Source organism: Amblyomma americanum, chromosome 7 (assembly GCF_052857255.1).
Source record: "Amblyomma americanum isolate KBUSLIRL-KWMA chromosome 7, ASM5285725v1, whole genome shotgun sequence".
NCBI classification, from domain to species: domain Eukaryota; kingdom Metazoa; phylum Arthropoda; class Arachnida; order Ixodida; family Ixodidae; genus Amblyomma; species Amblyomma americanum.
In genome coordinates this window covers 87376109-87448197 of record NC_135503.1, presented here as the reverse complement: position 1 = coordinate 87448197, position 72089 = coordinate 87376109, and the positions used below count along the sequence as shown (strand labels likewise).

The 72089-nt window shown below is 45.7% G+C and overlaps 2 protein-coding genes across 2 annotated transcripts; both read left to right on the top strand.

The window, feature by feature from the left end:
• The first annotated feature begins 29641 nt into the window (after positions 1-29641).
• Positions 29642-35728, top strand: LOC144097315 (uncharacterized). The gene is made up of 4 exons (XM_077630057.1): positions 29642-29743; positions 30198-30383; positions 33675-33761; positions 35628-35728. The coding sequence occupies exons 1-4, from the start codon at positions 29714-29716 to the stop codon at positions 35712-35714; spliced, it is 390 nt and encodes a 129-aa protein (XP_077486183.1). The 5' UTR covers positions 29642-29713; the 3' UTR covers positions 35715-35728.
• A 12319-nt stretch (positions 35729-48047) lies between these two features.
• Positions 48048-50293, top strand: LOC144097911 (neprilysin-1-like). Its single transcript, XM_077630513.1, has one exon. The coding sequence runs from the start codon at positions 48048-48050 to the stop codon at positions 50049-50051; it is 2004 nt and encodes a 667-aa protein (XP_077486639.1). The 3' UTR covers positions 50052-50293.
• The last annotated feature ends 21796 nt before the right edge of the window (positions 50294-72089 follow it).

The window sequence follows — 72089 nt, the reverse complement described above, 5'->3', positions numbered from 1 at the left end:
CAGAGACCTGTTGGAAGATTAGCACTAGGTGCCCACGGTAAAACCACAAACGAGGCAGTACAGGGGGATATGGGCTGGGCATCGTTCGAAGCACGGGAAGCTCAGAGTAAAATACTATACGAAGAATGCCTGAGGAAATTTGACGATAACGGGTGGGCAGATAAAGTATTTAAATACCTATACAGAAAGAGCGTTGACTCACAGTGGCGGAAAAGAACTAGGAAGCTAACCAGTAAGTATGCCAGACACGAGGACGGACAAATAAAGGGCATTAAACGACAGGATAAAAACGCGGAAGGTAAACATTGGATAAATTCAATGGAAAAGAAGCATAGTGTAGAACTATATCGACACTGAAAAAAGCAGATGAGGAAGGACGCGTTTTATGATAACGCAAGAAGCAGCACCCTACTCTAAAAAGCTAGGTCACAAAGTCTTACAACGCGCAGCTATAAAAAGAAATTTAACGAAGATGATGACAATATGCTGCGTGTGGTAAACCTTTAGAAACAATAGAACACCTCATACTAAAATGTGACCGTATCCATCCCGATGTCGATGCAGGCACAGCCACTCTTCCTGAGGCCCTAGGGTTTAGAGATAACAATAGTCATGTAAATATATCTGCGATGAAAATGAGCAAAAAGTTATTGGAAGATTGGCGGCTCAAAAGCAGAGAGGTGCCATAAGGTTAAAAGTGTAGGAAGACGTATTTAAAGAAAATGGTGAATTTTAATATCTTCCAACACAGTTTTAAAAAATAAAGGAAAAATGCTGAGCATGGTGGCTACAGCCATCACCCCGTTTCAAAGGGACGCTCCTACCTTCCATCTATCTACCATCCAGCAAGGGTTTTTGTTCGTCCTGACCGCGCAGAAAGTTGGCGTTGGGCAGCTTGCGCTTTTTGCTTTTCCCTGCTCCTGGCGGGCAGGGATGTGAGCAGCGCAGCTTCGCTGATTGAGGCGATTACGCGAACATCAATTTATCGAGATGAGCCCGCCGGATTTGCTCTTTGATGCGCATCTGCTGATAGAGCACGCTGGAATGCAGTTTTTTTTCTATTTCGCTCACCGTTCGCACGCTCCGTATTAATTCTGGGACACCTGTACACAGGCATGAACCTAGACACACTTGCACACATACAGGCACCAGAACATGTGTGGGCACTTACAAATCTATGCAGGCGCACATATGCACAGCCACGCGTAGAAACTGAAATATATAAGCAGGCACCCACGCAAGTGCGCACAGACGAAGGGCACATGTAGTACGAGCGCACAGCCACAGCGCATGCGCACGATACGCACACAGAGCCATTGCACCGCACGCATTCCTGCACACATACGCACAAGGCACGCACATATGCCCTCGTACACACACATTGAAATGAAAGCGTCACATATAGAATCAACAATGTCTCCGAATGCGTGACCCTTGCCCTCGAACAATGTACTCGACAGCACAGCAGCAATGATCGCGCCACCTCACCTGTGTCACCTTTCTTGTGAAGGTAAATAATGAATATTCGTTGTTTACATGGGCTACCCGGTGCGCGGCGTCGCTTCTGCGGCCGAGCCCTCAGTGTTATTTTGCAATTTCTTTCGAGTCCTTCACTCTCATCCGACAGCTGCATATGTTAGCAGGCGATGTCGAGTGGATTTGCGGACCGAACACCCTATCTGCTCTTGCCAAAGCCTCGTCGGACATGATAAAAGCTTTAAACGAAATAAGTTCACGACAATGATCTCAGCTGAAAAATCTAATATAGGTAAGCCAAAATTCAGCTAGACACCGTATTCTTTCACACAATCAAAAAAAGAGGTCGACTGGTTCGAGTGTTTGTGGAGCGAAAAGCGCGTGAAATAGTCAAAACAGTTTCTAAGATGATTGAATATTAGTGCAGAACACGAAGAAGCAATTAAAGTCTTCAATTTGAAAGATGCAAATGATGAAACATGTGCTAGAATTTAAATGGTTATATGCAGTTTTTTTAAAACGAGATTTCTTGCATCAGGGCATCAATGGGCGAAGGTGTGATGAAAGATGTGGTAATGATTAAAATAATGAAAAAAAGGCTAGCTGCTTTTATGAAGTCAAGAAGAGAGCAGTCGTATGGTCCCTGCGTCCATTCAATATATGAAGTAGGGTTGCTCGGTGAAAGACCCGCTGCCTTCAGGTGCCGGGTCGTTGTAGGCTTGAGAGCAGGGCAGTCCCGCAGTAAGGGGTGAATGTCAGCTTCAATGTTCTAGCGTTTACATATCGGACAGTCAGGCCGAGGAAAAAAATCTCGGTACTGAGGCAACTTCCGAATGACGGCAGGTGTGAGGGTAGTCCCGACCCGGATCCTCCTAAGTGCAGCCTTCTCTGCACGGGTAAGACGACAGGGGAGGGCTACCGCACACGGAGGGATGAGAGCACGTAAGCGTCGTCGGAGGAGTTCCTTTCTTGACGAAGGGAGGGTAAAGTTGTCCAAATGAAGGAGCCGAGGCAATGATGAGCCTGGAGTCATGAGGCGTCAATACGTAATGGCTGTGGGATGCGTGCCGCGAGCCGGTGGATGTCCTGACATATCGTTGGACTGCGGATAACAGGTCGTAGCAACCGGACTACTTGAAGGGCGTCAATGCGGATGATAACGCGGGCCGCAGGGAGTATAGTTATGTCGGCCACGAAGCAGAGTGCTTCTTGAACTGCAACGAGCTCAGCACAAAAAAAGGAGGAAGGGGGTTCCGTAAGCTGAAACCAACAGGTTTGATTCAGGGCAGGTCTGCACGGGCAGTAGATAGCTATTGTTGCTTTGCAGTCTTGTATGCTTGCGCCTACGTAGACAAGAATGGATCCTTCAGGCAGGCAAGCATCTTGTTCATAAAATTTTTTGGTGAAGCAACGATGCCAAATTAGCAGACGTTGGTAGGCAAGTATCTGTTGGCTTGTTGTCGCTGAGAAAGAGAGAGAGAGAAAGACGGAAATACAGGGAGGTTAACTAGGCAGTGCCCAGTATGCTTCCATTGGGGAAGAACGGGTGTTGGAGGCTGAAGAATGGAGTGTGACGTCGCATAAGTGTGACGTTGCTTAAGGAGTGCGATAGACTAGCTTTAAGGCTGCGAGCATCACGGCGTTGCTGCATCAGCTCATCAATGATATTGAGCTGCGCATTCTCTTGTAAAGCTATGACCGGTGTGATGCGTGGAAGGCATGTAACGGTCCTCATAGCCGCACGGTACACGGCTTCAAGATGATTCCATTGGGCTTTTGTAAGATGTTGAAACTAGGCTTCATAAACAATACGTGGCTGCAGAACTGCCCTCACCAACTGCCGTGCAACGACCGAGCCTGCACCATCCGTTTCAGGAGCAAGTCTTCTAATCAAACTAGTCTGAATAGCTTGATATGCTGTTGCTGTACTGAAAACCTCTACGTCGTTAACAATCCTATGGACTCCGAAAGACGTCACACACGAGGGGGGGGGGGGGTTAAATGTAACAAAAACAAGCCAACTACAGCTAAGTTTTACTATTTTTATACGTGAAAAACAATTCATTGCTCTGATACAAAATCATGAAACACTGTCTGCAAGTTTCTGAAAAGTGCTATAAGCGTATCCTCTTTTCAAGAGAACAGCTTGTCCAATTTGGGAAACTTACCCACAAAACATTCAAAGTTCACCATGATTAACCAATCCCAGAAATAATATTTATACTTTTATTCATACCTAGAACAAATACGTTCCTCGTAATCGATAGTTGTTGGTTACAACTTACATGGACGCAACGCACAGCTCCTTGTTCTTCGTTCATTCTAATATCCGTAGCCTACTACCGCTACCTTCACATCTGTGACAACCTTGCGCGCAGTATGAACTACCACGTCGTCGTACTGTTGGAAACATGACTAAACGAGAAAAAGTTGTGCAGGTTTCGCACAAAGAACCAGTGGGTGGGCACCTCAGGTTCACCGGCACCCTACGATGCATTCAAGATAAATACTACGACTGTGCCGACGTCGCACGATACTTCAAAACTTGCTGTGAAAACCAGTCATGAAAGACCGCACCGATCAAGCCAGCTGGACTATCAAAGCCAATAACACTACCGAGGAAGTATTTTCAATATTTTGTAATGGATCTTCTTGGCCCCTTCCCAATGTCAACATCGGGCAACAAGTGGGTCATCGTGGCGGCCGACTACTTGACCCGCTACGTCGAAGCCCTGCCAAGAGGTACTGCGGCTGTAGTCGCAAAATTGTTCGACGACCAGATCCTTTTGTGCCACCACGCCTACATGTTCTCATCACGAATACGGTAAGAGCATTTACGGCCGAGCTAACCGGAGCAATTCTGAAATACAGCCATAGAAGGCAACGGCGAACTAGTGCATACCGCCCGCAAACCAATGGACTTGCAGACAGTCTGAAAAGAAACTATTGCTGACCTGCTCGACATGTTTGTGGACACCGCACACAAGACCTGGAAGTCCATATTCCCTTACGTCATCTTTTCGTACAGAAGGGCTGTGCAGGAGACCACCCAGAAGACACCGTTTAGGCTCGTCCACTGCATGAAGGCAATAACCACGCTCAACGCTAAGCTCTCAAACGTTGCCAATGAATGACACATCGACGTCACCGCCTACTTTCACTGCACAGAATAAGCCGCCCGAATTGTGCCGCTATGGATCAAGGAGCAATAGAGCCCGGACATCCGACGCTACTATCTACGCCGACGTCACCCGGTGACCATGTGTGGGTGTGGGCGCCCATTCGCCACCGCGTACTCAATGAAAAGCTCTTGTGCCGCTACTTTTGCGCGCACATGATTCTTCGTCTAATAGGAGAACTTGACAACGAGGTCACCTGTGATGGACTTACGGCAACTCAGCGGCGCTGTTCAAGCCTAGAAGTTGTTCATGTTGTGCGTTGGAAACTTTATTATGGACGCTAAAAGACGCTTTATGTTTCTATTTTTGGTATTTATTTTCGTCTTCTCAGTGTTCAGTTTTTCATAAATTTTTCGTTTTGTAAAGCATCGGACCAATGCTTCTTTGAGAGCAGAGTAATGCTACGAAGCTTTGCACCTTTGTTTGTTCGTACTGAAAGCCGTCGGCACGCGACTTTACCACTTTGTGACGAGAGATGCGTCCACTTTTACCTCGAATGATCCCAACATTGTCGTAACTGCTTGTGGAGCTACATGCTTACGTAGCTTTAATTTGAGCGCGACCGAGAGCATCGGTGATTCTGTTCGACGACCACCAAGCGCAGTTGCTGATACCACCGCTGCCGTGTCATTAAGTTCATTGTGGGCGGAAGACAGCTCAGTAACAAATTTGTTTAGCCGTCACCTCTGTCAGGTCGGCAGCCGTACACGGCGTTGTCACCACCATGTCACAGTGGTCAGCTCATACGGCCTAAACATCGCACAGAGGTGTGGTGTTCACGGTTTAGAGCAAACATTACGCTGCTTGCATGGCTTTCCTGTGTTCTTACTATGAAACACTTTTCAATCTCAGACCAATAAGTACAGCTTCTCTCGGGAAAAACTCCGCAACTAGCACAAATAAATGTGCGTTTTAGAGTACTATTCAGTACTTTCCTTAATGTAGCTAAGCCTTGCACAAAAGTGGAAAGGAATAGTTTCCAGTGAAAATAGTGATAGTGCAGCCAAGTGGACTGAGGTGCTCTGTTGCCTAATGCGAAAAGAACGCTAACGGAAGACTCGTTCATAAATAATTGAATCGAGACGGAATTTTCGAGGCGTACTTAGTATCAGAGCAACAGTGTCTATCGTAATTCGTTGATTATTTGAAATGAAGAACAGTGGTAACTCCTGGCGAGAGTACCTAAAGACGCGAAAGTTCAGCTTGAAAGGCCTTGAGCAATCTTCCTCTTCTGAATATAATTGCGCGCCATTTATTTTTTATATTTTAACGCAATGCATTCATAACAGTAGGCAAAGAAAAGAACATATTAGAAGTAAATGTAGCAATGGGTGCCTCTATCTTTGTTGCGCCACCACGTACGGTTACTAAGGTTTTGTACTGATTGGTTACTTTACATGACCGAGGAGCAGTTAGCTCGCGACTTTGGCGAACTCTTCTTCCGTGAGACACAACGCAATAAGATGATAACATCTTCTAGGCAGTCAAAGATTGCGCACGCATGATAACATATACACCAGAACTAGGAAGTTTTGCGGTTTTCTTTGTAAACACAGTGTTGAGGAGATGAAACTGCTTTTTGCTGAAGTGCATTATGAAAATTTTCGCCTCCCGGCGCCAGCCACTACATGTGCTCTATGCACTTATGCTCCGGAGGAGCTTTTTGTAGCGATAGCTACACTACGCCTCCTCTTCGAGCCTTATGCGTGGAACCCCTAGAGCTCCGTGGCGGCATCGTTGGTCACGCGGTTGCGTTGTTCACGTGGTGGAAAACTTGGGTTGTCCACGTGGTGCGGAGCAGCTACTGCTGCCAGCGGCGTGGCGCGTAACAGCTGGAACAAACAGCTGTGCGCATGTGCCGTGCCAAGTGGGACGAAGATGAAGAAGGGACGCCTAGTGAAGAGGAGCGGCGAAAAACTGACTTTTCAAGTGGACTGAGCTAGTTCCACTAGGCCAGGTGTAGCTATCGCATCACTCCAGGTTTAACCAGAGCTAAACCTCAGTCATGAATGCTAATTCCTGCTCCTTGACTTTCAAGATACGTAACGGAAACAGAAGGGCCCACCGCACATTCCTGTTACTTGTACTTTCGGCATGCCAACGGCTTTTGTAACAAAAGAACTGTAGCGCAACCAAGACGAACACAAGGAAGAGGCACACAGGACTAGCGCTAAACTTCATCTTACTTTATTCACTGGCAGCGCAGTAAATATAAGGAAAAAACCAGATCACGTGCAGATATCAGGTCACACACACCACTATCAACAAAACCGTCCAAGGTATGCCATCTCTGATTTGTATAGATTCACAGACGTATCGCTAACACAATATACGCCTCTCTTCCTTATATGAAATGCCCCCAGTAGTTCCCTTGCCCTAGTATCTTTGCTTTTGCCCAGAATCTTGATCTCATGAAACTGTGGTTGACACTTTTTGCAGAAGACCCGCCGCGGTGGCTCAGTGGTTAGGGCGCTCGACTACTGATCCGGAGTTCCCGAACTCGAACCCGACCGCGGCGGCTGCGTTTTTATGGAGGAAAAACGCTAAGGCGCCCGTGTGCTGTGCGATGTCAGTGCACGTTAAAGATCCCCAGGTGGTCGAAATTATTCCGGAGCCCTCCACTACGGCACCTAATTCTTCCTTTCTTCTTTCACTGCCTCTCTTATCCCTTCCCTTACGGCGCGGTTCAGGTGTCCAACGATATATGAGACAGATACTGCGCCATTTCCTTTCCCCAAAAAAACCAATTATTATTATTATTATTTTTGCAGAACTAGCATCTAGCCTGCGGCAAATGTCCTTCCGCTCGAGGGCAGTCAAAACACTCAGAGCAGTGCCGAGAAAGATGCGCACCACTTAGGTCTTTCAGTGAGCACGCGTGCTCACTTGCCCTTTCATTTATGCACCGCCCTGTTTGACCCTCATAGACTTTCCCGCATGACAGCGGTATCTGATATACCACCCCGATGCAGCAATCCATGAACTTCTTTGCATGTCTGACGCAGCAACCACCCTTGTCTTTGCTCGCAATTCGCGCGCAGAGCTGTGCCAACTTGAGTGGGGCCGAGGAGGCAAGCGGCGCGCCATGTTTATTAGCAACATTCTTCATGTAGTGGGCTACCTTGTGCACATACGGCATAACCTCCCGGTTTGACAGCCGTTTCTCTGCTAGCACATGGCTGCTGCAACTCGATGGTTTTTATCTTCTGTAAGAGGCTTTCAGCAACCGCTGTGATGACAGTGCCTGGGTACCCTGCCGAAAGTAATCTGTCAACCTGATGTCATCGCTCCCTTGCCTAGTATGACAGCACGATTTCATGAGAGCCGATTCAAGGCAAAGCTTGGCAATGGCGCGTTCCACAGTTTCCGACTGAGCCGAAGCATACGGTAGTAGCTGCTTCTGTGCTCGCGGTGGGTATTGCCAACATGCATGACATACACCCAAAGCGATGTTTATGTCTAAAAACCGTAAAAAACCCCGCATAGACAGCTCATGCGTGAACCTCAGTCCCCCTCCCATATCTTTAAATGTATTGAACACAGTGCTCATTGCATCTGTGTACGTCAACTCATTCTGATTTTTTAAAAACAACCAGGAAGTCGTCTACATACCAAAAAACTTTCAGAACTCCCTTCGCCGTTAAACTTAGGTCAAGGGCACGGTCAATAGATGTTAGAAAAATGTTAGTAAATACAGGCGCTACGCAGGATCCGATGCAGATCCCTTGTCTTTGGCGATAAAATTTGCTGCCGTAAGAAACAAACGTCACACTGAGGTAAAATTCAAGTATCTTCATAAAATTATATATTGAAACTGTAGAAGAACGGCAGATTGGGAGAGTTCGAAATGCTACATAATATTAAAACAGCGCTAAGCAACAAGGACGAAGAACGAAGGGAACACACACACAGGCGCTGACTGATTTCAGCGCCTGTGTGTGTGTTCCCTTCGTTCTTCGTCCTTGTTGCTTAGCGCTGTTTTAATATTATAGATATATGAAACCCCTGAGGAGTTCTGAAATTGAACAGCACCGCTCTCTTCTATAGCAACTGTTACAGCCACAAACAACTAACTGTGGGGCACAGAGTAAAATAAATCTTCAACATCGACAGAAAACACATTACCAATGGAAGCATTTCTTCTAGAAAACTAATAACATCTTTTGAACTCTTAGTACGAAAATGTTCACATACAGATAGATGACTTAGGTGCTTTTGCAAGTATCTGCTTAGGTTAAGCTGCCAAGCGTCCGTCTCGCTAACCACAGATCTAAAAGGCACTGACGGTTTATGCGTTTTCGCGGTAAAAAACACTGCAAGCGCATTCTTTTTACTGTTCATGATGTTACTCGCTAGTCTGTCCAGTTTTAAGTCCTTTTACATCTGGGCTGCCTTGCCTTTCACTCTCACGGCGCTGGCTTTCACCGGAACAAAGTTCTTGGCAATAGCTTCATCGGCTCTGACACCAAACTGTTCCTCGGTGAACACATCAAATCCGCCCTCCTTGTCGGCTTGGAGAAGCTGGAGGCTGTCTTCCCTGAAGTAGTTCACTATATTCGTCATGGTATGCTTGTTAGCCCTTCTGCCGCTGTTGCACATCGATCTTGTTACTGCATCCACTCCATCCAGTAGGCATCTTGCCTTGTTTTCTTCAGAAGTCTTTCCGGCTATACGCCTATTCAAGGCCTAGAACTCATGTGCTTCAACATGCGGCTCATGGCTAACCTTCGGTCCTTTGCTCAAAATTTGGTTTACTTCACTAGGAAGTTCAACTTCCCTTACAACAGAGAAAAAATCCTTCCCCAGGACGTCATCACCGTGCTCGGAGGCTTTGTTCCTTCTGTTGGGCACTCCGGAAGGATATGCAAGATCCTGCGGGTAGAATGTCATCGACAAGCTCGGCTTTACAGAAGCCACCTGGCCATGCAGCTGCTTGACCCAACGGATTCGTCAAAATCTGCTCGCCTTCTACGGGAATACCGGCGCCTGGCTTCTCGAGCTACCGAGGCCATCTGGCAGCAGCAACTGAAGATTCTACGGTTGCAGGTCACCGCCCGAGCACAAGCGAAGGGCACCCTGCATAACCCCGAGGGATTGGCTTTGCCAGAAGACATCAAGAACGTCCTAGCCCTTGGCCCCAAGTTCGCCTACGAAACGAAGAAGTCAGGTCATGAGCTTCTGTCCATGGTACGTCGGATTTCCAAGTTAGCTCCAGACTCCGACGAGGCCAGCCGTTGCACCTTGGACGGCATTGACGTCCTCAACCACAGCAGACCGAATCCATCCAAACTTCCCCTGAAACGCGTTGCAAATTTTTTGTTGGAACAGTCCATGTGTGTTATACCGGCAGATAAGGAAGGCGGCTTTGCTGTCTTCTCCCACGACAGTTTCAACGCGAAAGCGCTGGAGGCTATCTCCGCCACCTTCAATTCCCACGGTGAGATCTCACTCTCAAGGCGGAAAACCGAAGCGAAAAAATTGTGCACCAGGCTCAGCCTAGATAAACTTACCAGGGGCATTCAGAATTGTCCGCGGAACCACCTCGATGTTTTTTTCAGTGCTAAAACGCATAAGATTGACGTACCCTTAAGGGTGATTATTTCAGAGAATGGGGCGTGGCAGAAGTGTGTGGCCTTGTTTCTTCAAGAAAAGCTAAATCTGCTAAGCATTGACGACCCCTTTGTGGTTAAGAACTCAGAAGAAGTATTAGACTTTGTTTCATCCCATCCCGACAAGAGCCTTCAGGCCTTTTCAATCGATGTTAAAGACTTATACTACTCACTGCCACATGCTTCTTTACTAGAATATGTTCAAGATAGCATCGACCACTTCGGTGTTGTCCCCTTCCAAAATGATGCCGGGGTTTCATGTAGTGGCTTTCTTGAACTTTTGCAGTTTTACCTGAAAAATACTTTTATTTCCTGGAACAACCAACCCTTCCTACAAAAGGAAGGTGTATGTATAGGCTCCTGTATAGCACCGGTGCTCAGCGATCTGTTTTTAAGCTACCATGACAGAGCCCTCCAGCGGTACCTGGAGGGGTCAAAGGTTTTTAAGGTGTTTAGATTTGTGGATGATTTTTTAGTTTTTATTGACTGTGACCAGAAATCCCTTCAACACGAAGCTAGCCAGACTTTAGTAGCCTTCCAGAATAATCTCAGCCCACTAAAACTAACCCATGAACTACCATCTGGCGGGGAAATCCGCTTCCTCGATATAAACTTCTCACTCACCGACAACCACGTTTGCTGGAGCTACGAACCTCGCGGCAATAAACCCCTCTTAGCTTTCCGCTCAGCCCACTCTAAGCTGGTTAAGCGAGGAGTGATTGCACTTTGTTTCAGGAATGCATTGACGAAATCTTGCCACCACTGCATGCCCCGTAGTTTTCATAAACAAGTGAACCGGTTATCCGCCGCTGGTTACCCGGTTCCACTTCAGATCTCGGTAGCAGAACGCGTCCTTAGGAACCTGAACGGTCGCGACGAAATCGCAAATAAGTCTAGTGAGAGAAAAAAGGTTGCTGTGCTCCCTTACGTGCACACTGTTTCACACAACCTAAAAAAGGTAGCGCAGAAAGCAGATGTTAGAGTTGTTTTCACGGCCCCTAACAAGCTAAACAAGCTTTGCAAGCTGACGAAACCCTACTCTTCTGTCAAACAATTATGTGGTATCAAACACCAAACAGCGTACGTGGACTGTGTAGACTGTGTTGTGTACTGCATCCCTCTATCTTGTTTCAAAATGTATGTTGGGCAAACGGGCTGCTGTCTCAATGACCGGCTACGCCAGCACAACAACAATGTTAAAAATTCCTTCGGAAGCAACCTAGCCATTCACTGCAGTAAGTGCCTCAATTGTGCTCCATTGTTAAATCAGTGCCACATCATCGGACGTAGTCGTGATCAACTAACCCGAGAGATTATAGAAGCACAGAACATAGCATCACTGGGTAGCACTTGTGTAAGCTCACCGTCCATTTCATTGTCAAAAAAAGAACTTGCCTTCCTCCGGGTATCAACGTAATCGTGCACTTATCTCCTTGGTTCTTTTAGTCTCGGTAGCTATACTGTGTATTCTCGCACGTGTAGTTTACTACCGTGTCATAAAAGCGTTCGAGAACTGTTTAAAGCACTTGCGGTTTTACGAAATAAACAGTTGGAAGTAGCGCTCGTCCCTGTCTGTTCCCTCTGCGTCCTCGGTGTTTTAGCGCTTCTGAAAATGTCAAAACAGTCACCGGTCGTTTTGCCTGCGTCTTGCACTTCGTCCCAGAAGTATGCATCACTTGGTTGAATGTGTGGGCCCACCTAAAGTCCGTCATTCTTCCAATCAGGCGGCGAACTGCTTGGTGTTTGCTCTCTCCTAGCCATCTCTTATCCATTCTGTAGCATATTGTGCGCACATAGTTTTCGCACCTTCTAATCTGTCGCCACAGCTGATCTTTCAAAAATCTGCACAACCGCTTCAGAAGACCTAACGGAGGCTGCAAGTAACCAAAAAATGCACTCACTTCCCTAGGTATGATGTACTTTCGAAGGCAAAAGGAAATGTTTCTTGCCCGGCACGTTGACGCAATGATGATGGAGACAAAGGCATCTAGCTGAGAAGAAGATGACAAGAAGTCACAAACAAAAGGACCCTGAGCTTTTGAAAGATGTTTTAGAAGAACTTTTTGTTGGGCTAGATGGTGCATTTTGCAACAAAAAAACTGTAGCGCAACCAAGACAAACACAAGAAAGAGTTACACAGGACTAGCGCTGAACTTCATCTAACTTTATTCACTAGCAGCACAGTAAATATAAGGAAAAAACCAGATCGCGTGCATATACCAGGTCAGACACACCACTATCAACAGAAACGTTCAAGATATGCCATCTCTGATTTGTATAGATTCACAGACGTATCGCTAACACAATATACGTCTCTCTTCCTTATATGAAATGCCTCCAGTAGTTTCCTTGCCCTACTATCTTTGCTTTTGCCCAGAATATTGATCTCATGAAACCGTGGTTGACACTTTGCAGAACTGGCATAAAGCCTGCGACAAATGTTCTGCCGCTAGAGGGCAGTCAAAACACTCAGAGCAGTGCTGAGGAAGATGCGCACCACTTAGGTCTTTCAGTGAGCGCGCGTGCTCACCTGCCCTTTCATTTATGCACCGCCCTGTTTGGCCCACGTAGACCTTCCCGCATGACAGCGGTATCTGATATAACACCCCGATGCAGCAATCCGTGAACTTCTTTGCACGTCTGACGCGGCAGCCACCCTTGTCTTTGCTCGCAATTCGCGCGCAGAGCTGTGCCATCTTGAGTGGGGCTGAGGAGGCAAGCGGCACGCCATATTTGTTAGCCACTTTTTTCATGTGGTGGGCTACCTTGTGCACATACAGCACAACCTCCGGTTTGACTGCCGTTTCTCTGCGCAGTATAAATATACGTTCCCTCCATTACTAAAACACTGTGCGTGTTAGCTTGGTTTATGAGGTTTAATGTTCCAAAGCAATTCAGGCTATGAGGGACGACGTAGTGGTGGGCTTCGGAAAATTTCCACCACCTGGAGTTTTTTAACGTGCAATGACATCGCACATTACACGGGCCTCTAGTATTCGGCCTACATCGAAATCCAACCTCCGCGGTGAGGATCGACCCGCGTATTTTGGGTCAGCAGCCGAGCACCGTAACCACTGAGCTACCGCGGTGGTGGTGGTGAAAACTTTTAATTGCTGCAATAGAGTTTGGGAGCCACAGAGTGGCCCCGCTACATGGTCGGCGTCCCTAGTCCGGGACATCGCATGACAATATGCTCCGTCTCTCGCCCGTGTCACCAGAGCCCTTTGGGACTCAAGCGAGGAGCAGTTGAGGAGGGCAGTCTCCCATGCCTCTCTGGAAGGGGTAGGGGAAGGGGGGAGGTGGGGATTTTGAGTACATGCCCACACCATGTGGAAGATATCACAGGTCTCCCCACAGTGCGGGCATCGCCCATCCGTGTTAGGATCGTCACAACTATACGTTGTGACGTCAGCCTAAAGGTGCAGACCACACGCCAGAGTTGTTTTTTAAAATGCCTATTACTACTTGCCATGCCCAACGCTACTCTCAGTATCACGAGGGCTTTTGCGGTCATACTTCTGCAATACATATGCAATGCAAAAGAATGCAAATTTTTTGTCTGCAATGCTTGTATATACCTTAAAATAAAAATAACGCTTACGCAACGTGATTAAGCAATCATTTCCTTTGCATTGCAGTTAAATGCGCCGAGACGTATTCGCTAACACTGATGCAACCACGGTGCCTTTGACTTTTAACGAATCAACCTCAAATTTCTGCAAAAAAGAAGGCACTCGGAACGCGCTAGGGCTGCCGGTTCCGCGCGTTGACGGAGAAGCTCCGCCAAAGCTCGAAGATTCAGGCATCACACATACCTCGGGTTTTCCAGCTTTGTTGGGGAACTAGGGATTTCTGCACTAAAAGTCAGTTCTCGCGACCGCCGATTCTGCATGTCAAATTCTCATCGGGTGCAGAAAGATGACACAACACGAAGAGTATTTGTCCACCCTTTTTTCGGGTGCTGCAGTACCGCAATGTCGCTATTTCCTATAGTCGAATAAAAGTCAAGAAAAAAACGGATTTTCTATGACTAATAACCCCCTTCGAGCCAATGGCGTTGGCCGATTCTCATGGACCTGCAACTTCAAAAAGCAGAAGTGGCGGATGGAACCTGATAGTCTCCTCGCTGCGTTGTCCCGCCATCCCCTCCATTGCCAAACTGCTCAGGCTAGCAGGTTCATGAGACGTGGGACGCCAGTGGCTGGAAGGGGATACTTTGACGGAGAAAAGCCGCTTTTTCTTGACTTGTATCCGACTATTACCATCGTTCTCCTCCGTCTTCTCTGCAGACGACGCGGTCGGTCTTTCAATTAACTTTTACAAGAAGAAACAAGTACTTCACTCAGAGTAGTGTCGAACCATGCTCGTGAACAATTTTCATTATTTGCAGCATTTGCTTTGGCGATGAAACGCATTTTAGGAAAGGCTTTGAGCGATGCGGTGATCGGCATGTCCTACAGGCATTCATGGAAGCCGGTGTCATGCTAAAATATGGGCAGCCTCTTGATCTTAGTGTTGTCGGTCGTTGCCGTAGATATGCCGTGTTTTCTAGCAGCTGCGAGTTTGAATTCTTGTAGTGCTGTTGTCAACGTTTCTGGACGCGGCATGCAAATGTGAGGGAGAAGTGCTGAACTGGTTATTCACCTTCGTTTACATACGACGCGCCTTTTCATTGTTAGTTCTTCTACAATAATAAATAAATTGAACTGAGAGCCGCAATTTCTAGCGCTTCTTTTCTCTTCGAGAGATTGGTTGGCGCCTGGGGTCCCTTCATAAACGGGAGATGCGGTACACATCGCGTCGAAGCATGAGATTCAGTTAGATGAAACGCAAAGTTGGTGAGTTGGTTGGTGGGGTTAATATCCGTAAGCGACCTAGGCTATTAGGGATGCCGTAGTGGAGGGCTCCGGAAATTTCGACCACCTGGTGTGCATTAATATCGCATAGTGCACAAGCCTTAAGAGTTTAGCCTCCATCGAAATTCCACCGAAGTGGTCGGGATCGAACCCGCGTTCTTCGGGTCAGCAGCCGGGCACCATAACCACTGAGCCACCGCTGCGGCGAAATGTAAAGTGAACTCCAGAAATTCAGCTTTCTTGTCATGTCTATTGAACGGGGTCGTTATATCAAGGCGTCCAAAAGTCTGTTCCTTGTTCTGAATAGTGTCTGTGATGTCACAAAATACGTATGCCCATGCTAGTGTAGTGATGTTTCGTAATAATTTTAAACCTGTTACTTTGCCGTAAATATTCATAACGGGGTGCACCACTGATAATAACAACAGGGAGCACTTATCCAGTAAAAGATGACTTTGATATAAATAAAATTAATTTTTTTTCAGAAATGGGTTCAAGTTCTCTAAGCATGAGCCTCTTCAAAGTGATCGAGCTTACCTCATGAAATTTTAGCATGTGTCAAAATCTCGAGAATGAGAAAGGGGATATTTTAAAATGCCTATGTAAAACTGTCCAAGGCATGTAATGTCAATATTTCAAAATATCATGCTCGAAAAGCACACAGTTTGTGGTTTTCAAAAGCTGATGCATTTTAATGCTGTGCCAAGGTGTGCACTATCTATGGTGCACGCACCTTTTACGTTTTCGTCTATGTGACCCTTAAACTTAATACACTGTCTGAGCCAACATTCTCCTCCCATTCTCGTAAGCAAGTGAAAGAAATGGTGCTGGATTTATTTACTGCAAACGAAACCTTCATTCCACGCGCTACTCAAACTGAGTATTCAGTCATTTACGCACCGAATACAAATACGAAGTTATACGGTTATAATAAATCACGGTGCACTCACTTGTCAGAAACTGTCACCCAAATGCCCTTTTGGCTTTGGCAGGCCCGTGAAATGCCATTTCATACGTGTGAAAAATGAAGATATGGCTATAAATCTCTGTGAATTTGAACTGTCACCCCAAACATCGCATTTAGTGGAAAACATCTCTCATGAGAAGACAAAAACTGGAGGGGACACTTACTCTGGCTAAAAGTATGACGCATCACGTTTCCTGGGCTATAAACCTGAAGGACGTGCTGTTTCATGTAACCCTCCTTTACCACTTCCATATGTCTGCCATGGACACCATTTATGCTATTCTTTCAGCATTTTAGCAATAACGGCTAGACTGTAAGGATTTTCTCTTTTTTTATAAGTTGGACATTTCTCTCTTTCCGTTAATTGTTGAATCGGTACTGATGCGTTTTGGAACGTGTTGCGGCGCAGTTCTATTGAAGCTTAGTTCATCCAAATGCCTTCCATGCTTTTTGAAGAGGGCAGGTCTTTGTTAGGAGTCTTGAAAGCAATTTTGCCGCTTTCCCCTTTATTCATTTTACTAAATAGAAATTAGCAATAAATAAACGTAACGTTCACCATTCCTCACTCAATATTCGAAGCGCACTGACTTTGAAGCGTGTGAAGAAATAGCTCCATTTAACCGTTCTTCATTTTTTTTTCTGTTTCATTATTAAGGGCTTCAAGGATACGACAACTCGTTTCGTAATTATGGCCGTGTTTCCTTCGTTCGGCGTTTCTATTCATAGAAATCGTTAGCCCGAATTGAAGTTTGTGTTTTTTTCACTAGCGCATTATGTTTCACAGTGTACAATAGCACGATTAGATCATTTCGCATGGTATACTTTTACATGGTGTACATGTAGCCACGTTTTTCCTTGTCGAAGCATTCGTGCTCTTTATGGCCTCTGTTTACAGCAATAACTTATAATGCGAAGGCGCCCGGTAATCGCGCAGGAGGTGTTCGCTTTCGAGTATTCATTGAGGAGGGGGAGCGGGAAATGTGTACAGACGATGGGTGTGGCACGTAGAGTAACGCATAAATGAAGCCAGTACCTTGCGCCTCGTGCTACTCGTGTCGTCGTAGGCACAGTGGTCGTCTGTGATCACGTGACCACTCTGTGCATGCGGCCAATGCACTGTGCCTCGTGCTTCCTTCGCGGTTGTCGGACAATACTCCCCTTCACTAAAAAATGCTGCCAAACACCTCGAAACGCCTCTGAAGAAAAGAGCCTGAAATTCGCAAGTTCCCACTGCGACAAATTAGATCACACTTTCTCAGACGTCCCTGCTGATGACTTCATCGCCGGCGTCATGAAGCACATGTAATTCGTCGTCTATGCAGCTAGAGGGTAGCTCATTCTCCAAAACAGCCCACTGCTGTCGATCCCATAAGGATACACGCGTATCAGCATCATGTTCAGCTGGCAGGTCAGTGTAGATGTGAATACTCTCGGAAGCACACATTTACCTGACCATAAAGCAAACATAATATGAACCATTAGACGAAAACGCCTTCAAGTGAAAAAACGCCGCGGTCAAATTCAGTAGTACGCAACCCTATAATGTAATACTTGAAGAAAGCGCGCTATCAAATAGAAGATAGCAAGATCCTTCCGAAGATGCTGCAAATGCTCTGTTTCCTTATATCATTTTTTTTCTGCTGCCCTAGCCACGTATATTCTCCGTTAGCATAATTCAAGCAAAGTGTAAGCAAATGCCTCTATTTAGAGGCTGTGTTAACTCCCTACCACCACTTCCTTAAGGGTTCCTCTCACAAACTTCCTTCGTGTTGCTTGTCAGCACCGTGAAGTGCTTGCGGCTCGATAAAGAATGGAATACAAAAAAACAAACGGAGGTATTAAAGACGGAAACACAAAGGACGAGGTCGTATCTGCGTGTCTGAGACGAGAGGTTTATTGCACCTTCTTATAAGTGTTGCTGACCCACCAATTCCTCGCCTCTGGATTGCATGAGTGGCTTGAATTGACACGAAGAACTCTGTCCATGACCCCTGCTGACGCATTTCAACCCAATACACACCACGGCTCCGACTGAAGCTTCTTGCGTCCGAGACTAGTTCCGGTGGCTATGCCCTTTCCCTTTAAGCTTTATTTCCACGTGTGCCGAAAAAGAACTACAGTTATTTCTGTATCCGCTTTTTAACCAGTGGGTTTGTGCAGTGCTTTCTTTCGTGTGTTTGTGTAATAGTGTGGCGGCCAATAAAATGAGTAACAGCCACGGCTTTCTCAGAGCACACACAAAGGTGAAAAAAAAGAGAAAAGCGACACACTTTATTCAAAGCACAGCCTATAGGCGCTCAAAAGTTCAGTCACAAAATGCGTCGACTCTGTACGTCATCCACTGATACCTCTCTCGAAATGTTGACGTCGCTATAGCAACCCATGGCAATTTTCCGGCGTCCAGGAAGATTATCCTCGCTTGCGCCACACTTCATTCAGCGCAACATCTTTATTTTGAGCCTTAATAATGGCGCAACGCGGATATTACTGCATAGAATACCGCCAAGTTTATTCCTGCAGGTATGATGTGTTTTGCAAACATTGGATTGGGATTGAAAACACCACCGTTAAACTTCCGGAGGCAGGCGGGCCTCTGTGAGTTACAGAGTACGTCCCTGGTCTGGAGATTACATATGAACGTCTCTCGCTCTATTTGTTGAGCAGTCCAATCAGAAACTTTCAGCGTGTTCTCCTTGGCTCACCATGGACTTGGAAAACCCTCTTTCATAAATCCCCGTCTTCGTGGGGTATGAAGGCACTGACTGGCCATGCAGTGTTTCCGTAGAGCACTTCTAAATGTCCGATTCTGCCGAATTCCGCAAAGAAACTGGCAGGGTATATCCCTAAAACCGAGGCAGTGAACTACAAAGACAGGCCGGTTATAAAGAGCGCACCTGCGCTCATAACAACCCGCTTTCAGGCGTTGAATTTAAAGCCAGCTGCGTCTATCGGCCGTCGCAGGCGTCTAATCCTATCGGATGTGGGTTCCGAGTCCATTGGCCCCACACTGAAATGTAAAGCCTTCACTGACACCGCATTTATTTATATCAGGGACAAATGAGAAGCGAACAAGATAACTGAAATTTCAACGAAAAAACGCACAGCTACTAGCTCTGGAGATGCGATAGAAGCGAAGTCAATTAACTCCTCTTAAGTACAGTCTTCACGCTTAAGAAGTGAAAATAACCGGCGCTAGTACTGAGCTTCCTCTGGCTAGCATCTCCTTTCGGTGTTCATGTTTGATTTGTCCAGTTTACGTTTCATTTGCTGGTGATAGCAATTGACATAACCGCTGACTCCCTATAGGGCACGCCATATCAGGACAAGGACGGCTTCGATTTTGGGCACGTGTGTTTTTAACATCCACTCAAAACGTGATTACATAGACATTAGAGGATTGTAGCCCAATATTTTGTTTGTTTTATATCTCCACTTGAAACGACATGTGCAGTCTGCGTCACACTTATGTGAAGCGCTCGAGCATCGACTCGCTTTACAAACAAATCTGCACATCGCCTCAGCTACACGGTTCTGCATGTATAGCAGCGCTCTAGTGGAAGTAAAGTCCCATTGACGTGTAGGTCATGAGTATGCAACCAGAATATTGTAGGCGGCACGTCTAGCGTCAGGTTTGTCTCACGCGCAGTACTCGAGCGATATATGCTCAAGTGTGAAGCAGACTGCCTCTTAGAGATAATGGCAACGCTACGCCCAAATAAAAACTTCCGTGTAATATCCTCTAAAAGAGAAATAGAAAATAGGAGAAGGAAAAGGAAGCAGGTGAATTAGAAGAGCTACCTATGAATAACCTATACCTGAATTTGGTTGCATTCTGTTATCCGGTAGCGCAAACTGCAAGATTCAACCCTTAGTATTACTTGAAAGGCGCTCTCTACGTGTTTGCCTTAGTATCCCAAAATCAGTTTCAAACGCCCTGCTTTAAGTGGAAGGCCTTACTCCTGATCTAAATTACCGCTTCCATATACTCACGGTACGAAATTTCCTCAGGTGTTTTAACCGGTGACTAAATTCAGTACTCCTAATTTTTGCCTCAGAAGGCCTTATTCTTTTCTCATCATTGGTCACGGTATAAAATGCAAAAAATCACGTTAACGCAGAACCTTTTAACACCGATTGGTGTTGATCTCAGTTCTTTGCAGTCGGTTGGCGACACACCGGCAGCAGTGGAATTTCATTTCGACCACATCTTCCCGTCTCATGCAAAAAACATACCCGCAAACGTTCTAAACCGTGTTTTATCTGATCACATAGAGGAGTACCCCATCATATGGTGCTTTCTACCGATGCCTCCACCAGCTGCCAAAAAGCTGCAGTTGGCCTCTTTTCGCAGGATTTGGCATGGAACTATTCCGTCTGCATCCCAGGTCATATTCTCATTATTTCTGCGAACATTTTGGCTATTGGAATGGCCCTGCACAAAATTCTATTTCATGTGTAACAGGTTATCATCCTCGCTGATTGTTTATCGCTTTCAGTCGCCCATGAAACTTCACAAAAGATTTCTTGAGCCGTTCCGTGCGATTTTTTGTCCCATGCCCTTTAAGGAGGCCTGTTTTGTCTAGGTCCCTGGCCATGCAGGTATTCAGTCAAACGAGGTGGCTGATTACTTAAAGTAGCAAGGTCGCCTCTTAACAGGCCAGTTACACATGCCCCGATTTTCAGTCTGCTTGTGATTTACAGGTTTCAGCGGTTCCAACGCATACCACCCAATTACAGGATCGCTCACTAAATACGACTGATTATCAGCACTTAGCTTATAATTGGAACGTCCGTTCCTGTAAAACCAGGCTGTGTGAGGTATCAGTGACGCGGTTGCGGTGCAGGATTTCAAGTTTGAATTTATATATATATCTATGCAGATGTGGGTGGACACCGACAAACCTGTACGACTAATGCGGTGAAGATGAATCTGTGGACATTTTCTCCTATACTGCCACAATTCGCACTTAAGAGAAAGATTTACCTGGAGGACCCTCTCTAAAGGTTAGGGCTCCCGTTATCTCTGCCAGTGTTATTATCTTTCGGTGCGGGCGCCAAAGAATTTGCATTATGTTTAAATTGTATGCTTCTCCATGGTTACATAATTTCAACTGGTAGGTTGATTTGTTAGTTTAAAGTTCTCTGCGCTCTTCTTTTTTCATCAAAATGCTATATGTTATTTTACTTGAAATATTCTTATATCGTTTTTCATCGATGCAGTTTTCAAAATTCACGCTTGGCGTTAACATTTCTTCGTAATCACCAATGGAAATTTCCTTGTTTATGCCACTACACAATGGCCAATGCCTTCGTGTGGGTATGCGCCATGTTTTCAGAGGAAGAAGAAGAAGAAGAAGGAGAGCTACTGGTTGGGAACCCACCCGTTCCGGCGAAACAGTTTCAAATAAAAACTCATCTCGGAGTTTCTGCCGCTAATTAACGGTCTACGTTAGGACAGTGCTGGTAGAAACTTCGCCAAAGAAAATATTGTAGCTGTTAAGGAAGGGTACTTTAATTTCTCCTGCATCTGGACCTGCTAAGGTGAATTGGCATGTATGTTGTTGAAACAAGTTTTATCAACCCACAGTATTACGGGATGCGAATGCAGCGTAAGCAACTGCTTACGCTGAAAGTCACGATCATTTCCGGTTGGAAGAGCCTACCGTTCGTTTGGTATGTGCATTGCAACAGAAACTAATGCTCCAGTGCTAGCTAAAGCCACGTTTGTTTCAATAAGAACCGCTCGTTAGTATTCGAGCGCGGTGCCGCCAATTTATGCGATGCGCACCTGTCTGCCTTCGGTGAAGGCAACAAGAAGGGCACCGAGAACGGGATCTGATTCCTGCCGACGTTCGAAAAAACCGGTTTACTCTTATGCGAGGATATACATCGTGCAACATGCGACGAAAACCCTCGCCGAAAACGGCCAAAAACCATTCTCGGGCCGAAAACCATTCTACCTCCCAATGCGAAGTGTGCTCAAAGAGATTAATGTCGTATTTATTTCCATAGTGCGCATACCTACTCTACAGTTGCTAAAAAGTAAAATTTTTCTCCTCGCGTAATTAAAACACGTTTTTCTCTGGCACTCAGACTGCTCATTGCGATTGTTAAATCTTGAAGGCAGTGTTTGTTGAACATCAATGGAATTACACAATAATAAAAGCACGATCGCACGAATGTCTACAGCACTATATTTCAAACCTCTTGAACAGAAGGAAATAAGAATGTTCCGCATAGAATCCGAGAAACGGTGGAAATTACATCTGCTCGCAAAGAGGTTCTCTGTTCCACATGTCATATGAAAGGAATATAGACGACTAATTTCAGATGCTTGTTTTCATCTTTGAAATGAAGCGACTGACATTCGAAAACATAGATCACCGCGTGTTATTCGCATATGACGCTTAAATCATTTATAAACGAATTTCTTCTCTTATACTGTTTAAATCAACCGAACGCCGGATGTGACCATTCACATGCGTGAAAAAACTCGTAATATATATGGTGATACGCAGATGTCTTTCGCTACAACACTAAAGCCAGCCAGCTTCAAGAGTTGGAATGAGAACAAACGACCCATTAGCAGTTATATTGTCGTTTTTTTGTGCTTCACGTGACCAAAATGTGAGCTACTCGTCACCGCATTCGGTGTGGAATCCAAACCGAACAAGCTTCATAAAAAATTCATTTCTAAATTTTTAAGCTGTCGCAGGCAAATTCCACTCGGTGATTCATGCATTCAAACTTCTAAGGCATCATTTTAAAGAAAAAAATACGTAACCAAAATTTTGAGTCAATAATCTTTTAAGATCTGCAGGAACTTTTTGCTTTTGTGTTTTGCGCTAGATGCTGTAAGATGCTCTAGAAAAACTTATGTGTTCTCTCAGGAGATCATTACGTGCCGCTTAATGGGTAATAAGCACGGGCTTAAGATATAAATTTTTGGTAATCATCTCGAGTACGGAAACTGTGCTGAAGAGTGCATTTCCTTTGTTTAGAACGAAGGTTGTATCTGATGAAGTATGTTTTCTGCCAGTATATGTTTTGCTCAGTTTCTATCGCTTCAAATTGTGTCCTCAACACTTTAACCCCACGTAATGAACTCACGCCTAAACTTTTTCAGCACATTTTAGTAAAAAAATGGCACTCATTATTCGAGTAATTAGGGTTGTTATTCCATGGTATATTGCGCAAAACGGGACAAGCGACAAAGAAAGACACACACATCACAGGCGCTACAGGCCCTTGTCCAGTTTTGCGCTACATAACATGGACAATTGTTACCGACTCGCCGAAGTTTCTACCGTTGTGAATAGTTGTTACACTGTCTTTATGGAGCTCAAAAATGGCCTTTTACCAGTAACCAGCCCAGCTTTTACCTTCAGTAAAACAATACTGCGGGTTACTCAGTTCATGTGCAGGAAAATTAAAAGTGCGTGAACGGAATGAGCGCCCTTGCAGTGTGTGCACCTGTGCTGGCCTTGTGCTGTTCGCGCGGCGTTCTTTCCTGGATAGCTTTAGGAGTTACAGCGTCTTCAGCAATCCCACGTTTTCGGTTCACACTTTTACCCCGTTACTTTTCTCATGCTTGCCATTCCACCCGATCATATTATCTCTGTACTAAAGGTTATGAAATGTTACTTTGGCGCTGGTGGCGTAAATATAACGGATTTGTCGTCATACATCTCGGTGAATTTACTTAAAGCGACATTGACACACTTTTGGATAACCCACAGAAGCAATTCTTTTCTTACTACAACAGTGCATTCGAAATAAAGTAAATACAGCCAAACACACACTATAGATGTCCTAGAAACAACGTATTTAAAAGAAATGCGAAGCGCGAACTAAAGAGGCGCTCGCCCTCTCATGACTATGCGGAAACTTGTTAATATCGGTCCCAATATTATCTTACACCTCTTTAATTTACGCTTTAACAGCGCGTTTTACGCTTCACAAAGACCGGTAAATACGCCCGCCGACTTTCCTCTTATCATTATTTAATACTCGGTACAAATTAAAATGTTATTAAGGTTAATTGTTACGTCTTGGCCGGTATCAGATGACATCTCTAATGCCTTCATGCGGCAATTGGGAGTTAGCGAAGGACCTCTGGATTTTCTCTCACCTCTCTGTTGGAGGAAATAATTTTAAATGATGCCTGTGTGTAGATATGTAAACCCACTGTCTAGCCTTCCATGTAGATCAGTTACTTAGTACCTTGGAATTAGAGATAGAAAGCTCTCCAGGGCGTAGCTCGCGCTAATGCCCTCCACAAGTAAATGGGCAGGCCCATGATGCCATTTGGGTAGACACCACATGTACAGTGCATGAACCGGTAGCAGCAGGCTACAGTCCAACCCTACCCCACCACTTCGTCTCCTCTCAGGCTCTACGCCTGAGGAGGCATATGAGGCCGTCATTGCCCTAGCCTTGCACATTCGGACGCCCCAATACTTTTTCAGCGACTCAAAAACGGCTCTGTCCAATTTTGCCAGAGGACGGCTTCACACCCCTTCTTCGCAATTCTTGACCACCCCTACCCAAATTAAACACCCAGGGTAGAGCTCCAGTGGGTGCCGGCTCACTCTGGGAACCCTGGAAACGAGGCTGCCGATAAATTCGGCCGAGGTTTGACTTGCAGGGCTCAGGACAGTCCCGATCTAAGATTTTGGAGGGAGCGGGCGTACACTTTTGCAGAGCTCCCACAAATACCTAGTTTGGACCCTCGGACCAACCCCCCTCTCGATTCCGCTCTGTTCACACGCCTCCAGACCGGCTCTCTGTCATCCCCTCAGCTACTATCCCACTATTGTGGCACATCCCTTGCATGTTCCCTATGCGGTGACCCTCTCGTCACACTCTCCCACATTTTTTTCGGCTGTCCTGCTGACCCTCCCCCGCAGGGACAGCACGCCATCTCGAGCTGGGAGGACCGGGAGGTCCTGCTCACGTTTGCAGACACGTCATCGCAACTTAGTGCGGTGACTCGGGCTGACGAAGTCATGTCCCGTCATGACCATCTTCATGCAGTGCAGGACCGCGAAGTGGACCAAGGACCCAGCAGAATCTAAAACTCATTTGCAGAACTGAATTTTTCCTCTCTGTAAATCCAGGCAACCCGCGCGCTTCTTCGTTTCTTGCAGAGCACTTGTCTACACTCGCGGTCGTGATTAGGCGTTTGGTGCCTGTAGATATTCGCTTGTCTCACACATCCACGTCATCACACTTCATAAAGGTCTTTCTTGCCCTCTTTCCCTTCTCTAATGCAAAGCCGAAAGGCACATAATGATCCATGAGGCCGGCCTCTCTGCCTCACTCTCAAATAAACTTCTCTTAATTCCGTACTTCCCTATAAACTTGACGGGTTGCGCACCGTTCATTGCATTCGGTACACAGGGCTTGACGCAGTCGGCAAAACGTGTATCCAAGCCGAACTTTTACCGTTATATGGGTAGCAGTCCAAAGCAACAAACATGTCATTCTCGGGGGTTTATTTACGATGGATGAGAGACCGCAAAAGGAAAAAAAATATGGAAGTCCACAAAATGCTGGGCGCAAGTGCCGCAGAAATGCGTATCCAGTGAATTCGCTGCAGATTTGCGAAAAATAGGAGTATATTTCCTCTGTTCATCTTTTCACAGAAGATTAAATACCAGCTACTCGAATTCTCTCGAAGCTATCCTTCTCTTCTGTTGCCGTTGGCTTCAGGTGGACTGGCACATACCCACAGTGGGGGATTGGCCATGGTGCCTTGCACATTCAAGCAGAAGTAATACATCGAAGTATCTAAGATTGACATGGGTTAAATTTTGTGTTGAAGGCAAAAATTTTGAAAATTATAGCTAACAAAGGATTTTCCCTGGCTAAGTTATGTAATAATGAAGGTAATCGCACACATATGCTCTGGCGCTCGCCCCAAAGAAAGAAGAACCGGAATAGAAATAAACACGTAATTCCCGAGGTGATTTGACGATGGATGAGTAGAATGCAAAAGAAAAATATTGTGGCTCCATTCCACGCTGTGAAGGTGGTTGCACATTCAAGCTGTAAAACGACACCCAATTAGTCATTCTGCCGTCATTTGAAAAATCACAGACGTGACTTTACAAATAGTAAAACCAGAGACAAGTGAAATGTACTTATATTGCCCTTTATATATATATTTTAAACTTTTTCATTTCTAATTTTGTTTTATTTTCAATTTATATTTATTTATTTTTTCATTACGACTGCTTTATGGTCAGTATGATATACGATTTCTATGCTGTTATTTACTTTCCTTCTCTGAGTAGCATCCAACTTTGAGGTGGCGCTTTTTGCTTAAGAAAATACCAAAATATGCTTGTACGGTAGAGGTATAGAGCTTCGCTGTAAAAAGCGCTGAAAACGTTGGGCACAAGTGCCGCATAAGGACGTTGCCACCGATTGCGCTGGCGATTTATGAAGGATAGCAGCGCCTTTGTTCTGTTCTCTTCACGAAAGATTCCGCACAAACTACTGTAATCTCTCGAAGCTATCCTTCTTCGCATCGCGTACATCCCCTTCCGCTTCTTCAGCTTCCTCTTATTCCAAGGTCACACCTGCATAATGAAGAAAACTTACGTGGCCATGTATACATGCAGAGTGCGCCTTCAAAGACGTGGGTAGTGTTTACAGTTATTCAGGAGACCTTGGGCCTGTTTGGTACATAGGTGACATTTATTGTTACGCTGACGACCATGAGGTCTGCGGTGCCAAAGGAAACGTGCCGCAGATAAAATCTAGCCAGTAAGCCCTCGAAAGGTTTTGTGCATTAGTAGACTTCAGTGCTGCCGTGCAGAGCCTGACCTGCAGTGAAAACAATGCCAAGCTGGTGCCGGCAAACCATGGGCCGAAGCAAAACGTAATGACGGAGAGGATATATTGTAATAAAAACATTATTCGTGCCCACTCTATGCCCGATCCATCACAGCCGGCCATGCACGCACGTGACAGGTGCTGACGACAAAGAAGACAGACTAGGGTGAACTGCATCTTTTGATAGGCTAACAACAACAACAACAACCATGGACGCTGCGTTTCCAGGTAAGACACCGCTATACATTTAGACAGGCTGCCAGGCTTCAGTCCGTCCGATTTCAGGTGATGCGTCAATTTGTAGAAAATATCCTTTTATACGGGACCAGAAATCAGGCTAGTTGGTGGCAGGTAAGTGTACAATGAACAGCGCCGAGACTGCACTTCTATCATTGCATTGTACATGCTCTCTATTTCCCTAAGCAAGGCCAAACCGCTTTGGGAAGATCTTGGCGCCATTAACGTATTGCAGTATTCTTGACGTAGTGAAGAGCCGGTTGAAATTACCTTGATGGCTTGCATTGCACTCAGTGATCTTATTTATGTAATTCACATTTTTTTTACGGTTAAGATGGTTAACTGGTACGGCTGCCACGGGTTTTTCAAATTTTCTCGTGGGCAGGGTAGGCGTTATACTAGGCCAATAAAGCCCTAAAGTCTACTCCAATAAACTAAACGTGTTTAATCTGCAATGAGTTACTTTATCGCAATGGCACAGTTGCCGGTGTAGCTTCCAATGGGCTCGCCATTGTGGGCTGTTACTATTTTCATACTTCTGGAGGAGCTAGCCATTCTTGCGGTGAGTTTAGGCCTGTCCTGACATCTAAATGAACTTGCACGAGTCACACAGGTCTTGATATTATCTGCTCCTATTCCGGACACGAAAGGGCAAATAGTTATGACAAGGATAAGTATGTTGACACACCGCTGAGATCACCTTGCGCAGTTAATTCCGCGCCGCTTGCAGTGGAACATGTAGCTTCTGCTTCGGGGCTTGCAGGTAGCAAGAACACAAAACCCGAACAGATCCAATCCGGTGCTGTACGCGGGGTCAGAAAACGATTTTTAGTTTCACTGAGCCGACGGGCAGCTACCAGCTGTGACTGTACGACTTTATGTGGATTTCCAGGTGATGCACCATAGCACGCAGGTCCCCAAATGTATAGCCACAAGATGAATGGGCGGGAAATTTATATCCTTTGTCACGATTTGTTGGGACTGCAGCCGAAGCTCCTCGTGACACCGGCAAGTTCGGGGTCCTGTTGCCTGTATGCCCGGCCATCACGACTGCCGACAGAACGGACGCGAGCGGGTCACGAATCTGTCTTAACGCATGAGCTGCTTTGACGATTCAGACCCTGATTCCCTTTTGCCAGCAGACCCTGATTCCCTTTTGCCAGCTGAAGATTTCGTTTCAAGAGCATTTCATGCCCTTGAAGCAAAATGGCCTCCTCCCGACAGTCCGACAACGTGACTCACAGCCCTAACCCCTCCTCCTGTCAACGCCCTCCCCCGCACCTTTCGCATGACAGCTTTCCTCTTTTTCTCCTCGTGCTCCCCTCTATGCATACTTAAACGCACTAGCTACTGCCACCAGTCACCGCTGAAGAAAGAGCCGAGCCGGCTCCGTAACGTTCGGTTTCAAACTAATGGTTTTGGTTGGAGATGTGTTAGAGTTAATTATAAGTCTTCAAACGCAACCAGTCAGCCAAATCTGCTAAAATATTTAGTCGTCAGTGCTATGCTATGAACGGTGATTTATCGTGGTAAGGAGAAATGCCGAATTTCTCAGTTAAACACACGAGATATTCGGCTGTGGCGATGAAGCAGACGTCTAACGCAGTGGCCGGCGAAAATGATCTGATCGCGCCGTCGCGGGTTAGAAACGCACTCGCGGCCTTACAGTCTTTTGCCGTAAAGTGTTTTGCATAGTTGCCAATAAAGCATGGTGACAGGCTGTCAACAACTTGGTGGGAAGATTGGCTACCATCTACACTTCACTCTCGCATAAAAACCTCTTTGGTTATCAGGTCATGCTGGATCCAACGAGATTCAGCATGTGTTGGCACGATACCTATCTCAGGAGGTCCTTGGGGACACAGTGCCAAGACATTCGGGACCTCCCAAATGTCGGGGCGCAGTGTCTCCAAGGACCAGCTGAAAAAAGTTCTTGGCCAACGCTTACACGTGCTAAATCTCAGTGAACCCACTATGGCAACGTAGCTAGAGAGGTTTGTATGTGAGAGTGAAGTGTAGTTGACTGATCCAAGATTATAACATGGTATGAGCTCTTTATTAGTAATGTAGCATCGACACGTACTGGAAACCGGTATGTATGTGTTATCTTTCACAGCTTAGTTCTAAGGCAGCTGAAATGACTAAGTATGGCGCATTGCTGGCGGACTGATGCAGAGTTTGGCCGCGCTTGGTAGTGGCATGATCCACTTCTGCTCATTGGAGGTGCAGTCTACTTCATGCTACACCTTGTGGCATACTGCCGAGCACAAATGTGTTACAAATCCTCGCCTGTCACCGCATTGACTTATGTTGTGGTCATCGGCTCGGTTCTTAGAGGCCTAATACGGCTGATTTGCCAGAAACCGTTGAAAATGCAGAGTGGAGTAGGCCATGATCGGCGCCGGCTTGCTTTGCGCGTTTAAACTGAGATCAGGCCGAGTTACATTTTTTGTTTTTGACTTTTTGCTCCCAGTTCTGGCTGTGAAGAATGCGTCGGCTTTTGTAACCGAAGTGGAGCGCTCTCTCCTCGGGAACAGCGCGCCTAAAATGCACAACTGGTTCCTCTGCTTTGAAATGGTACGGGTACACAGCGTTTTTCCGTGCTATATATATACTCTGGGGCCGCTATCGCTAGAGATCCTTTATTGACGCTTAGCCCAAAGTTCGCCCATTTGGTTCAATCTCAGCAAAGAAGATATTTTACTTTGTTTCGAGTACAAAGAGACAGTAATATTGGCGGAACGCTACTATCTAGAAGTGGAAACTGGTGCAACATGTTAATGTTGCTAATAGGCCTGATGTCTTGAGAAATTCATAAGCCATCTAATATCTTGAGAAAGGAACGGCGCCTTCTGACTTTTGCTTCAGTAGGATTGCACATTTCGGGCAGCTTAACAACTTATAGAGAAACTTGAGCGCCGTATTTGGGCCACTTATGTTTTGAGCCGTCTTTGCAGTGTTTCCTTTCTTCAGGCTTCCGACATTCCCGTTTGCCTCATGAAGGAACCTTTGTGCATGGTCCTTATCCCAGGCAGGAAACATGGCCCTGCTCTCACTGCTGTACAGCGCATGGTCGCTGCGGGTGCCGTCACCGGAGCCTTGGCCACTGTGGCTGGCGCAGTGCGCCTCGCTACAGAGCAGCCTGCACTGCGCCGAAATGGTGCTCTCGGCCGCGCTCTCCGACAGCACCTACTTCCTGCTGCACGCCACTTTCTATGTGAGTAGGAACTCGGTCCACTCGAAAGCTATAGTTGCGTGCTACACGAACATGCGTTTAGGCGGCGCCTCCACAATGAAGCCGAAACCCATGTCTCTTTTTTCCGGAAAAAAGGCGACAAACCGGTCAGAAAAATTCTCTTCACTCGCATGTTTCATAGCTGTCAGCGTGGACGTCACAGGCGGGAGCTACCTGGGGTGGTTGGGCTGGGAAAAAATAAGCAGAAAATAATTACTTCAAGGCAAGGATCCAAGTTTTGTTTCACGCATAAATATAGGCCAATGATGGTTTCATTTTCAGTCACCAACAAAAATAATTTTCGCGCCTGAAAGACCATACTGGAAATAAATCTATAGAGGAAGAAGCTAGCATGAACGCGTTGAACTAATGAATATAGATAAGATTTTTTTCAGAACAGAACTTCGACCGATGCTCTTTTGGGGGTTCTTTAGTATGCAAAAACAGAGTGGAACATAAGATTACAAGCTAACACAAAAAACCACTTTCTTCAAGGATTTTTAACTCCGGTCGCCTGACTCAGTTTTATAATATGGTCGGCACACTCAGCTTTCCCCACTGGAAACTTGAATGTAGTCTTTGCCAGAAGTAACCAGGCTGGACGGTTTGCTTCTCAGTCGTATACTAAAGCTATTATGCAAGCCCTCAAGCTCTAAATCTCTCTATGGTAAGGCGAACCCTTGTCCTCACCTTACGACAACTAACTTTTTGATCTGTAGGGAACCCGTAAGGGCTCTACTATTCGAATGAGAAGAAAACCATGCAGTCTGGTTACTTTTGACAAAGGCTGTAGCTAAATAACCATATAATTGACTTGTGACTTCCGCTTGCCACGCAGTATAGATAGACGTGATCGAAATTGCCTCCATCGAATGCGCCTTGAAGTTGCTTTTACTAAATCCTGTTTACATTATATTGGTGCATCATGCAACCCTCTGTGCCTCACATGTGGTGTGCCCGAGGATATTCTACATTTGAAATGCCGCTGCCAATTCTTCAACAATGCTCGCAAGGCACTCTTAAGTGCTTTAGGACTCCGACAGGACGGCCCCGCGAACCAAGAGCATGTCCTTGGACCCTAGAAGGACGCTGCTTCGGGTGTGCGCGAAAAGAAGCATTTTTAGTGTTTCTAAGAGGCACGTGTTTGGCGGACATTCATTGATAATCATGTTTGTGTGTGTGTTTGTGAGTGCGTGAGTGTGCTTGATTTCACCATTCACCGTTCCTTTTTCTCTTTTCCTCTCTCTTTCACCATCCTCTTCTCTAATCTTCTCTTCTTTCACCCTCACCTGGAGTAGCATGCCAGGCCGAGAACCTGGCAGAGCTCTCCTGTTTCATTAAAATCTCTCCTCCTCCTCCTCCTCCTCCTCCTCCTCCTCCTCCTCCTCCTCCTCCTCCTCCTCCTCCTCCTCCTCCTCCTCCCCCCCTCCTCCTCCTCCTCCTCCTCCTCCTCCTCCTCCTCATAAAATGTTATGAGAACCCACCCATATTCTGATATAAATCACACTTGTTGCGATTTTGGGGCCGCAGCTGCTTACCGAATGTTTAGGGTGTATAGTGCACAGTCATACCAACTTGAATGCGATCTTGACCACCAATTTACGCCACACATGGGCCTCACGCTCATAAAACCGATCACACAGACCTCATTCCATGCAAACTTGACCACCTAATTGCCGCGGTCGAGCAAATATTGAGATTCAAACGTGGTGATTTCAAGCGAATATTGACATTCAAACGAGGTGATTTTTTGCATAGAAAAGGAATGCCTATTGCTCCCTTTTCCTTGCCCTTTTTCAATAATGCCACGGTAGCTGTCCAGAAGTACGCCCACAGGAGGCCCTACTACTTCTCGTATGTACCCGCCGCGATGGTTCAGTGTCTATGGCTTCGGCAGCTGAGCAAAACTCGCAGGTTCACATCTCGACTAGCAGGTCCAATGCGAAAACGCCGTAGTGCAGTGCAATGCCGGTTCATGTTGAAGAACCTTACACGATCGCAAATAATTCGGGTCCATAAACTTCGGCCCCTCTCATAGTCCGTTAGCAGCTTCGGGACGCTAAACCCTACATACCCAACGATACCATACCACATTCTTGTCCTATGTCAGCTAGATTACCAAGCTGATTGGCCGGCAGATGACAGCGTTAGTTTCTGGTTAAGCGGTTTTGATACATTGTCTACATATTGTGTGCGTTATATTTTGTACGAATCATTTACTCTTGTACTCTGTACAGGTGGTAGATATCTTTATACATAGTTGAAAGTGCTATTGCTATATTGTTCACCTTTGTTTCTGGAACAGTCGAGACGACTGCCTTTGGAAGTGGGGCAACTCACCTTCAAGAAAAGATGTTACGCAGCGAGTGCTCTCGAGTGAGGAGAATAACGATCAGACAGCGCTCTGCTTCGGGTGGGTGCAACTTTTCGACCTCGAAGCCCCTAACTCAACGGCGGCCGTGACAGAGTTTTGACAGGCATATTATGACGCGTGTTAGAAAATATATCTATTTTACACACCGGTATCCGCTGACTATAGCGCCCGTATATCGAGAGCTGCATAGCTGGGTGGAATTAACAGAGGCACATACCACTCGTTACAGAACACATAACTCGTTACATAACACTCGGCATGAACAGTGGTACATAACACATCTTTCTGCCGTCGAGAGGAAAATACCGGGACTATTCCATTATTTCCACGTCTTCAAGTCTACCTCAGCAGTTGGTTTGGGCTTCACTTCCTTCACCTGCACTAAAAGGAGTGGCATTTAAAGCTGCATTCTTTTATATATCCCTTTATCGCACGTTTGTCTGACGTAACCGCACTCAAACTAAGATCAGCTTTCCGTAAATAGTTTTTTTAAGGTTCACTAGTGAAAAGGCCATCGTGGTCGTCTTGCACGATGTCATAAAAAGTTCATTCAATCAATTAAATTGGCTCTTTAGACAAATTTCAGAAGTAACTTTCAAGATGGCTTTTCGGTTGGAGGTTTTAGACGCTATCACTCCATCTGCATAAACATTACTAATCGGCTGTTTGAAACAGGTATGTTTTAGTACCCTTAAAGTGCGGCCTCAAAGCGCGCTATGACAAGTAAAATAGCGGCAGCTGGACTTCCATTATTTCGCTGCTCAAGTGTGTTCGTGCAGTATATAAAATTTCATTCAGCAGGAGAAGCATGATAACTCATTGTTCCGACAACCAGACGGTCGTATTTTCTGATCCTCGTAAAGAGACTCATTTAAAATGCTTTTCTCACGTACTTGCAGTTCCTGCTTTTTGAAGCCACAGCCACGCTACTCGTACTGGGCAGTGGCATCTACATGCTTGGCAACCACGTGAATAAGTTCGCTGGCGTGAGTATTGCAAATAGTGCCCCCCCCCCCCCTTGACCTTTGCTGAATACATTTTATAGAGTAAACTCTTGTAGAATCGGTCTACTCATATAGCACTGCATTCTACCGCGGAACTTATACGGCGCCATGCGTAAGACCTTAATTACTAAGTTACCTATTTTAGTTGTTCTCTTCTACAAAGGGCAGGCGAGAAATTAATTATTTGAATTGGACCAAACTAAATTACCATAATGAAATCTATTCGGTGACATCTTTTCTTTATTGTATTAATTTCACGCTGTCATTTACTTCGAGTGTGCAATGCTTATTCTTTGAAGATATTTTACTTTGTGATCTTCCATACGTGCACGTAATTCTTAGAGGTTTGTTACACAGTCTGCACCTTGTTCCTTTTAATATATTTTGTCATGAAATAGTTCACTTTCTGCCAGGCGCTGTCAATGAAGCTTTCTGAGGCTTTAGCAAGCGTGATTCTTTCTGTATGTCAGTTAACGTGAATAAAGGTGCTATCTATCTGAACCTTGGAACCTGTTGAAGGTGACGAAGAGAAGAGAGGTAAATCCCATTCACAGCGTTAAGGGGCGAGGAGAGAGAGAGGGAAGGTGGCAGGCGACGGCTGGCCCAATGCCTTCGGAGGCTATGACGAGGGCACATGAATGTGCAACCTAAGGCTAGTTCTACGGTAGAATGCAACAATATATAGCTAAACCAAATATATGACAGCGTTCGCTGATTCATGTACTAAGTCCCTATATCTTTCTCTACAAATTTTCCACCATGTGGAGCAGCTAGAGTACTGTTTAGTCACATTCGACTGTAGAGAGATAACCCCGTGCACTATTACCTCTGCACAACCCCACAAAATTGGTAATACACTGCAATGTGCGTGTTATCTGTGCTGGATAAGTTGAAAGTCGAAGTTAAATATTCTGTACAATCGCAAGGGGCAACTTACTTTCGAGATTTTTGCGTGGATTTTACTAAATATTGTGAGTGTTATGTCAGCTCTTCTCTTAATAATATTACATCTACCTTTTTCATTTAAGGACAAATTGAGGACAAACTGAAATTCGGCTGTACCGATTGGACATTTTGTCCCAATAAGAAGGATACGTTCACTGAAAATGAAACATTTATAAGCGAAAAAAGGCAAAAATGAAAGACAGACATCTCAGCTACGCGCGGCTTCTGTGCCTGCGCTGACGACAATCTCCTTTTTTAAAGTACTCTCCGTCTACTCCTTCACTTCTAGCAAGTGATCATGGAGTCCTTTTCGTTATTGACATCACGTGTTTAAATGCAGTAGGCGTAAATAAATGTTTCATTTTCAAATCGAATTTTCGATGCACGAAATGGGTCTTTTGCTGGCGAGCAAACATCAACATAGGCACAAAGATTCATAAAATCGACCTTTATCAAGAAAAAAACGTCCTTGGTGCGCCTTAAAAAAAGCATAGTTGGGAAAATTATTCTCCCAGCTTTCAAGAAATTTCACATCAGTCAAAGCATCTGTTCAGCAGACGAAGCGTCAACAAGGCTGTGAAATTCCATCTATTGTATTAATTAGGAACAAAATATGTTGCAGCTGCCGTTAGTGTCTCCTTAGAATAAGCAAGAGAAAGGACTTCCCTGAATTGTCGTGCTCAATACATATCCTCCTCATGAGTGCTTGGGGTTCGTTGGTGTCTCTAGTAAGAAAAGACTGTCACCCAATGTGGGACTTCACAATATCTCTGCCAGAGAAGGAAGGGGTTTGCTGTTGTTGCCAAAACTATTTATATTTTACAAAGCAAAACGTTAAAATCCACCGCAAAGTTTTGTGAGGGCACGAGCCCTGTCTACCGTTGCCCACTTTTTTCTCCGCAGATTGTGGCTACAGTTACCGGCGCCATACACGCAGCCCACCTGTGCCTCACCGTCAACGACCACTACTTCAAGTCCAGGGGATACTGACGGGCTGGCCAAGGGGATATCCGGTGTCCTAACACGGTCACCACACAGCAGTGTCGTCTGTCACGGACGCTCATACATTGCGTAGTTTGTCTTTTCTTGATATTTTCCACATTTGATGCTGTTTGGACAATAGAGTTAGACCAATGTTGTTTGTGCAATCCAGTATTGCATGAACGTAAAGCATTGCAACATGTGTACCGCTTTAAACTGTGTAGTAATGACTAACATCTGTAATTTACATTCGTGCATTTAAAGAGTCAAGGTATCATTTCAGTCATCCTTAACATTATTACGGGGTTAGCTCAGCAGCTGGATGGACAGGCCGCAATCAGAGGGTGCGCAAGAACCATGTCACCCAAGATCTAGTTGCAGTGTCCTCGAAGCGTCAGCTGCGCAGCGACAGAACAACGTCCTTTTCGCCTCACGACTGTGGACTGTACCAATATAACCCCGAAATGCATTACGCCGAAGTAGGAGCCTTGTTCAAAGGCTGTGTCGACAGCTGCTTTACAAAACGTTTATAAAAGTGATCCGTGAAACGCAACAACTGGGTAAAGAAGTAATGCACGTATACTCCGAATAAACTCAAGTGAAAACTTCCGAAACACGATCGATCGACAAGGCTGCAGTGAAAAAGCGCTAGGAACATAAGCAAAAGGACTACTTCATACAACCTTTTAACGACGTGAAAACATGAGAATAATGTTGTAAGGCATATCGAAACCCGGTGTGCTTAACGTTCAAGTATAGTCCAAATATATCAGGCTTAACTTTTGGTGCCATGCGTCGTGTGTTACTTGGCGGTGTGCTCCGTAGCCGATATTATTTTGAATAACGAGCGGTAAGGGACGATACACCGTCTACTTGGTTCCCTCACATGCGCTCTTTGCTTCATTCCTTCATTTGGGCGCCCGGTCACAAAGGTTTGAATTGGAATGCCCTTTTCGATGCTTGACGAAAGAAGCGACGCACTGGCTTCAATATTACTGAAGGGCATGCTAACTTGATGACCACTGCAAATCTTTGAAGGCGTCCAAATGCTTGAAGTTGCAGAGTCGCCTTCCACCTCTTTTCCGGCATATATGCATTCTCGTCTTGTTATATGGCCACATAAAGCACGAATTAACGTCGTGGCTCAAACAATACATTATTATAAGTATGTCTGCCAAGCGATAAAGCGAATATCTGTATAAAAAAGGCTTCGTGATATATCGCAGGTACGCCCCTTCTCTTCTGAAAAAAGAATATACAATGGCTTTTTAGGCCGTATGTAACCGGATCTCATTAACGCGAAGGAATTTCGGTTCAACTCATCATAAGCCACAATCTCGCTAATCTGTCATCTACGCGCCCTTATGGCGTGAACTCCCAGACACCCTTACAGAGTGCGGTGGCTAGCGGCCTCGGTCTCAAAGGAGATGCCCTCTACTCAGCTTGGCAAGCGCAGCTAGAAACCAGCTACCAAGTGACAGGGGGGTGGTCGTTTGATGCCCAGCTTTCGCCGGTCGCAAGCCAGAGAATGGGTCGCAGCAAAGCCGAAGCCGAAGACAAACTTTATACAGCAAACGATACTGAGGATTTCCAAATCACTCGTACGCAACTTTTGCAAAGTAACACTCACCAGAGACTACGATACAACAGAGATATTGCACATAAAGGGTACTAACACGAGAGAGGTAAACGAACAAAATTTGTTCACCGGGCACTGCAACAGTCCGACGCCCGGAGGATACGACGGGGCCGTCCCGAAGACAGGCGCGTACTGCTTCGCTGGTCCGTGTCTGGGCGAGCGGTGTCGACCCGGGAGTCGTGCGAGCGCGCTTCTCCAGAGCTGAAACGGTGGGACAGGCTGACAGACAGCGAGCAACGTCCTTCTTATATAAGAGCGCGCAGCGTCTCTTCGTTTCTCGCGCCAGGACAGGCGCGCACATGCACACAGTAATAACCGTACAATTTCCTTCTAATCCTAGCGCCGGGTGCGCGACCCCAGTGCTCAAGAGCGGAAAGCGAATTCGAGAACTTTCCAGGTCCTTCTCGCGATGCGCCGTGATCGAGGCGAGAGGAAAGGGGAGGAGGCATCACTCAGCATGCTGAAGACTACGTCCTCTCCGCCGGCAATGAGAAGCATTTACTCAAAACTTCTGAAAGGTTCGACGGCGCACTTGGACATGTTTTCTTTGGCCCCACTCTGGCGTCGAGCTAAGTGGAGATCGCAGCCACACACGCAAGCTTAGCCCATCTCCGTTTTTTTTCCCCACTGTTCTAGTATTGTGTACGGCGGGCACTGGCGAGATTGTCTCCGCGCCGCGCCTGTATCTGAAATGTGCGTCGAATTTTGTTATGTGCATTCTTGGGTTCCGTGCTCGCCATCAAGAATCTGTGTACCACCATCTGCGACTGAACGCTGCTTCTCAAACAGGTTCCAATACCGCGTAGGCCAAGCCGGCAGCTTCCATTGTGGTAACAGTGGCTCATTTGGGACAGTGGAGCATATTCAGTTAGAAAGCTCAGCTTATGATTACGTGCCTGCATAGTACCATGAGCACAAAATTATCGATTTGCTATGTTTTAGGCCCCTCAGAGGGCGCTTCATAGCAGCACCGTGCACCGAACTGTTTAATCACATACCTGGAGGACATAAAACTAGCTGGCCAACTTTCAAATCGTTGGCCGAGCAAGCGATTTATTTGCATGCAGGAATCTTTATCTGCTACCTACAGTTCATTATAATTCTACAGTAACTTGAAAACTTTCTTGCTTTTACCTTCTATGCGTATCCATTCTGATTAAATGACGACCTACCTTTGTTCATTCTTCGCTCTGTCAATTCAATATTTTCCTTACCCCTTCACTTCGTGCTTTTCCCGCCAAAAAAACATGCTAGGATATAAGCCTATTTCAAACGCCTGCTAAACTATTTGTCCTTCAATAAAACCCCTAATTTGCTCTAGAGCCTGATGTATTCGTGAGTATGGGTGCTTCGGCCTGTAGCTCCACATCGTCAGGTAGGGCAACCATACGATAAAAATGTCAGTTTGGAGACTTTTTCGCGGTATTTTGAGGAAAAACTAAATGTAAAGTCAGGTCCCTGCTCAATTTGATGCCGCTAGAAATATGTTACTTCCATCACATTCTTCAAAATTTGTGCTTTCGGACATTCTAAGTGGCTCTAATTATGTCCGCTTCTATAGACGCTCATTGTTTAAAATATTAGCGGAATGAAAACAAGCGTTAGTCGATGCATGGTGACGCCTCTGCGTTTCAAGTGTGCCGCAGATTACCTAGAGCCTAAATGCCGCATAAAAACCAGTTCTTTATCAGTAGGATAGATACACGAAACGGACGTCTTCTCACAAGCTTAAAGTGGCGTAGGGTGTAAAGCTTAGCAATGCTCCCTAGCAGCTGCCCGAAATACCTGAAAACGCTTCTGTGGGCACTATAGAATATCGCTCGACCACAAAACCGATGTGATTTGTGAACATTTCACTGCAATCCACACAAAAGCCATCCTCTCACGTGGCAGTAGCTTCTCCTAGGTACCATCAGGTTACGTACCTGCCACCGCGGTCTGTTATTATTTCCTGCGAATTGCGAGAATGGTGTCTAATATTTTTTCATTTACCGATTTCATCGTGATCGAACCCCACTGATATTTTCAATTCCTCCCTGATGATATTATGTTTAATTTTTGTTCCACTATTCCGAAGTGTGCTTCCACTCCTGTTCGCCGCTAGCAATGCAGAGTTTCAGTGAGGATATGTCCCGGTGACGTCAGCAACAACCACAGCTAGGACACAAACGCCCCTCTCATCTACTTGTCCAACGGTTGTTCTTGTCCTCTGGTAGTGGCACATACCAACAGTGAGGGATTTGAAGATATGCGCGGAAATGTGAAACAGCAGAAACACATTAAAGCAGTTATGTTAGAAAGTTAATCGTGAATTTTTGTTAAAAGTTGGTAATTAAGAAAATTGTAGGTAATGAAGGACCCTTCCTGACGCAGTCACGTAATCATGAAGAGAATGGCACACTGGTTTTGGGACATATCCCTTAGCGCTTGCCCCAAGCGAGTGGAGAACTGGAATAGCAAGTGGAAGCCTTAAGCGAGTGAGAAGAGAGAGAAGAAAGTGATCAAGTGATTCAGTTTCACCGCAGGACTCACTAAGATTCCACAGAGAGAATTGCGACCAACGCTCGTCAAGGTTTAAACATGGTATTCCGCAGCGCAAAAAGGTTATGGACACCTCCCGTTGTGAAATGCATAAGCGGACACTCTAAGGAAAGGATGATGATCATAATGTCCTCAGGCTGAATAAAAGGGCGGGGGATTGGCCAGGGCGCATTGCGGATACAAACGCACTCATGGACAAGGAGTGGATTATTTGGATATTTTTGTGTCTTAGACTAGAATTGGTACGAAGAAAAAGCGGAATAAAACAAGAAAAAAAAAGTAGCGAATTCTCATTCTAGCCGAGGAATCTACGTGATGTAATTATATAGTCGTGATTATAATCGCACAGTAGCTTGAGGGCATATCCCTTGGCGCTTGCTGAGAAGGACAGGAGAATCGGAATCGATTGAGGAAGCCCTGGTCGAGCGAGGGCTATCTCCAAGAAAATTCCACGCAGCGAAGAGAACCGCCGGAAGAAGAGGAAAAAGTAATCTGTGGACTCAATTTCACTACAAGCCTCAGAAAGGTTGGTCATAGATACCCCTGATCGACGTAAATAAAAATTTAGCCGGGCACTCTCCAACGCAAGAGGGTCATGGGCACCTCACATTGCTTTGAACTGCACAACCCCACACTTCAATGAAATGCCAGGTGATGACAATCTGCTGCAGCAAGGAGAGGCTCATGGCTCAAGTAGTGGAGACGCTGGAATCGTTGAAGGCGGGCTATAGTAAGGGAATGACAAATGCTGAAAATCCAGTCATCTTTCTCTTCATCTCCGTCTACACGTGCAGCGTGGATCGCATGCATTAACTTGTCTCGCTACACCCTGATTGTCTCATTTGAACCGTAAACGAGCGGGTCTCGAAAATATTTACACCATTCCGCTTTCTTAGACAACAATCAGCTCTCAATTTGCGTTAGTTATCACGCACTTTATATTTCAGGAATCGATCTCAATTTGACGCTATGCGTTCCGCATCGTACCCGCGCGCAGTGTTCCTCGTAGAAATCATCATCACTGCAAGACACCACTCCTGCTTCCGGGCGACATATTGGATAAGCTCGGTGTTCAACATTCCGGATCTTCGCACCGCCCTGCCCTGCTGAGTTGCCCACAGGCATCGGATTCATAATCGTTAAAGGTAAGCCTTCGCGGACAGAACTGTGAGCGAAGCGCTTATATCGCGAGCAATGCCTGGCCAACCAATTCGTTTCATCGGTGGGGCAGTCTATAGATTGCTTAAACCTACCGTTACTGTTCGGTCATGTTCAGCTGGGAAAGTCTTACCAAAGTAGTTTATCATCAAGGTAGTTTATCTGAGACGAGTTGCCTCTGTGCCAATAAGGATGTTGTAACGTGTAACTCTCGGTTTCGTCAACCGACCAAGAAAATCGTTCTTCGCGGGATTCTCGGAGCTGCGACCTGTCTTTGTCTTATCCGACCTTTATGCTCTGTGGCCCATTGGGGGCACGTCTCCTGGGCACGTCTGATTATCCACTCACACAAGGTTGTTTCAAGGACCCTGGTACATTTATAGCGGTCAGTGTTGCTGGACTTGTCCTTCCTCTTTATGGCGAGAGGTCGTACTTAGAATACATGATGATTATGTTTATGAATTTTTATGGCGCAAGGGTATCTGTGGCCGAAGATCACTATGGCACAAGGTGTTTTCGTCTTCTCAAGGCGGGTTCAAAGACCAATTCTCCAAGCATTTCACACCAGATAAGCCGAACGCCAGGACAGGGGAAAGTTCGTACCCACTGTGCCAGCGGTGGGTAACCGATGGCACTGGGGATCGAACCTCGCACCTGCCGCATGCGAGGCGGGAGCTCAACAACTTGACCACTGCTGCGGTGGCCATGTGGTTAGAACACAGATGGAGCAGCTGTAGCAGGAGCCTTTTCGTATTTCTTTCACGTCGCCTTAAGCGCGACGATTATTCCTTTTACAGCGGCAAAACTGAGCTGGGCTTTAAGAAGCATTGCAATCAGCTACGGCGAGAAGCAGGTTGTAATAATGCAGCGCAAATTTTCCACTATGTTTAATATGTAAACACCCAAGATTATTATTCACAAAGGCTTTTGCAGAACGATTGAAAGAAAAAAGGAGTACAGTGCGCAGCCGATTGGTGCAAAACAAATAGTAGAGTCCGTTTCTTAGAGGCCATTCAATAGGCTCGAGTTCATTTCGCGATAACAGACGGGGAGGCCCAAATTGCAGACATGAGGATTTATGTTCGATATATGCTTTAATTGGCACTCTGTGGTGCTGCTGCGCATACAACCGCCTAGGACAAAATGGAACTCAGTTCAGCATGTCTTATTCCTCACTGTATGAAGGATTTGATGTTAATTTCTGGACCCTACAAAGGAATTTAGTTACTACCATTTAATATGAAACCATGTGAATCTATATTAAGGTTGATAGAGCAACAGATACTAGAGTATAGTCGCTGCGGTAGCTGAGTGGTTCTGGCGATCGGCTGCTGGCCCGAAAGACGCGGGTTCGATCTCGGCCGCGGCGGTCAAATTTCGAATGAGGCGAAATTCAAGAGGCCCGTGTACTGTGCGATGTCAGTGCACGTTAAAGAACCCCAGGTGTTCGAAATTTCCGGAGCCCTTCACTACGGCGTCTCTCATAGCCTGAGTCGCTTTGGGACGTTAAACCCCCACAAATGAAACCAGATACTATAATACATATCAAAGTGAAATAGCAAGAGCTTTACTTGTGGGTTTGGTTCGCGGAAACGAAGACAGGCGATGTTTTCGTTTGAGATTAAAATTTGTACGTTTCTTTGGCATGTTTGGTTTATAGCAGTCGCAGGCTCGTTATAAAGACTTTGGGTGCGTGAGCGCCCTACATTTTTTGGAAGACAGCGCTATTATCTTTCAATAGCTTTTGGTTTACTCAGAAGAAACGAAAAAAAAAAGGTGACACTGATCAGTCACTAAAGCATCACTATTAATGATCATCGCTTTTCTTTGCAGCGCCATCCCTTGCGTCCCTGAAGGTTGCAGCGAAGCACCTTGTCATTCAAGCGCAGAGGGAGTGTTCCGTGAATCACACCAGGCTGTGAAATAATAGAGTGAGTAAGCAAAATAACAGGAGTGTTGACCAAAATTAATTCAAAGCGCCTAACTTGCCCGAGATGGCGGGTCATATTGGAGCCCTCTGTCCCAAGATTCGCTGCCCTAAGCTATAGATTAGTTAAGCACGTTGACGGATCAGTTGGTTAAGCATCTTTTAACTTGAACAAACATCTTGGCGAAAAAAAATTCGCATACATAACAGAGACGAGGAGACGACGGACAGGCGCCTGTCCGTCGTCTTGTCTCTTATGCGCATGTAAATTTTTTTCCGCCGAATTGTTTTACTACGCTTCAATAGGTTATAGATTATCCTTTAAAATCGTTATGCACACTAATCCGCAGCAAATTCGCAGCTTCTTCTTGGTGTGTGCTCTGGCTTGCACCAATTCCTTTGTTCAAAAAGAATTCCGCAATCATGGTATTGCAACTGGAGTGCCTTTTTGAGTTGAATACTGACAGTAGTGAATATTTCCGAGGACAGTAAGCTGGGCAACACGCCCTTGGACTCCGGGAAAATTGTCACCTGAAGTAGTTATTATCACTTTTTTCTGGAATTCCTAGCATTATGATGACCTTCGAAATATATGTGAACCGCTTATCTCTCGCGTACTGGTCCGGCTATGGTGTTTCGATGTTGCGATTTCCAGCCATTGGGGAATTTTGTACGCAATTTCGTACAGGGATAAAATATGTACCACGTCGTGCGTTGACTTGATAACTTGGCTGTTACTTGATGCTTGTGTGGAATTCTTCGGCGGAAAATTACTTCCCTTTTTTGAAGGCCCTAAACATGAAAGAATTAAGGCACCCAGTTATAAGCAAACACATATGAGCGAGACGTCCAGATTTCGGTTCCAGCTAACTACTGCAGTCCTGTATATCATATTTATATGGGTGCTAATGGCGGTACAGTAGTGATCATTGGGGGCACGACTGCACGTTTCTTTCGCGTCCGCCACGTCATCAAGACGCTCCCACTTCATCTGTTGCTGTGCAACGTCCTCGGCTGCGCCCGGTTTCTTGAGTCCAAAGAAAGGTTCTCGATGCAGTATCACGGTTGTGCAAAAAAAAAATCGCGCTCGCATGCTTAATGTAGCAGTGTCCACTAATCTTCCTCATGGTAACGATCATCGAGCAGCAATAAACTACGATAGACTATTGCGCCGAGAAAACAACCTTCACAAGACAACCTCTATCAGAGCTGTTCGCTCATTTCTCTGTCCCGCCGTCGAGCGCTTAATGATGATCATGATTCCATTGAATAAATAGGCAACTTGGTTAAAGGGCGTCATGTTAGGTGTGAGTTTACTCTACGTGAGGTTGGGTAAGGGACCCGTATTTCTAAGAAGTTCATCAGGCCGTGATGCAAGGGCACTGTACAATGGTAGTGTAAAGCTTGCGTACGTCTAACAATCGGTGGGCACCCAGGCATACCAGGAGCTAAATCCCGCGCACTCCACTACGAGAAATTTGCTTATACCGCTGGGCTGCCTCTGCGGTGTACAATGGCTTGACCGCAGACGCTTTAGTCTATCGTCGGCAATACGGAGACACTAAAAAGTTCTTTGATTTTCAGTACGCCCTCACAAGCTTCCAAAGAAAGTGTTTGCGTAAGTACTCCTTAAACGCTTCCAAGTTCGGTGAGACTCGCCGTTAACTGGTGTGTGCGTTTTTTAAGCAAGACAGCATTGTTTCAATTTTATAGTCGTAACCGGTTAGCGAACGTGTGCGAGTGTTTGCAATGCGTCACGGCTGACCGGTAAGCAGTTTTCTTGCACGTACTCTGGCCAGTAAATTGGTGCATATGGTAATGCAGCATTCCCGGTAATTGTGATCAGATGGTGTTTCCGCATGTCAATATATGCCTTCTTTATTGGGTCCTTTGTAGTGAGGCCAAGCCCTGTCCTCACGACAGGCATAGAGGGCACGATCCTTGCAGTAAGTTCTTCATTTTGGATGGTTTGGTAGCCATCACTTACACATGGCGCCATGATAGTTTGTCAATATACGCTGGAAAGACATACAAGCACAAGCGCAAGTATCAGTGTATTTAATCGGAGGCTGAACGTGGCAAAATATATCAAGGGTCCTCCGTCCTCAGCGCGCCCTTGGAAAATCAGCACCTATGGCGAGAACAGTGCATGCTTGCGGTGTCACTTTATTCAAAGCTACTCTGGGACTTTTCAGGTAAACCGTACTTCCCCCAAAAACCTCTTGTAGCAGAGACAACTGCCAGAACATCTTCACTTGCACCATGGATATCCTGACGCCACGTATTGAAAAATGTTAATTTCTAGCGACGCAGCAATTCTCTCGCACCCTAGTTGCAGGGGAAGCCCTCTATGCATTCAATGGCTGCGGGCGCACGCTGCACCACTGGCCCAGACTTTGAGCGTAATACTTTCATGGCAGGTGCTCAACGCTATGCCAACTTAGCTCCGCTCTCTGCAGTAGGACGTTGAAAACAAGGTAAAGAAAACCAGCGCTAACCACAGAGCTTGCCACCTTATTCCGGCGTTTCGCGTTTCGCGCTAATTGTGCGTCGCCGTGCAGTATTATGCAGTAGTATGCAGGCTGTAGTGCGGTCGAGGTAAGCGATTAGCGGTGTTACCTGACGGTGGAAAGGGTAACATAATCCTTCTTTTTCCAAGGGGTCTCTATATCTCTCTGTCGTTACTAGGGGCACACAAATGAAAGGTGGCTGGCGTATACTGTTTCGTGCCCTTGTGTTTTTGTAGGCTCGGGCTAAAAGGTACTCCGCCGTCGAGAAGTTATGTCTTCTGGACCAGGCGCTCCCGACGGGGAAGGAGGCCCTTCAAAGGTAGACGGAGAGATGTCTAAGCTGTCCTCTCGGAAGACACGCGGCCCCGGTGCACCAGTCGGCGTCGAACGAAAGAACGAATCTCCCCCGCCGCAAGGTATAGAGGAGACAGCCAAAACTGCATCGTCCATTAAAAGACCTCGCAGGTCGTCAGTGAGCACTACCGACAACCGCCGTCGACGCTCAGTAGCCGGCAGCTCCACCAGCCGCGTTAAGGGCGGAGCCATCAAAGTGGAAGCAACGGCGCCATCTTCAGATAATCCCGCTTCGAAGCCCGGAAAGGCAAGCGGCGCTGGTGGCCCTGAAGCCCTGTCTCGTAAAAGGACTCAACCATTGCAGCATGTCTCGTAAAAGGACTCAACCATTGCAGCAAGCTCGGGACAAAAGCTCAGCTCTGAAGCACTCGCGTCAAAAAACTGTCGGAATGCCCTCTGGCGTAGCTGGGGCTCTCTCCGGCGAACCGAAGAAGCAGGAGGACGTGATCGTCACGGTGGCCCCCATCAAACCTTCTAGCGCTCCTGGCATGACTTCTACCAAAAAAGGCGCGGCCGAGACTAGCGTGGCTAACCCGCAGAGCGCAGACGCCCCACCATGTGACGCAGCTCCCGCCGGCTTAGTATCGGATGCAGCGCCTGCCGGGGATCCGGCATCTCAAGCCAAGGGTTCCAAGGTGATACCAAGGAGAGGAACCTTACTGACCCCCAATTGGCTGGGTATGAAAAACTTCGATTTAGCCGACATGGTGAGCTGCCGATTTGAACATTTCATGCGGACGTGCCTTCCATAATCGGGGCATGTTAAGAATTGAACTGCATTTGGTTTTATATGGGAAGCATCCTAACGAAGCAGATGAAATTAGATGACGTCTCCCACTCACGCAAGCGCTAGCTTTATTTAGGTTCTGAGCAGGGCGCTTCATTTTAAACACATTGGAACAGGAGTTTTACTTGTACCGGAGGACATTCTCAATATAAATTTTGCTTTATTTTCGAAAAAGAAAGTGAAGAAAAACTTGGGGGCCTTCTTAGCAACGTAGGTAAAGAAGATAAAGAAGAAAAAGCCATAGCGGTTAGGCTGCCTGCTATGGTATCTATAACAACTGTCCAATTTATTGGCGATTTTCCCGCCAAAATAACTGTCAGACCATGTTCCATTGACCTTACATGGTATGCATGAGTTATCACTTTCAAGAATGTTCAGTGCCTTCAATTGGGTTATGAAATTTTACTAATTATGCTTGATAATCCAATAAGAACGGAAAACTGGGCGAATTGGTAGGGAATCATGTTTAACAGCGCAAAGAAACGAAGACAGATAACAAGAAGGCACGAGATGAGCGCAACTTCTGCGCTCGTGTCGTGCCTTCTTGTTCTCTGTCTTCGTTTCTTTGCGCGGTTAAACATGATTGCTAATCCACTTTATTCCACCCATGTATACCCACTAAACTGCCTGATTCCTTTTCGGGGGTGGCCATACCAAACATTTCTAGGTTCTTAGAAATTTTAGAGGTTGGACCAATTTCAAAGTTGTGGTTCCTGCCATTTTCAGCCTTGGCGATGCTTTATCATAGGTTCATTGATGGTGGCGAGGCTTCTGCGACTCAGATTGTTTATACCGAGCTCTCTTAAGACTCATGCTCAGCGCCAAGATGGGCGGGTGGCAATTGCATCGAATTTCGCAACGGTGGGCAGTTAGCTGACAATCCGGTGTGCAGGTTTACACCTGCCACACTGGGTCAGTTGTGATGACATCACAAGATCACGTGACTCTTTCGACCAATCAGAGAATTTCTTGACAAAGAAACCTGAATTTTCTTCTGAGACGTCAAGCAAATTTCGCTCGCATTTCAATTCTTTACCACCGGTGGAGCGTTCCACTACGATAATTTGCATGCCCTTCGACAAGGGCAAATCTCGTTGCCTTGAACCGCAAACGTCAAACGTAAAACTATACCTTTATGTATAACACAATGAAAGTAAAAATAACACATGTGTTTTAGGCCGAAGCAACCTAAATTAGGTTTGGCCCTGCACAAGGACTGTCTTGTACTCGTGTTTCACAATTACTCGAATGCGCGGAAGGATGCTTACCCAGACTTTAACCTTTTCATGCCATAACACAGCACTTCCAGGTCGAGTAATACAAAGCTTTTTTTCGTCTTCAGGTGAGAAGTCCTCGTGAGACCTTCGGGAGCAGCGCAGGCGTGTTCATGAAGGGGTTGCTCCCGAGCCTCGTTGTTATAGGCACCATGCTATTTGTCTTAGTCGCCCTCTTCTTCCTAATCCGCACGACGACACCGAAAGTAAAAGACGGCTTCTGCGTGACAGACGACTGCCTTTTCCATGCAAGCCTTCTCAAAGAGACTCGAGGGACGAAGTACGACCCCTGCAATGACTTCAGCGCCCATGTATGCTTCAACTGGTCACCGCCCAAACAAAGAGAAGACATTAGAGATTTTGACACGTCCGCGATGGTGGACATGGTCTACTCGTGGCTTCTGGACCTGAGCACAACTTTGCAGGAAGGATCCAAGGCGTTCCCCGTGGCCAACAAGGCACTGGCTATGCTGGAGTCTTGCATGAGCAACGCTTCAACATACGGAACAGACTTGAAGAATTTTCGGGAATTTCTTAACAATCTCAGTCTGCCTTGGCCGAATCCACCAAGACAAGATGTTGACGCGCTAGGCGTGCTCGTCAATCTGGCCTACAATTGGCAGGCTCCTTTCTGGTTCGAGGTGAGAGTGTCCTTGGTGCGGAAAGGTGCATTCAAAGGTAGGCGCAGCATTATTTTGGCGCCAACTCATCTGATCACCCTCTATCGCCAACAGCACCGCGCGGTCATAAGAGAGGGAAAAGACGCCTACTTCAAGTACTGGATGCACTTCTACGTAGCCCTCTTCGGCGACGCCAAATCAGCCAACAAGAAACGGGCGCTTCAGACGGCCGCAATCGAGGGCGACATTTTTGACACTATCTACGAGGCGTTACACATATCGCCTAAACACTCGGCCGTGTTCCTGATAGAAGACCTCGAAGTGTACACTGCCCACATAAATTCCCGCCGATGGTTGCAGCAGTTGCAGGGCGCTACCGCCTTGAATCCCAAACTGACTTCTCAAGACGTTGTTGTCACGACCAATGTACATTTCTTGAAAACAGTGGCCAACCTGTTCAATAGGTACACCAACGATGATATCTTGGATTTTCTGGGTTGGCAGTTCGCCCAGCACTACGCGCCGGTGTCTGACAGCGGCCTTCTGGTGGCACGTTACGGCGACCGCAGGACAGCAAGAAGCTTGCGACCCGCATTCTGTGGATTCCACATCGAGGTGCCTTACAGGGTGCTCCTGCTATCCTTGCGCTTTGCCTCGCGGCTGACGCAGAGCGACAAGGAACTGGTCGACGCCGGCTTCGACCGCCTTGTGTCGACGGCTGTGTACTTGGTCAACGATTCCACCTGGTTGGACTCGGAGAGCAGAGCCTTGGCCACTGACAAGATTCGCGCTGCCAGTTTGCGGCTGTGGCCTCCCGCCAAATTTTTCAATCATACAAACCTGGAGGAGTTATTTCAAGTATTTCCGGAAAAGCAACCGTCCTTTGGCCAATACTTCATAAAATCGCGCCAGAGCTTTCGAACGATCTGTAGAAAGCCGGAGTTCGAAACAATCCTTGAGATGCCGGAGAACTTTGGCCTGCCTTATTTCGAGTACGATTACGTAGACAACGCCGTAGGTGTCGCCATCGGTGCGCTGAACCGCCCATTATTTTACAGCAAAGGCACTCTGGCCATGTTCTATGGCGGGTTTGGCTTTTCGGTCGCCTTAGAATTGGTCAAGGCGCTCGACCAGGAGGGACTCCAATGGCACCCCGACGGGCGGCTGGTCGACTCATTCCTCAGCGCGCGCTCGCGTTCTGCTTTCGAGGATAAAAATAGGTGTTTTAACAGAAGCGAGTTACGCCGTGGCAAGAGCGTATTTCCTGAAATACCGGCGCTTCAAATAGCTTACTCCGCTTTCCTGGACGCAGCAAGTGAAGCCGGGAACACAACGCAGATAAGTGCCGAGCTTAACGAAGAGAAGGTGTTTTTTATGACCATCTGCCACATGACGTGCACCCGGCAGGACGTCAAAAACCCCTTCTCGATTGACTGCAACAAACTTGTGCGCCACTCTACGCCTTTTGCCAAGGCATTCCACTGCCCGGAAGGCTCAAGGATGAACCCGAAAAATAAGTGCAGCTTTTTCGACTGATATGCGAATTTTGTCATGTTAGAATTTTTGAAGCTTCGCGACGTCAGTGGGGGTTAGAATTTCATTGCATGCCAAAACATCGACTAATGTGTTCACGCACTGTTTTTATTCCAGTGTTTGGCATCTTGTGCAAACCATCAGCGAGCGGTGAGAGCTTTGGAGAACTGTGGTGATTTTCATCTCTTTTTTTTTGTTTTCACGCATCTTCTTGTGATTTGCTCTCATAAGCATTTTCAGATTTTACGATAGGTTTTCTCTCCGGTATCAAATGACGACCTGGATGATTTTGGAGTAGTCATAACCAAAGTTGGACTCATAAATTTGAAATGTCCCTCTTAGGAAAGGGAACCGAGGTGGTTACGAAGGTTGCATACGTGGCCTTATTTCGTCATGAAACGGGGACAATTCTCAAAATCTTAGTTGTATTTTGCCCATACAGTTATTGCGGCCAAGGCCACAAAACGAGGCACAATTTTTATGAATACAACTTTGGATTTGCAAGAGAGCAGACTATTACGCTGAGATTTCACTGCAGCTAGGAAATGGTAGCGGCTCCTTTGCGAGTCGTTGTTTTCACAGTATATCACTTCAACTCAACCGCATTTCTAATTGCCGTAGATTGCTTGTCTGCTTTGGCACTCTATAGTCATCCGATTGCATTATCGGTGCATCTAACTGTGGATTGCAGTGATGACCGTCATGTGTTTCGCGTGATTTTTGGGCTCCAAATTTTTCTTTTGCCACGGAAAGTAGGACATATATAAAATAATTCACAATAAGTGCCATTGTAGTTCTTATTAAAATCGTTCTCTTTTAACGCATGGTTGTATTTGCTCTTGGCTCCTACTTTGTGGACAATAATGGTTTTTGTTGCTGCAGCAAAAGAAACAGCAGCAGTGAAACGCATGCAACAAAATGAACACTAATCAAAGTACTGGACTGTGTTTCTTCCAACTAATTGTCATCTGCCTGCAGAATCTCTGTGGGGCCTCTTTGTAGCTAACGTTTCTGCTCCTTAGTACGGCTTCTGTGTTGAAGCTGTAGATGAAATTTTATTAACAGAGGGAAGAGGCGGAGACCTCACCGAAACGACAATCTAATTGTCACACTTTCCGATATTTTAGTACGGCTGACTTGCTCTGCCTTTTTCGCGCATTTACAATTCCTGATTTTCGAAGCCACAGCCACGATCCAACATTTTGTGAGCGGTATAACATACAAGGAAACCTCGCGTATAAGTACACAGGCCCAGTTGTTCGTAATTACCCTCGCTTGCTACTCTACTGAATTGTAAGTACCACGTCACCACGGTATTATTTGGGCACAACATTTAAGATGTCGAAATTCAGTATTCTAAAGAATGGCACGGGATTGTTTAGACCTGGGTTTCTTGCATGCATTCTCTGTTTTGCCAGTTTGACGTGCTGTTCTCCGTACAAATAATATTTCTACCATTCCCTCCATTTGGTTTAAAGGAGACACTGAGGGAAAATTGAACTTTGCTAGCTTTGATCTGTTTTTGTTCTATCGGCAAAGCGTATAATTTCAGTGTGAATGGAGCGTTTATAATCTGGAAAGTTAAAGTTGTCTTAGCCGCATTCCATTTTTTTTCTTGAGTGAAGTAAATCATTTCATGTTCAAGGACGAGAGACAGATACAGACAGGGACGGGCGACTCCTCCTCGCTTACGTCTCTTGCCATTGTGAGTGGTGAAACTCCCCCACACGGCGCACACGGCGAAGAAACTGCGGAGGGGAGTAGTAAAAGCTTTTGCTTTTAAAACCCTCAATCGGTGGCATAATTTTTTAAAGCGAAAGCTTTACTACTCCCACCTGTAGCTTCTTCACCGTGTGCGCTGTGTGCGCGAGACTAGCCATGAACTGAAAGTAACCACGTGACAGCTATGACGTCACTCAGCCGGCGCCGCCGCCGAAACCGAGCGCTTGCGTCTGTTTCGATAGCCCGTCGGCGTTCATTGTGTTCAATGGCGTTGGCGTTGACAATGCTCTAGACTCCGATGACTTTGACGAATGGAGGGGCGCATAACTGTCTCTCTGGAGCAGTGGACACCTCAGTCGCGCTTTGAGGTACGTGACGATGGTTAGAGAGCTATGGGGACTGCAGGCCTTAGCGCTGACAACTTTGTGGTAAACACGTGGCACTGCAGCATCAGGCCGCAGCGTTCATTGGGTAACCAACTTCTCGCGATCAAGAACAAATTTAACTGCCAACTCCCAGGGTGACAGGTTGGGCGCGCTGCCTATCTAGTGAGCGGAAGGCACCCAACATTACACACGCCAAGCTGCGTCTAATTGTCTGATACACCAAAGCTGTCGCTCTTTAACCAGGTTCAGCAGCAATTGAACCGTAGCTGAATTTTTTCTTGGTGTACATGCACTGCCGCACAGAAAACAGGAATAGAGCGACCTGACCCGTTCAAATGAACATTGGATACCGAAGAAATTTCTCCCCTATAGGCAGCAGGCACCAGTAGCAAAATGGCGCTTGGCACTAAAGTAATGATTTCCAGGATAAAGTTTTCATTGCGTTGGTAGATAGCCAATAAATATAGCGAAACTTACAATTAAAGGCAGATGGATATTTGGAGTTTTACCGTCCGAAGACATGGTTGTATAGATGATTGTTACAAGTGAGTTTTATTTGGAAAGCTCAAAGCGTACCGCAAAATGCTCTACGGTGGAGAAATGTCATTCAGGGTTTCTCATACAGATTACACTTCTTCAATGTTGTTAGACTTATATGTGTGATCAATGTATAATATTGTACGAGTAACTGAAATTTCTACGTAATTTGAATGATAACTGTATGATAACTTTACACGCTTGCATGAGAAACCATATGAGGTTACTGCATCATACAGGTTCTTTCACTAGGGAATGCATATACAACCAGCAGAGCGGTTATGTGATTCAAGTTTAGTAACACGTGAAATGACACCTACCAACGAATGCGAAACCTTATAAACACATGGTTCCCAAAAGATATTAGCAAACAATGACTGTAGGCCTCACTTCAGCAGCGTAACGTATAAGCAGAAGCCGATAGTTGACAACGTTGACACAAAACTTGTCATTTCATACCGGCACAAGACACACTCAAATTTCTGGAGGTCAGCGTGCTTAGTTTTCATAAAGCATTATATTCCTTTTGTACTGTGCACTGAATAATTCTGTTGGTCGCATCCTTTTCATCTGCGAAAAAATGCTTCATGACTCAAACGGGCTAGTTTCTTATTTGTTTATTCATTTATTTATTTATTTTTTTATTTATTTATGAATCCTTCAATCCCAACTGAGATTTTAGCTGGGTGGTGGTCATTACGACACACATTTCCTAGGCAACAACGGTGAAATATACCAAGCGTAAAAACTTGAACACAAAGCATCAAATGAAACAGAATAAATTCATGGCAAATAAAACATGCAATGGTTAAACAGGAGGTCACAGATCATGGCGGGAACAAAAAAGATTTAGAGAGGGAAGCAAGAGTGTATTATTATCTAGCTTATTCTATTCAGTAATTGTACTAGGAAAGAAGGATTATTTACAGCAGTTATTGCGAGTAGAGTAAGGACATATTGTTAGGGCGTGCCTGTGTCGTGCAGCGCATCCCGTAGGAAAGGAAATTATATGTGAAATGCCTTCCTTTGTAATCACATTTGATTAACTGATATAAATATTTTTGGCGCGAAGCTCTGTTTCTGTCGGTTAGAGTTGGAAGTTTAGCCTTATTTAAAAGTGCTGCGATTGAAGTCGCCCAACGCTGTTATAGATGAAGCGAATTGCTTTTTTAGATGTTCAATCTAACATGTTTTTGAGTATAGGGGTGCCAGATAATAGCCGAATATTTTATTGCAGTAAGTACTATTGATGTATAGGCAAGAAGCGGAACAGCCGGTGTGGGCAGTTTTAACGCTCGCCTCAGAAAGAAAACGTTTTGATTAGTAGAGCTAGTTACATAATTAATATGCTTCGCCCAGCTTAGATCTTTGAAAATCGATACACCAAGATAATTAGTGTTCAGATTCCGATAAGAAAGCATTAACAGTTGAGTACGTAAAATTTAGAGAGTTCTTTTTGCGAGTAATTTGAATAAATTCAGTTTTTTGCAAAATTGACCTCGATTTGCCAGTCTTCACACCATGAAACTATTTTTTGGAACGCCTCATCCAACCTGTATCTGATCTCAGTATTATTGACTTCAAAATAAATGACGCAATCGTCTGCGTACAGCTTAACCTTAACCTCAATGTTATTTACAATGACGTTCAGGAATATCAATAATAAAAGGGGACCAATAATGGAGCCTTGCGGAACGCCAGAATCAACTGAAAGCTTAGTGGAACTACGATCTTTGAAAGAAACGTACTGTTGCCTGTTCGAAACATAGGCTGATATCCTATCTACAAGCTGCGTATATTTTATTATTATATCTAGCTTAAAAACAAACTTTTGTACGAAACTTTATCGATTGCTTTTGCGTAGTCTACAAGAATTGCGTCCATTTGTTAACCTGAGCTAACTGAAGCTGCGAAATCATGTACGGCAATTTTTAGGCGTGCGCATGCGGAGAAACCTTTTTTTGAAACTGTACTGTGCACTCGATAAAATATGAAAAGTGTCAAGAAATTTCCAGATATATTTGTGTATTATAAGCTTAAGAAACTTACATGATGTTGAAGTTAAGAAAATGGGACGATAGTTTACAATGTGCGCTCTGTTACTTCTCTTAAGAAGAGGCATGATTTTAGCTTTTCTCCATATATATATATATATATATATATATATATATATATATATATATATATATATATATATATGTGTGTGTGTGTGTGTGTGTGTGTGTGTGTGTGTGTGTGTGTGTGTGTGTGTGTGTGTGTGTGTGTGTGTGTGTGTGTGTGTGTGTGTGTGTGTGTGTGTGTGTGTGTGTGTGTGTGTGTGTGTGTACATATACATATATATATTGTGAAACCTAAAGAGCATAACGTTTCAGTAATAAATCAGGAATGCCGTCACCCCCGGGTGAATTTTTTGATATCTACTTTGAGAAGTAAGTTTAGTATAACTTGTTCAGTGATGAGAATGCCTTGTATCGGAGGATACCACGCATGGAAATTTGATAGACTGCCATTGTCTGTTGTGAGCATTGATTTGAAATGGTAGTTAAAAGCACTCGAGACTTCACTGCTATCTTCACATTCAGCATCATTAACTTGAAGCACTTGATTCATTCGACATGAGGGTGTAATCAACCTCCAGAATTTCTCGGGGGGCCGTTATCTAAAGTTCACAAGTTTTTCACCATAGTATTGTTGCTCGTCAGCACCAACTTGTTTCCTTAGCTGACCGGAAACCCTATGAATTTTTTCTAGCAAAGTACGTAGATCTTTAGCAGCACGTTTTTTGTTTCCTCAGCGCTTAATTTGTCGTTTTAGCTGCAAGTACCCTCGAGAAATGCAGTGGTTTCGATGTTTCTGTTTTACTATTCGAGAAACATAGCGGTCAATGCAGTTATTTATAAGATACTTAAATCGTTACCACAAAACATGAGTATTATCAGTGCTGTTAGAAAAAGAATCAAACATGAAAAACAACATATCTAAAACCGACACATCGTCTTCTCGCGAAAAATTTGCTACGGAGATTGGCACAAGCTGCCTATGTAACGATACATCGTAAAGCGTTAATAGAAGAGCTTGGTGATCCGAAATTCGAGGGGGAACTTCGCAGTTGCTATATGCAGTAATTGATCCACTTTTCCCGAACAGATCTAATATTGATCTAGAGTTAGCAGTAATTCTCGTGAAGTTTTTAACTACTTCAAGTAGATCAAACTGAAATGCTGTTTCTATCATTTTTTCGCCACACCTATCGCCGGTAACATTGAGCGGTAAAGAAAGCCAATCAACGTGCGGTAAATTAAAATCTCCAATCAGGATAAATCAATCACCGAACATTACATTCTCAGTCAGATAGTGTTTAATGGCATCAAGGACTTCATGAGAAGAGTTAGGTGGCCGACAAATAGCTTCTATTAGACACCTAATATTATCATGATATACATTGCAAAATATACCCTCCACAATTGGTATTTCAGGCATTCTTATCATTGGTTTGGAGGTTTTTAAATGGACACCTACACAGCACCCTTTGTTACTACGATCTTTCCTTTGAATATAGTAACTATGCGCACAAATTCGCTGTCTTAAACTGTGTTGCTTAACCATGTCTCTGTTAGTATAACAACTTCTTGAGTACAAAAATGCAGCTAGGCTGCGGGAGGAATGCGAAGTTCCTCCATACGCGCAGGGATGTGAAAGAATATGTTCTGTCTCAGTTTAGTAACCTGACATCTGAAGTACTGGGGCCGTATTCCGAGTTTGTGTCATAATAAATAGCGTCATAATCTGCCGCAGTGGCGACACCTGTTTGGTAAAAAACCAGAACCGGATGTCTGTTCGGTTGCGACTGTGAGCGGATTCAGGATGTCACTGCGTTGCGGTTGCCGCAGCGAAACGTTCAGCGGCGCTTTTGCTCTTTACCGAGAAAGAGAATGCGACTAGTGCGACAGAAGAAACATTCAGCAACAAGTTTTGTTGCGTATTGGATTCCACTTCAATGGAATAATATCAAAGCTGCTTTGTTTACCCATCTGACTTCAGCAAATACAAATAAAATAGTTCAGGCACTCTTTTCTGCACCGTAAAGGCCGGAGTTGTACTTAAAGAAGAAAATATTGTACACAACTACGCATGGCTTTTCAGTGACAGATGGCGGCGCCTACAGCCGCCAATCGCCGATGGTAAATAAAAGACAGCTTGCTTGTTCCCACAACACGGCGTTTTACATTTATCTTGAGGAGAAGGGAACGGAGAGGAAAATTTGCAGCATGCACTAACTCGCTGCACAATGAGCGCTTCGTGCCGGGCTGAACCACGGCGCCGTGTCAACTTTCCGTCTGCAACATCGCTGAATGTAAATTGGTGCGCTGGTCGGACGGTTGTGCAGACGGTTATTTACGCTTTTTAATTCATTTTATGTAGGCACTGCAAATAAATGAAAGCGATGTGCTAAAAAAGTCTTGTTACTGTGTTTCTCTTGATATTTGCGTTGGGTGAGTTCGCAAACGAAGTTTTCATAGGTGCGCCATGGTACGAAGCGCACGCATACCCATTGACGCCTTAAAACTAACTTGACAGCTAACTCGTGAACTCACTGATCCAGAGCCACACCACCGCGGCTCTCGAGAACCGTAAGGGACAGCAAAAACTACCTCTGTCATGTGAAACGCTTCGGTGTTGCAGCGCGTCGCTGGCTACTAAACATCCGTGCACGTGAGTGGTTTCACGCTTGGAGACATTACACACGATCATGACGGAGGACGCTTCATCAGCTACTAGAAAGCTCTAGAATAAGAAATGCAAGTTTGCGTGCACTAAACGCCAGTATTTTGCTGGTCATTCTGCTTTATGTTACATCACTGAACATACGCAGACGAGATAACTCAGTGATAGTGGCGCCATCCAGTTTGAATGAAGACCACAATTTCTGCAACAAACCGGTACTCGTTAGGCCTAGGAGCTACTGAATCGTTGAACGAAATAAAAAAACAGGCCGAATTTTTCTCTATCCAATTTGTTATAGGCAAGACAAGACGAATGGAAAGCCCCGTACCCAGTTTATAGCCTGTTCACGGGCCGAAAAACGCAGTAACATCGACGAGTTCACTTCGAAGCGAGACGCTCCACTTCTGAGCGCGCCGCCATGTTGGCTGTCGAGCATCTGCTGCGAACGCTATGTGTTTGACGTCACCGTCCAGTTTCTTCGACTCTTTTCGCTGCATCCGAACCAGCACATGCGCTTCCGGTTTTTTGACCAACCAGGTATGGCCGCAGCGGCAGATTATGACGCTTTTTAATACGACACAAGCTCGGAATAAGGCACCGGTAATGCTTATACTGTCGGACAAAGTAAGAGTGGCAACAAAAATATATAGTTAGACCATCAGTAATAGCTTAAAGCTTTTTTTTGGTGTTTGAACGTGTTGACTACTTTTGACTTGTATACACCTCTCTCTCACTCAGATTTCTAGTCTCCCTCTTTCCTTCAACTGCTGTATTTGCCCCTATGGTAGAATTCTTTATCATCTCTTGGGCGAGTCCGTTCGGAAGATGTACATTTCGAAAGGTCACCTTTCAGGTACCACCAAAAGTAGTTGGGAACTGCGGATAATTTCGACCACCGGTGATCCCTTACGCGCACTGACCTCGCACAGCACACGGGCACCTAGCAATTCCCTACCATCGAAATGCGATCGCCGTGGTTGGGATCGAACACGCGTCTTACGGAACAGCAGAGAAGCACCTTAACCACGCAGCCACAGCGGCGGCTGTAGATATGGAATCTGTTTGCTAATCAAGTAGAAGAGGGAATGCTGCCTTAAAGCTCAAGATCAATGAATTTGAGTGCCATCTCACGCCAGGTAGACAAAAACAGGACGAGGCGACGTCTGCTCTGGTGCTATAATGTCATATACCTAGCTTTATCTTTATATTGTTCAAAAGTGAGGGTGGTAAGAGGGACGGTACATTGCAAACAGACGTCGTATTCTCGCTTTTGCACTCTCTTAGACGCACTGATGTTCGCTGCTGAGAAGCATGAACACCAGTCCTTAGCCTAGTTTAATATTTATTTATTGCTTTATTTTTACATACTGTAGCCTCCATTGGCGCAATTGCACACACACACACACACACACACACACACACACACACACACACACACACACACACACACACACACACACACACACACACACACACACACACACACACACACACACACACACACACACACACACACACACACACACACACACACACACACACACACACACACACACACACACACACACACACACACACACACACACACACACACACACACACACACACACACACACACACACACACACACACACACACACACACACACACACACACACACACACACACACACACACACACACACACACACACACACACACACACACACACACACACACACACACACACACACACACACACACACACACACACACACACACACACACACACACACACACACACACACACACACACACACACACACACACACACACACACACACACACACACACACACACACACCACACACACACACACACACACACACACACACACACACACACACACACACACACACACACACACACACACACACACACACACACACACACACACACACACACACACACACACACACACACACACACACACACACACACACACACACACACACACACACACACACACACACACACACACACACACACACACACACACACACACACACACACACACACACACACACACACACACACACACACACACACACACACACACACACACACACACACACACACACACACACACACACACACACACACACACACACACACACACACACACACACACACACACACACACACACACACACACACACACACACACACACACACACACACACACACACACACACACACACACACACACACACACACACACACACACACACACACACACACACACACACACACACACACACACACACACACACACACACACACACACACACACACACACACACACACACACACACACACACACACACACACACACACACACACACACACACACACACACACACACACACACACACACACACACACACACACACACACACACACACACACACACACACACACACACACACACACACACACACACACACACACACACACACACACACACACACACACACACACACACACACACACACACACACACACACACACACACACACACACACACACACACACACACACACACACACACACACACACACACACACACACACACACACACACACACACACACACACACACACACACACACACACACACACACACACACACACACACACACACACACACACACACACACACACAAAGATTACACCTAAAATGTATGAATACAAAGCGGAAGTCATCCGCATAGAGGCGTATTTGTGATGTGATATGGCAAGTCACTGATTTATATTATGAATAATAAAGGGCTAAGCACTGGTCCTTGAGGAACGCCAGATAATACATCGAAATGACAGGAATTAGTAGAAATATAGGAAACAAAAAGTCAGGGGTGGGAAAGAAGACCAGCAATCTAACCAACCAAACATTTTCTTAAAATGGCATTAGTTTGCACAGGAGATTAGACTGTACCACAGTGTCAAAACCTTTAGAGAAATATATAAATATGGCATCCTCCTGAGCTGCAACATCGAGGGTGGAGGAAAGGTTGCTTACAAATTCAATTAGTTGTGTTACGGTGTTGAAACGTTGTCTAAATTCACGCTGAAAATTTCAGAGTACATTGCTAGAGTCCAGAGATTCTACATTACGCTCGTGGATTATGTGTTCCAATATTTTACGCAAATACGATGTTAATGAGATTGGCCTGTAGTCAGATAGAAGCATTTTGTTACCGTATTTGAACAATGGAAGCACCTCCACTATCTTCAAGGATGATGGTACCGCACCAGAAGTTAGGGACTCATGGAAGGTGACGGTTAGATATCGAGCAGTATATAATGAATAGCGAAAAAGAAATGAGTTTGGTATACCGTCAGGCCCAGTAAGTTTTTGTGTCCAATTTCAGTATCTGTTTAAGCACACCCTCTTCACTAATTATGATATCACCAGTTGAGTTTGACACGTCAGGAGGATCAAAGGCTGGAACACACAATGGAAGGAGGCATTGAAGGCGTTAGATGTTTTATCAGATGATAAGTGGCAAAGTTACGTAGGTATACTGAAAGACGAAGATGCCGACTGTTTTGGTAAATCTGATTGTCAAAATTTACGGGCTTCGCTCTCATGAAGCCAACCAAGCTAGCAGTTGAAAAAGTGATCTTTTGCTAGAATAATAATTGATCGAGTTCATCCTTTGCTGTTTTGAACCTGACAGTATTGAGAGGATCGTTTAAGTGTTGTGTGCGCTTCAGGTGGCGGACAGGGCGTGATGCATGCAGAATGTCACGAGACATCCAAGAGGCCTTCGGATTTTTTTCTTGTTTTGAAAAGAAAAAAGTGCTGTACGCAGTTTTTAGCGATGTTTTCAAAGTAGCAGACTAAAATGTTGATGTCACACCTTATGCTAGCAACGTCGTTGGCACTATTCTAGTTAGGAACTGTACTGAAAGTGTAAAGTCGTACAGAAACGGAACAGTTTAACAAGGCACTACCGCCTTTTTGTCTAAAGTTCCCTTGACGAAGTCACATTCGCAACTTGTTCCACAAAAATTTGATCCTAAAACAATCAAGTCAGGAAGCGAATCATCCCTTGTAGCTTCGTCAACTACTTGTTTAAGGCCGAAGAACAAGGACAGGTTTATCAGCTCACAGCAGATACTGGGTTCCCGAGCAGAAAAGAAAGTGTCGGCCAATGGATGCCTGGAGCCTTCAAATCACCCATCAAATTAAATTTGGACAAGTTGAACTCTTGTGTGTTTAAATATTTATTTAGGCTGTGCAATATTTGGACAGAAGAACCAGGAGGGCGGTAAAGAATACCAAATACAATGCACTGCTTCCTTAGGAACAGTTTGTACCGAACTTTAAGAAGAAAAATCAGCGACGACAATAATCTAAGAACAATTGTTTGGAAAGCCATGGTTGATAGATCAGAATGTGCGGCATGTCTTGGATGAAAATATACACACATAATTAAAACATTTCGGCGAATCGTCGGATGCGCATGCGAGTTAATTGGGGGAAGAATCCCGGCGCGAAAAAGAAGAGAGGTGTTGACAAGAAGGCATTTATTGTGTAGGAGGAGGAGCTGTGTTAGGGCCAGTGAGAGGCAACCGGAGTCAAAAAGCTGGCGACGTCTCAAGCGCACAGCATGTGCAAGGCGCGCCCTTTTCAGCAACACACACCCGGCTGTTTTGGCGAGAATGGGCCTTATCTACCTAATGCGCTGTATTTCCTTGCCTTCCTCTCGCACAGCGTTCTCTGGACATTAAGGTCGAGTGCCGACGCGGAATTGGCAGTGGCCGCCCTCGCGTTTCCGTAATGGTGTGCTCTTGTGCCAAGCCCGTGGTCTATCTGTTTTTATTATTTTACTTGATAGTATTCTGCAAGCCCCCTATTTCCTAGAACTTTAAGGGTGGTTCCCTGGCGATTGAAGGAATGAACGACTTCGCCGCTGTTAGCTGTCTTCTCGATGAGTTGATCTGATGAGGAAAGAGAATGTTTGCTTTGTAACCCTCTTTGTCATTTTAATCCTTTAACGGGCCTCGGGAAGTACACGTGCCACTAGTCGCATTTTGCGAGCACGTGAAAAACATTTTCTTCACCGCAGGTGCGTTTTTCTGTCTCACGTCATCCATGTAAAACATAAAAAATTAGTTGATACTTTTTGTGTACAAAAAAGAAAATTACTGGTCCCGAAATTTTTCTGCCCACTGATCTGCAATTATGAACAGTGTCCAGCAAAGGTTTTTGTTGACCTGGGGTATCAAAGGATGCGCAAAATATTTCAAACCCTTTCTAAGCATGGTAAAAGCGTGATTTCAAAATAAATGCATAGCAAAATTGTATTCCTGTGACTTTTAAGATTTTTCACGCGGTCGTGAACACACTGAAAGGGCAGGTGCGGCACTGCATGTCAGGTCTGTGTCGCCATGCTTGGATCATTTGCCTCCTGCCTGCGGTGATCTCGTGTAGAGCGGAGCACAAGGACCCACATTGGAATCTGGGACGTCATCCGCAGATTAAAAGTCCGGTACCATGGAGGGGCGGAAAGACATCATTCACTTCCTTTCTCTTTGGCTCGACTCTGGCAAGGGAAAAGCTGCAACTCTTCTCTGCAAGTAAAAGGCTCTTCAAAGGATACTTAATTTCATGCGAAAGCACTATTAGCCTATGTCGGCAGATTAAGTGTCCACACAAAATGTGGATGCAAAACGTGTCGCACGATATGACATCATAAGCTAGTGCACAGTACACATCATTGAACGTGTATGACAGACAGACAGACAGACAGACAGACAGACAGACAGACAGACAGACAGACAGACAGACAGACAGACGGACGGACGGACGGACGGACGGACGGACGGACGGACGGACGGACAGACGGACGGACGGACGGACGGACAGACGGACAGACAGACAGACAGAAAAACTTTATTTGGAAAGTGAGTTTTAGACCCTGCTGTGTCCCTGGGCCACTGCGCGGTCCCGCCTGCATCAAGTAGGTCATGTCGGGACATGACGTCGCCACGCCGAGTCACCGCAGGAAGCTGCGATGTCGGGTCTGCAGACCTGATCAGGACCACCCAGTCCTCTCAACTCGAGTTGGCGTGCTGTCCTTGCGGGGGAGGGTCACCAGGGCAGCCGAAACGGATGTGGGTGAGTGAGGCGTGAGGGTCACCGCATATGGAGCATGCAGGGGATGTGCCACAATAGTGGGATAAGAGCTGAGTGGAGGACAGAGAGCGAGTCTGGAGTCGTCTGAAGAGGATATGTTGGGAGTGCGTAAGAGAGGAGTAGGGAGGGGGATAAGTCCGAGGGTCCAAGCGGGGTATATGCGTGAGCTCCGCATTGGTGTGCGCCCGCTCCCTCGAGAATCCTGGATCGAGACTGTCCTGAGCCCGGAAAATCAAACCTCGGGCCAATTTATCGGCAGTCCCGTTTCCAGGGTTCCCAGAGAGAGCCGGCACCCACTAAAGCTATACCCTGGGCGGTAAATGTTGGGTAGGGGTGTTCAACAATTGCCAGGCAGGGGTGTGATTCCTGCCCCTGGCAAAGTTGGACGAGCCGTTTTGGAGTCGCTGAAGATGTATTGGGCATCCTTATGTGCAAGGGCAAGAGCGATGGTGGTCTCCTCTGCCTCCTCGGGCGTAGAGCCCAAGGGAAGACGGTGACTTAGGGATTGGGGTAGGGTTTGATTGTAGGCAACTGCTACCGCTTCATGCGCTGTACATGGGGCGTCTACCCAAACGGCATCGTGGGCTTGCCCATAATACTTGTGGAGGGCATTAGCGCGAGCTACGCGGCGAGGAATATGATATTGGTGATGGACGTTTTGAAAAAGGGGTTTCACAACGAGAGGTGAATGGATGTGTCTAGGGATAGCTATAATGGTTTACTAGTTTGCCGGTGTATTGATGCGAAGGGAGGAGAGTATATGGCGGGCAGCGGCGCTCGTGCCAAGTCTAAGGTACTGTGCCCGAAGATGCGCGTCAACTAGTTCCTGAATGGTGTTATGCGTGCCTAATGCAGGAAGTTTGGCTCTGCTAGTGCTACGAGGTAGGTTTTGGGCTGCCTTACTCGCAAGGCGGGCCATGGTGTTCACGCGTTCGGTTTCCGTGCGTTTCAATTTGAGACATGGGGATTTGGGTTTGCATGTAGAATGTGGCTAAGCATAAAATTAGTATATAAATCTTGTTTCAGATCATTGTCATTTTCATGTGAGTCATTGTCTGAGGAAGGTAATGAGTTGTGGTCATCTAAGATATGAGTCACGGTCGTAAGTCATGGACACAAAATGGTCACAAAAATGCTGTCGTTGGTCACAAAATGAGTCAATGTACTGAGTCATGGGTCACAAAATTAATCACAAAAAGCGAAAAGTTATCGGTCATAAAATGAATCACAAAATGACCTGAGTCGTGGGTCACAAAATGGGTCACAAAAAGTTCCGAATCATAAATCACACAATGGGTAACAAACATTTTTCGCCGAGTTGATTGTCCACCGAGATGTCAAGATCTGAGAGCTACTGCGCCCTTTACTTGTCTCAAAAACGTTTCCTTTCCTCAAAAAACACGCTTTCGAATCCCTCCACGGGACCAGACTTAAGTGCCCTCAGAATTCTCTCTTAGTCTACAGTAAGCGTTCTCAGCTAGTCTGCATTGCATTTTTCCACAAATACAACAAATACTTTTGCAAGGAGGGAGAAAGATTCCAACCATTACTTTCTGAGGCCAGATTACGTAGCTGTCAATTAGGAAAATTCTCAAAAACTTTTCACAAAGATGTCTGTAAGCCACGCTCACTTTGGTCGGTCGTGGCCGGCGTCCATATTGCTTTTTTGCGTCATGGGTAGCTGCAGATGACGTCACGGATGTGGCAGAAGTGATGACGTTGCAGTGATAGCGTTATGCAGCCGCTATTTGACAGTTTTATCAGTTTTGAGGCTGTCAATTTGACCGTTACCTTTGTGACAGAAAATGGCGGCGGTATATACCGCGATACGAGTGAGGCGGCTGCGCTGGCGCGAGCAACGGCGAAGGAGGGCGCATGAAGACGCGTTTGATTGTTTGATTTGCCAGACAGGTTGTTTCGAAGCCTTTTTCGACTGGAGAAGCAGACGGTGGAGTGGCTATGTGACGAATTCGCCGGTGAACTGGGAGGTTTGCGTGCGGGTGCGCCGTCGGTGCGGTGGCAGGCGCTGTGTGCACTGCGGTTATTTCCCAAGGGCGGCTTTCAGGCTGCAGTTGGTAGCGAGGCGCACGTCGGCATCGCACAACCGACGATGGGAAAATGCATGCAGCGTCTGGCGCAGGATATTGTAAAGTTGGCGCGCAGAAGGGGTGGGTGCCGTCGTCACCTCTGCGACACACAGCTACATATAAATAAGACACACTTATGCTGGCAAAGCACTTTATTTTCCCAGAAAATGGCACTTCGTGGTCGTCTTCTGTTTCCCAAGGGGTATGAAACAAACAACACTCGTAACATACTGCAACACCTCACCTTTTGGCATTTTTGTCATCGATTGAAGGATCCGAGCAACACAGACTTCAGCATGTTGTCTTCGTCGATATCGTTCCATGCGCTCCTTGCAAGTTCGCTTCGCAGGCACGTAGCCTTCACTGAATTCGTTGAAATTTTTCTGCGCACTTAGGTCAACCGCACAGTAGCTCGATTCTAGACGCAGCGCAAAAAAAAAAAAAACACGGCGTGAAACAGCTGCTATCGTGCAAAACGGCCTTTTTACTGCCGTCAGCACACCCCCGCGGGACCGAAAGTTACCCACCAGTCAATTTAATAGCACAACTTCGAAAGCTTTTTGTGTTGCTTAATATTTTCATACTTCCAACGCAATGTTTTGGCAAAATAAAATATTAGTTATTTTCACTGTTGCTCGTTTCTTATCTCTTTTTACAAAAAATTAAGCAGACGGTCTCTCGAATGCTCTCGGGGCGCCGTCCTGCTGTAATTGGCTGATTTCTCGCTGCGTCACGTGATGACGTCTCATTGTGTCGTCATTTAGACGTCACTGTCAATAACTTGTGACAGAATTTGTCACAGTTGCCTAATCTAGCCCGTGGACTTTATAAATATGGGCATTTGTGACAATATCGTGTGGAAAAGTCTCGTAAGTAGTTCCCCAGATCTAAGAACAAAACATTCGCCCATGAAAGCGTTAAGGAAAAGAAGAATGAGGGAAGTGACACAAACTAGCTTGCTTAACATTGCACGAAACACGGAGAATCCAGATGTGATCATCATCATCAGCCTGACTACACCCACTGGAGGGCAAAGGCCTCTCCCAAGTCTCTCCAATTCACCCTGTCATTTGCCAGCTGCGTCTAGCCTATGAAAGCAACCTTCCTAATTTCATCGCCCACATAGCCTTCTGCCGCCCCCTGCTACGCTTGCCTTCTCATGCAAACCATTCCGTTACCCTTCCGGACCAGCGGTTATCTTGCCTCCACATTACATTCCCGCCAAGCCAATTTTTTCCTCTTGATTTCGACTAGGATGTCATAAACCCGCGTCTGTTCCCTCAACCTCACTGCCCGCTCCCAGTCTCTTCACGTTACACAGATTATTTTTTTTCCATAGCTCGCTGCGTTGTCCTTAACTTAAACTGAACACTTGTCGTTAGCCTGCACGTTTCTGCTGCCCATAGGTGAGTACCGGTATGGTACAACTGTTCTACACTTTTCCCTTCAGGGATATTGGTAAACTGCCATGTATGATCTGAGAGAACCTGCCATATGCGCTCTACTCCATTCTTATCCTTCTAGTTATTTCCCTCTCAGGATCCTGATCAGCGGTCACTACCTCTTTACCGGTTCCAGCACCTCGCTGCCAATTGTGAACTGCTGTTCCCTTGCTAGACTGTTCAACATTACTTTGATTTTATGCATGTTAATTTTTAGACCCACCGTTCTGCTCTGCCTGCCTAACTTATCGATCATGATTTGCAGTTCACTTCCTGAGTGACTCAGCAAGCCAATGCATCAGCAAATCGCAGATTATTTATCCGCAACTGTTCCCATTTGTTCTCTTATTTATCCCCTTATCCCCAACTGTCCTCAATTCAGGCCTCGGAATACCTGCTGCAAACAGGTGGTGAATAATATTGGCGAAGTCTTGTCTCATTTCCTGACGCCCTTCATTATTGGGTTATTCTTGCTGACTTTATGGAGGACTGCGGTAGCTGTGCAGTTGCTATATATATATATATATATATATATATATATATATATATATATATATATATATTGCAGTATTTTTGCCATAAGGCACTTCTACATTCTGATTTCGCAATGCCTGTATTACTGCTGAGGTTACGACTGAGTCAAGTGCTTTCTCGTAATCAATGAAGGCTATATATAGGGATAGGTTCTATACTGCGCATTTCTTTATGACCTAGTTGATAGTCTTAATATGAACTATTGTGGAATATCCTTTACGAAAGCCTGCCAGACCATTTGGTTCATTGAAGTCTACGGTTGCCCTGACTCTATTAGCGATTACCTTAGTATATACCTGGTAGGCAACGGACGGTAAGCTAATCGGTCTGTAATTTTTCAAGTCCTTGGAGCCGAATGACGAAAAGCGAGACAGAAAGGGGGACAAAAAGGGAGACGAAACGGCCGCCCGCAAAGGTCTCCGGCTCCTGAACTTCAGAATGGTTTGCTTCACAAATCTTGACTCGTCCCTAATGACGACAAAACGAACTTATGAAGAAAGTGGTTGCCTTTGGAACATGCTACCTCATCGTCCATTTCCTCATCCTGGTGGACCACACAGAAAATCTTGACTTCCGCACAGACGTGCTCGCCATAAAGAATCTGTGTGCCACCATCTGCGACTGAACACTGCTTCTCAAACACCTTCCAATACCGCGTTGGTCAAGCGGCCAGCTTCCGTTGTGGTAACATTGGCTCATTTGGGACAGTGAAGCACGTTCCGTTAGAAAGCCCAGCTTATGAATACGTGCCAGCATAGTACCATGAGCACAAAATTATCGATTAGCCATGTTTTAGGCCCCTCAGAGGGCCCTTCATAGCAGCGCCTCACACCGAACTCTTTAATCCCATACTGGAGGACATAAATCTAGCTGGCCAACTTTTCAAATCGTTGGCCGAGCAAGCGATTTATTTGCATGCAGGGATCTTTATCTGCTACCTACAGTTCATTATAATTCTACAGTAACTTGAAAACTTTCTTGCTTTTACCTTCTATGCGTATCCATTCTGATTAAATGACCGCCTACCTTTGTTCATTCTTCGCTCTGTTAATTCAATATTTTCCTTACCCCTTCAATTCGTGCTTTTCCCCCCCAAAAAACATGGTAGGATATAAGCCTATTTCAAACGCCTGCTAAACTATCTGTCCTTCAATAAAACCCCCTAATTTGCTCTAGAGCCTGACGTATTCGTGAGTATGGGTGCTTCGGCCTGTAGCTCCACATCGTCAGGTAGGGCAACCGTGCGATAAAAATGTCAGTTTGGAAGGTTTTCCGTGGTATTTTGAGGAAGGCGAAACTAAATATAGTAAACTCAGGTCTCTGCTCAATTTGATGCCGCTAGAAACATCTGTTACTTCCAGCACATTCTTCAAAATTTGTGCTTTCGGTCATTCTAAGTGGCTCTAATTATGTCCGCTTCTATAGACGCCCATTGTATAAAATATTAGCGGAATGAAAACAAGCGTTAGTCGATGCATGGTGACGCCTCTGCGTTTCAAGTGTGCCGCAGATTACCTAGAGCCTAAATGCCGCATAAAAACCAGTTTTTTATCAGTAGGATAGATGCGCGAAACCGACGACTTCTCACAAGCTTAAAGTGACGTAGGGTGTAAATCTTAGCAATGCTCCCTAGCAGCTGCCCTAAATACCTGACAACGCTTCTGCGGGCACTATAGAATATCGCTCGACCACAACACCGATGTGATTTGTGAACATTTCACTGAAATCCAGACAAAAGCCATCCTCTCACGTGGCAGTAGCTTCTCCTAGGTACCATCAGGTTACGTACCTGCCACCGCGGTCTGTTATTATTTCCTGCGAATTGCGAGAATGTGTCTAATATTTTTTCATTTACCGATTTCATCGTGATCGAACCCCACTGATATTTTCAATTCCTCCCTGATGATATTATGTTTAATTTTTGTTCCACTATTCCGACGTCTGCTTCCACTCCGGTTCGCCGCTAGCAACGCGGAGTTTCAGTGAGGATATGTCCCGGTGACGTCAGCAACAACCACAGCTAGGGCACAAAGAAACGCCCCCCTCATCTACTTGTCCAACGGTTGTTCTTGTCCTCTGGTAGTGGCACATACCAACAGTGAGGGATTTGAATATATGCGCGGAAATGTGAAACAGCAGAAACACATTAAAGCAGTTATGTTAGAAAGTTAATCGTAAATTTTTGTTAAAAGTTGGTAATTAACAAAATTGTAGGTAACGAAGGTCCCTTCCTGACGCTGTCACGTAATCATGAAGAGAACGGCACACTGGTTTTGGGACATATTCGTTGGCGCTTACCCCAAGCGAGTGGAGAACTGGAATAGCAAGTGGAAGCCTTAAGCGAGTGAGAAGGGAGAGAAGAAAGTGATCAAGTGATTCAGTTTCACCGCAGGACTCACTAAGATTCCACAGAGAAAATTGCGACCAACGCTCATCAAGGTTTAAACATGGTATTCCGCAGCGCAAAAAGGTCATGGACACCTCCCGTTGTGAAATGCATAAGCGGACACTCCTAGGAAAGGATGATGATCATAATGTCCTCAGGCTGAATTGGTACGAAGAAAAAGCGGAATAAAACAAGAAAAAAAAGTAGCGAATTCTCATTCTAGCCGAGGAATCTACGTGATGTAATTATATAGTCGTGATTATAATCGCACAGTAGCTTGAGGGCATATCCCTTGGCGCTTGCTGAGAAGGACAGGTGAATCGGAATCGATCGAGGAAGCCCTAGTCGAGCGAGGGCTATCTCCAAGAAAATTCCACGCAGCGAAGAGAACCGCCGGAAGAAGAGGAAAAAGTAATCTGTGGACTCAATTTCACTACAAGCCTCAGAAAGGTTGGTCATAGATACCCCTGATCGACGTAAATAAAAATTTAGCCAGGCACTCTCCAACGCAAGAGGGTCATGGGCACCTCACATTGCTTTGAACTGCACAACCCCACACTTCAATGAAATGCCAGGTGATGACAATCTGCTGCAGCAAGGAGAGGCTCATGGCTCAAGTAGTGGAGACGCTGGAATCGTTGAAGGCGGGCTATAGTAAGGGAATGACAAATGCTGAAAATCCAGTCCTCTTTCTCTTCATCTCCGTGCACACATGCAGCGGGGATCGCATGCATTCACTTGTCTCGCTACACCCTGATTGTCTCATTTGAACCGTAAACGAGCGGTTCTCGAATATATTTACACCATTCCGCTTTCTTAGACAACAATCAGCTCTCAATTTGCGTTAGTTATCACGCACTTTATATTTCAGGAATCGATCTCAATTTGACGCTATGCGTTCCGCATCGTACCCGCGCGCAGTGTTCCTCGTAGAAATCATCATCAGTGCAAGAAACCACTCCTGTTTCCGGGCGACATATTGGATAAGCTCGGTGTTCAACCTTCCGGATCTTCGCACCGCCCTGGCCTGCGGAGTTGCCCACAAGCATCGGATTCATAATCGTTAAAGGTAAGCCTTCGCGGTCAGAACTGTGAGCGAAGCGTTTATATCGCGAGCAATGCCCGGCCAACCCATTCGTTTCATCGGTGGGGCAGTCTATAGATTGCTTAAACCTACCGTTACTGTTCGCTCATGTTCAGCTGGGAAAGTCTTACCAAAGTAGTTTATCATCAAGGTAGTTTATCTGAGACGAGTTGCCTCTGTGCCAATAAGGATGTTGTAACGAGTAACTCTCGGTTTCGTCAACCGACCAAGAAAATAGTTCTTCGCGGGATTCTCGGAGCTGCGACCTGTCTTTGTCTTATCCGTCCTTTATGCTCTGTGGCCCATTGGGGGCACGTCTCCTGGGGACGTCTGATTATCCACTCACACAAGGTTGTTTCAAAGACCCTGGTACATTCATAGCGGTCAGTGTTGCTGGACTTGTCCTTCCTCTTTATGGCGAGAGGTCGTACTTAGAATACATGATGATTATGTTTATGAATTTTTATGGCGCAAGGGTATCTGTGGCCGAAGAGCACTATGGCACAAGGTGTTTTCGTCTTCTCAAGGCGGGTTCAAAGACCAATTCTCCAAGCATTTCACCCCAGATAAGCCGAGCGCCAGGACAGGGGAAAGTTCGTACCCACTGTGCCAGCGGTGGGTAACCGATGGCACTGGGGATCGAACCTCGCACCTCCCGCATGCGAGGCGGGAGCTCAACAACTTGACCACTGCTGCGGTGCCCATGTGGTTAGAACACAGATGGAGCAGCTGTAGCAGGAGCCTTTTCGTATTTTTTTCACGTCGGCTTAAGCGCGACGATTATTCCTTTTACAGCGGCAAAACTGAGCTGGGCTTTAAGAAGCATTGCAATCAGCTACGGCGAGAAGCAGGTTGTAATAATGCAGCGCAAATTTTCCACTATGTTTAATATGTAAACACCCAAGATTATTATTCACAAAGGCTTTTGCAGGACGATTGAAAGAAAAAAGGGGTAC

Coding starts and splice junctions, on each gene's coding strand:
- LOC144097315 (XM_077630057.1), top strand. CDS start 29,714: ATGCACAACTGGTTCCTCTGCTTTGAAATG. Junction 29,744..30,197: donor GGTTCCTCTGCTTTGAAATG/GTACGGGTACAC, acceptor TCCTTATCCCAG/GCAGGAAACATGGCCCTGCT. Junction 33,762..35,627: donor ACGTGAATAAGTTCGCTGGC/GTGAGTATTGCA, acceptor TTTTCTCCGCAG/ATTGTGGCTACAGTTACCGG.
- LOC144097911 (XM_077630513.1), top strand. CDS start 48,048: ATGCTATTTGTCTTAGTCGCCCTCTTCTTCCTAATCCGCACGACGACA.